The sequence below is a fragment of the Rutidosis leptorrhynchoides genome, chromosome 8 (assembly GCF_046630445.1).
Source record: "Rutidosis leptorrhynchoides isolate AG116_Rl617_1_P2 chromosome 8, CSIRO_AGI_Rlap_v1, whole genome shotgun sequence".
Taxonomy (NCBI): domain Eukaryota; kingdom Viridiplantae; phylum Streptophyta; class Magnoliopsida; order Asterales; family Asteraceae; genus Rutidosis; species Rutidosis leptorrhynchoides.
Genome location: NC_092340.1, coordinates 100,392,191 through 100,464,279, shown reverse-complemented (window position 1 = coordinate 100,464,279; position 72,089 = coordinate 100,392,191). Strand labels below are relative to the sequence as shown.

Here is a 72,089-nt window from a genome sequence, read left to right as displayed (position 1 = left end):
ATGTACGAATAATCGTTCATTTAACCGGACACGGGAATGGATTAATAGTCTATGGAATTATTAAAACAGGGGTGAAATTATGTACAAGGACACTTGGCATAATTGATAACAAAGTATTAAAACTTTAGGTTACACGCAGTCGATAACCTGGTGTAATTATTAAACAAAGTATTAAAATCTTGTTACAGTTTAAGTCCCCAATTAGTTAGAATATTTGACTTCGGGTATAAGAATAATTTGACAAGGACACTCACACTTTATATTTATGAATGATGGACTGTTATGGACAAAAACCAGACGGACATATTAAATAATCCAGGGCAAAGGACAATTAACTCATGGGCATAAAACTAAAATCAACACGTCAAACATCATGATTACGGAAGTTTAAATAAGCATAATTCTTTTATTTCATGTTTAATTTCCTTTATTTTATATTTAATTGCACTTTTAATTATCGCACTTTTATTTATTGTTATTGTATTTAATTGCACTTTTAATTATCGTACTTTTTAATTATTGTATTTTATTTCATCGCACTTTTATTTATCGCAATTTCATTATCGTTATTTACTTTACGCTTTAAATTAAGTTATATTTATTTTTAATATTTTACATTAGGTTTTAACTGCGACTAAGTTTTAAAATCGACAAACCGATCATTAAACGGTAAAAACCCCCTTTTTATAATAATAATATTACTTATATATATTTGTATTTTTATAAATTAAAACTAATATAGCGTTAAGCTTTATTTAAAGATTTTCCCTGTGGAATGAACCGGACTTACAAAAAACTACACTACTGTACGATTAGGTACACTGCCTATAAGTGTTGTAGCAAGGTTTAAGTATATCCATTCTATAAATAAATAAATATCTTGTGTAAAATTGTATCGTATTTAATAGTTTTTCCTAGTAAAATATAAGCTATTTCATATACACCTCGCATAACATCACTAAACCATGTTGCAGACATCCTCTCAATAACTTTCCAAATCTTGTCCACGCCTCATATAGAGTTTCATTTGGCTTTTGTGTGAATGTAACAATTTCTCCTTGAAGTCTTACGGCTTTAGATGCCGGAAAGAATTGTTTAAGAAATTTTTCAACTAAGACATCCCATGTATCAATCGCCCCTTCAGGTAATGATTCTAACCAATCTTTGGCTTCTCCCTTTAAAGTCTAGGGAAATAACATGAGAAATATCTGTTCATCCTCCACTTATCGAATTTTAAATAGAGTGCAGATCCTATTAAAGGTACGAAGATGTTCGTTTGGATCTTCCTTCGGTGCACCACTAAATTGGCATTGATTAGTTACCATGTGTAGGATTTGTCCTTTGATTTCGTAATCTGGTGCATTAATGTCTGGTTGAGTAATTGCGTGACCTTGGCCAGTGCGTTTAGCTCATATTCGGTCTTCCATACTTAGAGGTTCCAGATTTTCCATGATTGAATTTGTTGAATCTGAATCACTAGAGGATTCTGATTTAATGGTTTGTTCCTTGAAAATCTCTGTTTGAATGATTGGTGGTTCCGGAGGAAAGATTAATGGTTCAGGATCTCTGAATTGTCCCTGAATATCCTCCGGATTCTCAATTGTGAGGTCGGGTTCAAAAAATGGATTATCGGAAATTTGAATTGGAGTACTTGATCGACTAGATGACGATTCTAAAGAAAAATCAACGACGACAATATTGGCTAGATGTCTTGATCGAGTTACAGGTGGTGAACGTATAAAAGGTGGTGAACATTTTGCTCGGTGCATTCACTGAATATCCTATTAGTTATAAAAATAAAAATTATATAAGTTATCAAATTAATAGACTTTTCTGATTTTGCCCACGTTTCGAATAGCCAATAGTTGCAGCAGGTAGCCAGGACCCTTTAAATCGGAAGCCCACAACTCGCCACTAACAAATCCAACTATTACTACGAACCAGAAAATTTTGGATGTCTATTAATTTAACCGCTTAAAATAATTTTTCGGCGAAATTTAAAGAAATTTTAGAGAAGAAATAGAAAATTCTATGTCCTAAAAATTAGAGCGTCGAGAAATAAGAAAGAAAAAGGGCGCGTCGGAAAACGTCGAAAAATAAAAGGTCGAAAAATAATAAAAAGAACGTAGCGCGTCGAAACTTAAAAGTCTAAAAACTAAGAATTAAAAGTTGCGTCTAAAGGTATTAAAGCTTAAAGGAATTCTAAATCCAAAATGGCAATAACTTAAAAAGTACTAAAATCTTAAAACGGCGTCGCAAAATTCTAAAGCATCTAAATCTTAGTCTAAAGAGAAAGTACTTAAGGGATTTTACGGCAAAGCCTAAAAATCTAGAAATATAAAATAACTATGGCAAAAACTATATCTTAAAACTAGTTACGAGCGAAAAAAATACAAATTACGTACTAAATAATAAAAATATACAATTTATAGAAAGAGACAAAAAATGATAAAATTACTAATTTTTATAAAAATATTATTTTTATATTATTTATTTTATAAAAGTATCAATTTATTATATTAATAAAACTAATTTAAAACTAAATATTATAAATTAATTAAATCTAAAATTAATTAATATAATATACTAACCCTAATTAGGGTTTAATATTAATAATAATTAATAATAATCCGTAATTAATGATGTCGGCAGGTTCAGTTGGGAGTGTCAGTAACCCTCATGCGGTGAGTTTTAGCCTATGGATTCATGCGATCGCATGGCCCAAATATCCAGATCACAATTTGGGCTGCTACAGTGTAGCCCGATTACTTATTTATTTTTATTTTTTTTTAAATATATAAGATATAAATATATTTAGTATATAAATATTACTTATTAGTTTTATAACTTTTTCACAATAAATAAAAATATAAACTTTTTAATTTAACTAAACTTAAAAATATAGATATATTTTTCTTTTTCTTGTTTTTGTATTTTTAAATTTTTAAAACGTATTTTTACAAAAAGAAATTAAACTTAATAAAAAAAAAATTTATAGCGTTTCGCTTTTGGCGTTGTTTTTCCCCGGCAGCGGCGCCAAAAATACTTGATGTGCGTAGAGGTGTATACAAAATAGTTGTAATTTTATTACAAAATACTATTAATAAGATACAATTTTACACAAGTTATTTATTTATTTATAGAGTGGATATACCTAAACCTTGCTACAACACTTATAGGCAGCGTACCTAATCGTACAGTAGTGTAGGTTTTAGTAAGTCCGGTTCGTTCCACAGGGAGCTAGCCAAGTTTAACGCTATATTTAAAACTATATTTGTAAATATATAAATAGTATTATTATTATAAAAGGGGGTTTTTACCGTTTAATGACCGGTTTGTCGATTTTAAAACTTTAGTCGCAGTTAAAACCTAATGTAAAATATTAAAAATAAAAATAACTTAATTTAAAGCGTAAAATAAATAACGATAAATTAAAGTGCGATAAATTAATTGACAATAAATAAAATTGCGATAATTAAAAAGTACGATAAATTAAAAGTGTAAATAAATAAAATGACAGTAAATAAAAGTGCGATGAAATATAAAATAAAGGAATTATGCTTATTTAAACTTCCGTAATCATGATGTTTGATGTGTTGATTTTAGTTTATTGCCATGGGTTAATTGTCCTTTGTCCTGGATTATTCAATATGTCCATCTGGTTTTTGTCCATAACAGTCCATTAGTCATAAATATAAAGTGCGAATGTCCTCGTCAAATTATTCTTATATCTGAAGTCAAATATTCCAACTAATTGGGGACTTAAACTATAATTACACCAATTTTCCTTGTATATAATTCACCCCTGTTTTAATAATTCCATTGACTATTAATCCATTCCCGTGTCCGGTTAAATGAACGATTATTAATACTTATAAATATCCTGCCCATCGTGTCCGATCGAGTGTATATGGTTATTTATAGGTACGTCTAATTGTAAATCTTTATATTAAATTAACGAACTATCATTCAATTAAACAAATATAAAGCCCATTAATAGCCCATAGTCTAATTTCCACAAGTGTCGTTCTTTTGTCCAAACCCCAATTATGGTACAAAGCCCAATTACCCAATCTTAATATTTAGCCCAACATCACGATTACTTCGGCATTAAATAAGCATAACAATAACTTAGCTACGAGACATTAAGTTAAAAAGGTTGAACATAACTTACAATGATTAATAATAGCGTAGCGTTATACGGACAGAATTTCGACTTACACCCTTACAACATTCGCTAACATACCCTTATTATTATTAAATTAAAATTAAAATTAAAATTATAATATAAATATATATATATTACGTGAGATAGAGAGTAGAGAAAGATGTGTTATTCGGCCAAAAACTGCAAAATATATAGATGTGGCCAGACTTTTGGCTCCATGCGATCGCATGGATTTTCTTCCTCCAGGCCATGCGATCGCATGGATCAGGAATCCAGCTCACATGTTGTTGTTTTCTAGTTTGCCGACATTTTTAATATATAATATAATATATATATAATTTTAAGAATTAATTATATATATTATATTATATTCATGTGCATAGTTGACTTGTAATTTTTAGTCCGTTGCGTCGAGCGTTGAGAGTTGACTCTGGTCCCAGTTCTGGATTTTCGAACGTCCTTTCGTACTATTTAATATCTTGTACTTTGCCTTTTTGCGTCTTGTACTCTTGTAATTTTTAGACGTTCCTCATCAATAATTTGAACCTCTTGGATTGTACTTTGTAGTTTTGAGCTTTTTGGTCGTTTGCGTCTTCAATTCGTCGAATCTGTCTTTTGTCTTCACCTTTTATTATTTAAATGAATATCACTTGTAAATAGAACAATTGCAAGTAAAAGCTTGTATTTCTTGAGGGATAATGCAATGAAATATATGTTCGTTTTTAGCATTATCAAGTGTCATCGTTGGGAGTGGTTAGTCCTGGTTTAGTCCTGGTAAGGAAGTGAGATGGAGGTGCTGATGTGGCGCTGAATGGTTGGTTAGTCCTGGAAGAAACCATGTCTTGGTTGGGAGCACTCTTAGGGCGTAATTAAGTAATTCATGTTATAAGATACACTTCGGATGATGTTATTAAAAAGCCTTAACCAACTTTAAAAAAATATATATATATACTCTAAAACACCTTGACGATGTCATTCTTTTTTCCAATTAAATAATTATAATTTGAGTTAAATTTCAAAATAATTATTCAAATAAACAAATTAATCAAATAAAGTAATTATTTAAAATTATTCCTAATAGATTCGGACTATTAAAGATGACATTCAAATAAAACACACCACCTTGCAGAGTATTAGATGTGGGAAAGAATTGGTAAATGGTGGGCTTTTGATAATGTTATGTACTCGAATCTCACAGAACTTTCAAAAGCCATAAATCCTCTTATAAAAACCTCCACGGGTGCATCCATTTGGCAAGCTGTAGTTTGGGTAACTTGCTATTTCATTTGAAAAAATTGCAATGATTATGTGTTTGGTAACAACAAGCTTAGTGTCCCTAAGATAATCTCCGAGATTCAAATCAAAAGCTTCGAGTGGATATCAACCCGATGGAAAAAAGGCCATCTTGAATAGCTAACACCACTAGAGAAGGCCATCTTGAATAGGCCATCTTGAATAGCTAACACCAGTTACGTGCCCATCTGTTTTGGTACCCAACACCACTAGAGAAGATAATCCAAACTCGAAAACCCCATCAACCCTACTGATAATGCTAAAAACAAACATATATTTCATAGCATTATTCCTCAAGAAAGACAAGCTTTTAGTTACAATTGTTCTATTTAAAAGTGATATTCGTTTAAATAATAAAAGGTGAAGACAAAAGACAGATTCGACGAATTGAAGACGCAAACGACCAAAAAGCTCAAAAGTACAAAATACAATCAAAGAGGTTCCAATTATTGATAAGAAACGTCTCGAAATTACAAGAGTACAAGATTCAAAACGCAAAGTACAAAATATTAAATTGTACGCAAGGACGTTCGAAAATCCGGAACCGGGACCAGAGTCAACTCTCAACGCTCGACGCAACGGACTAAAAATTACAAGTCAACTATGCACATAAATATAATATAATATTTAAATAATTCTTATAATTATTTAATATATTATATTTATTTATAAAACCGTCGGTAAACAAAGAGCCAAACTTGTGTGAGGTGTGAAAGCAAACTCCGCGACTCGCGGAGTTTGAAGGCCAAAAGGGCCGCGAATCGCGGAGCCCCAAACTCTGAAAATCCCTATAAAAGCAAACGAATTCTGATCGCAAAAATCATCTTTTTTTCCTTCTTCTCTCAATATATACGTAATATATATTTATAATTTATATTTTAATTTTAATTTTAATTTTAATCCTAATAATAAGGGTATGTTAGCAAATGTTGTAAGGGTGTAAGTCGAAATTCTGTCCGTGTAACGCTACGCTATTTTTAATCATTGTAAGTTATGTTCAACCTTTTTACATTAATGTCTCGTAGCTAAATTATTATTATGCTTATTTAATCCGAAGTAATCATGATGTTGGGCTAATTACTAAAATTGGGTAATTGGGCTTTGTACCATAATTGGGGTTTGGACAAAAGAACGACACTTGTGGAAATTAGACTATGGGCTATTAATGGGTTTTATATTAACTAAACAATACCTTGTTAATTTAATATACAAACTTATAATTCGACGTATTTATATATAACCACATACGCTTGACTGGGTACGGTGGGCGGGATATCTATAAATACCAATAATTATTCATTTTACCGGATACGGAACTGGATTAATAGTTAATAGACTTGTTGAAACAGGGGTGAATTACATTCAAGGGTAATTGGTGTAATTGTTAACAAAGTAGTAAAACCTTGGTTTACACGCAGTCGATAACCTGGTGTATTCATTAAACAAAGTATTAAAACCTTGTTACAATTCGAATCCCCAATTAGTTGGAATATTTGACTTCGGGAATAAGAATAATTTGACGAAGGCTTTCGCTCTTTATATTTATGACTGATGGACTATTATGGACAAATCCGTATGGACATATTAAATAATCCAAGACAAAGGACAATTAACCCATGGGCATAAAACTAAAATCAACACGTCAAACATCATGATTACGGAAGTTTAAATAAGCATAATTCTTTTATTTCATATTTAATTTTCTTTATTTTATATTTAATTGCACTTCTAATTATCGCATTTTTATTGTTATTGTATTTAATTGCACTTTTAATTATCGTACTTTTTAATTATCGCAAGTTTATTTTATCGCACTTTTATTATTCGCAATTTCATTATCGTTATTTACTTTACGCTTTAAATTAAGTCTTGTATTTATTTATTATTTTACATTTGGTTTTAACTGCGACTAAAGTTTTAAAATCGACAAACCGGTCATTAAACGGTAAAAACCCCCCTTTATAATAATAATATTACTTATATATATATATATTTGTATTTTTATAAAAGTAAACTAATATAGCGTTAAGCTTTGTTTAAAGATTTCCCTGTGTAACGAACCGGACTTACTAAAAAATACACTACTGTACGATTAGGTACACTGCCTATAAGTGTTGTAGCAAGGTTTAAGTATATCCATTCAATAAATAAATAAATATCTTGTGTAAAATTGTATCGTATTTAATAGTATTTCCTGTAAAAATATAAGCTATTTTATATACTACTCTGCTAAAACATCAAGTATTTTTGGCACCGCTGCCGGGGAACTCTTAAAAGCCGGAAGCGTAACGCTAATATAAGAAGAAGAAAAAAAGATTTTTAGTTTACTTTTATTAAAATTCGTTTTTATAAAAATACGTTTTAAATATTCGAAAATATAAAAAGAAAAAACAAAAATATAAGTATTTTTAAGATTTTGTTAAATATTTAAGTTTTATAAAGTTTCTTTAGTTTGTAAAAATATAAGTTTTATTTAATTTATTTTATAAATATAAAACCGAAAAAAAATATATATATATATAAATCTAGCTTTAAGATTTTTATTTTTAAAATTATAAAGTAGTTCCATTTTTATTCTAGTTTTTAAAATATAAGTTTTTATTATATATAAATTTTAGATTATAAAACAGAAAAAATATAAAACAGAAAAAAAAAAAGAAAAAAAAAACGTCAAATAAAAAACGTACCTGAGTTGATTTTTGGAACCCCGCGACTCGCGGAGGTTTACTGCTTGAAATACCGCAACTCGCGGAGCTTTTCTGACACGCGACAGAACCCTAATTCAGCATTAATTACGGGTATTTATTAATTATTATTATTATAAACCCTAATTATCTATTATTATTATAATTAAGTTTTATTTTAAAATTTCTTTTTATTTAATTTGTTTTATTTAGTTAAATTAGTTTAATTAAATTGTAAAATTAATAGTTTTAATAAATAAATAATATAAAAATAATATTTTTATAAAAATTGTACTTTTTACAACTTTTTGTATATTTTTATATGTTGTCCCTTTTTAATCGTTTTAGCGTAACTTTTGTATTTTTCGCTCATATTTAGTTTTAAACTTAGTTTTTGCCATAGTTATTTTTACTTCTAGATTTTTAGGCTTTGCCGTAGAATTCCTTAAGTGCTTTTTCTTTAGACTAAGATTTAAGTACTTTAGAATTTTGCGACGCCTTTTTAAGTTTTAGTTTCTTTTTAAGTTATTTCCATTTGGGATTTAGTTTTTCCTGTAAGCTTTAATATTTTTAGATGACTTATACCTATGTATCAATTATCATTTCAATTAGTAATCTCAATTTGCGATTATAATTTTAAGTTAGTTGTAGTAATAAGGTTAGGTTAGTCAATTGTTTTTAAGTTTTATAAGTTTCTTTTATTTTTCCGTCACCTTTTATTTTTCAACCAATTTTCTTTTTCGACCTTTTTCCGACACGCTCTTTTTCTTTCTTATTTCTCGCTATTCTAGTTTTAGGACATAGATTTTTATTCTACTTCTTATCTAAATTTCTTAAAATTACGAAAATTTATTTTAAGTTGTTAAATTGATAGACATCAAAATTTTCTGGTTCGTAGTAATAGTTGAATTTGTACGTGGACCGGGTTATTGGAGCCAAACAGTCCTCAATTATATTGAGACCAAACGAATCCTGCCCCTCTGCTGCATCTTTGGGCTATTTGAAACGTGGGCAAAATCAGAAAAGTCTATTGATTGGATAACTTATTATAATTTTTCTTTCCTTTTAAAAACTAATAGGATATTCAGTGAATGCACCGAGCAAGACGTTCACCACCTTTTGTACGTTCACCACCTGTAACTAGATCAAGACATTTAGCAAATATTACCGCCGTTGATTTTTCTTTAGAATCGTCATCCAGTCGACCAAGTACTTCAGTTCAAATTTCCGATAATCCATTTTTTGAACCCGACCTCACAATTGAGAATCCGGAGAATATTCAGGAACGATTCGTAGATCCTGAACCACTAAACTTTCCACCGGAACCACCAATCATTCAAACAGAGATTGTTGAGGAACGAATCATTAAATCAGAATCCTCTACTGATTCCGATTCAACAAATTCAATTATGGAGAATCTAGAACCTTTAAGTAAAGACCGAATGAGAGCTAAACCCACTGGCCAAGGTCACGCAATTACTCATCCAGACATTAATGCGCCAGATTATGAAATCAAAGGACAAATTCTACACATGGTGACTAATCAATGCCAATTTAGTGGTGCGCCGAAGGAAGATCCAAATGAACATTTACGTACCTTTAATAGGATCTGCACACTATTTAAAATCCGAGAAGTGGAGGATGAACAGATATATCTCATGTTATTTCCCTGGACTTTAAAGGGAGAAGCCAAAGATTGGTTGGAATCGTTACCTGAAGGGGCGATTGAGACATGGGATGTTTTAGTTGAAAAATTTCTTAAACAATTCTTTCCTGCATCTAAAGCCGTAAGACTTCAAGCAGAAATTGTTACGTTTACACAGAAGCCAAATGAAACCCTATATGAGGCGTGGACAAGATATGGAAAGTTATTAAGAGGATGTCCGCAACATGGTTTAGACACCTGTCAAATAGTACAAATATTCTACCAAGGATGCGACATCACTACAAGGAAAGACATAGATATAGCAGCTGGTGGTTCTATTATGAAGAAAACCGAAACTGATGCTTACAAAATTATTGATAACACTGCTTCCCACTCACATGAGTGGCACCAAGAAAAAGATATCGTTAGATCATCTAAAGCAGCTAGAGCCGATTCTAGCCATGACTTAGATTCCATTTCCGCAAAGATAGATGCTGTCGAGAGACGAATGGAAAAGATGACTAAAGATATTCACTCAATACGAATTAGTTGTGAGCAGTGTGGAGGACCACATTTGACAAAAGATTGTCTCAGTATTGAATTAACAATTGAACAAAGAGAGAATATTTCATACATAAACTAAAGGCCTGGAAATAATTATCAGAATAATTATCAACCGCCAAGACCGATTTACAATCAAAACCAGAATTATAACCGAAATATTCCATACAACAACCAATAAGGTCCTAGCAATCAACAAGTATCCAATAATACTTACAATCAGCAAAGACCTAATTTTCAAAACAAACCACCACAACAAACCGATGATAAAAAGCCGAATTTAGAAGATATGATGACAAAGCTAGTTGAAAGTCAAACGCAGTTTTTCACATCTCAAAAACAAACTAATGAACAAAATGCTCAAGCATTTAGAAATCAACAAGCTTCTATTCAAAATCTGGAACAAGAAGTAAGTAACCTAGCAAGGTTAATAGGTGAAAGAAAACCGGGAAGTCTACCTAGTGATACAAATGCTAACCCCCGGAATGAAACAGCTAAAGCCATTACCACAAGAAGTGGTACAACACTTAAACCACCTGAAATACCTGTAACTTCTGATGAAGCTATTCCTACTCCACAAGAACCACAACCTAATCAAGATAAAGAAAAAGAACCGGTAGTTGAAAAGGTTAATGAAGATAACACAGTTAAGGCTAAACCGTATGTTAAACCATACCAACCACCACTTCCTTACCCGAGTAAAATGAAGAAAGAGAAACTTGAAGCCGAGCAATCCAAATTCTTGGATATGTTTAAACAGATAAATGCAAATCTTCCTTTCATTGATGTGATTTCAGGAATGCCTAGATATGCTAAATTCTTGAAAGATCTAATTTCAAATAGAAAGAAAATGGAAGAACTCTCGGCTGTTACTATGAATGCTAATTGTTCAGCAGTGCTGTTGAATAAGATACCAGAAAAATTATCTGATCCAGGAAGTTTCACAATTCCATGTTTTCTGGGTAGTCTTAGTTCAATAGAAGCATTGGCAGACTTAGGTGCTAGTATAAATCTAATGCCATATTCACTATACACTAAACTAGACCTTGGAGAATTGAAACCAACCAGAATAAGCATACAACTAGCCGATAGATCAATAAAATATCCTAGAGGGATAATGGAGAACATGCTAGTTAAAGTTGGTACTTTAGTATTTCCAGTAGATTTTGTTGTTCTGGACATGGAAGAAGATTCTCAAGTTCCTCTCATATTAGGAAGACCATTCTTAAACACGGCTAAAGCAATGATAGACGTGTTCGGTAAGAAATTGACCCTAAGTATAGAGGATGAGAGTGTTACCTTTTCAATTGATAGAGCAATGCAACAACCACAATCTGCAGATGATACATGTTATTATATTCAAACTATAGATGCACATGCAGAATTATTAGAAGAATTTCCAGAATTACAAGGAACAGGAGAATGTTCTTTAGGAGAAGGTAATGAACCAATTGATGAAGCTGAAATGTTAGCTACACTTATAGCTAATGGATATGAACCAACAACAGAAGAAATTCAAATGCTAAAAGAAGAAGACAGATATCGATACAAATCATCGATAGAAGAACCTCCGAAATTAGAGTTAAAGCCACTTCCAAACCATTTGGAATACGCTTATTTACATGGTGAATCTGAATTACCTGTAATAATATCGTCTTCTCTTACTGAAAATGAGAAATCACAACTCATTTCTGTGTTGAAAGCTCATAAACCAGCCATTGCATGGAAGATTCATGATATTAAAGGAATAAGTCCTTCGTATTGCACACATAAAATCCTTATGGAAGAAGGTCATAAAATGTATGTGCAACACCAACGAAGACTAAATCCTAATATGCAAGATGTAGTTAAGAAAGAGAATATTAAACTGCTAGACGCAGGTCTAATTTATCCAATCTCTGATAGTCCATGGGTAAGCTCAGTTCAATGCGTGCCTAAGAAGGGTGGCATGACTGTCATTACAAATGAGAAAAATGAGCTTATTCCTACTAGGACTGTAACAGGATGGCGTGTATGTATTGATTATAGAAAATTAAATGACGCCACCAGAAAAGATCACTTTCCCTTACCTTTCATTGATCAAATGTTGGAAAGATTAGCCGGAAATAGTTACTATTGTTTTCTAGATGGATTTTCCGGATATTTTCAAATTCCAATAGCACCCGAAGATCAAGAGAAAACCACATTCACGTGCCCTTATGGTACTTTTGCTTACAAACGCATGCCATTTGGACTTTGTAACGCCCCAGCAACCTTTCAAAGGTGTATGATGGCGATTTTTCACGACATGATAGAAGAATGCATGGAAGTTTTCATGGATGACTTTTCAGTCTTCGGTGATACATTTGAATCATGTCTAGTTAATCTGGAACGAATGCTTATTAGATGCGAATAATCAAATCTAGTACTTAATTGGGAGAAATGCCATTTTATGGTTAAAGAAGGCATCGTTCTTGGTCATAAAATTTCAAAAGAAGGAATTGAAGTGGATAGAGCTAAAGTAGATGTAATTGCTAAAATTTCACATCCCACCAATGTTAGAGGAGTTAGGAGTTTTCTAGGGCATGCCGGTTTTTACCGACGTTTCATAAAAGATTTTTCTAAAATTGCCACTCCTATGAATAAACTCCTAGAAAAGGATGTTCCATTCATCTTTTCCGATGAGTGTATCAAATCTTTTAATATTCTTAAAAAGAAACTCACTAATGCGCCGATCATGATAACACCAAATTGGAATCTACCATTTGAACTAATGTGCGATGCAAGTGATTTTGCAATGGGAGCCGTTTTAGGACAAAGGATTGAAAAACGATTTCAACCTATATATTATGCTAGTAAGACGTTACAAGGAGCACAAACAAACTATACAACTACTGAAAAAGAACTCCTTGCTATTGTCTTTGCTTTTGACAAATTTCGATCATATCTCATTCTAGCAAAAACGGTGGTCTATACCGACCATTCTGCTCTTAGATACCTATTTTCAAAACAAGATGCTAAACCAAGATTAATCCGTTGGATCTTACTCTTACAAGAGTTTGAAATTGAAATCCGAGATAAAAGAGGAGCAGAAAATCTCGCCGCTGATCATCTTTCTCGTCTTGAAAATCCCGAATTAGAAGTTCTAAATGAATCGGCCATACAAGACAACTTTCCTGATGAATATCTATTGAAGATAGATTATAAAGAAATACCATGGTTTGCAGACTATGCAAACTACTTAGTTTGTGGATTCCTTGAAAAAGGATTATCGTACCAAAGACGAAAGAAATTTTTCAGTGATATAAAACACTATTTTTGGGAAGATCCACACCTGTTTAAAAGTTATCCCGATGGAATAATACGCCGATGTGTATTTGGAGATGAAGCTAGTAAAATTTTAAACCATTGTCACACAGGACCAACAGGAGGGCATTATGGGCCTCAACTAACAGCAAGAAAAGTTTATGATGCTGGATTCTATTGGCCTACAATTTACAAAGACGCACACCTTCTTTGCAAATCCTGTGATGCTTGTCAAAGGGCCAGAAAAATAAGTCAACGTGATGAAATGCCACAAAATGTCATACAAGTATGTGAAGTATTTGACATTTGGGGTATTGACTTTATGGGTCCATTTCTAAAATCTCATAATAATCTATATATACTCGTAGCCATTGATTATGTATCTAAATGGGCGGAAGCACAAGCTCTCCCAACTAACAATGCACGAGTTGTAGCCAACTTTTTTAAACGTCTTTTTGCAAGGTTTGGAACACCGAAAGCTTTAATAAGTGATCGGGGTACTCATTTCTGTAATAATCAACTTGAGAAAGTTCTTAAAAGATATGGAGTAACTCATAAAATCTCCACCGCATATCATCCACAAACAAGTGGACAAGTTGAAAATACCAACCGAGCTTTAAAACGTATTCTAGAGAAAACCGTAGGATCAAATCCAAAGGAATGGTCCATTAAATTAGAGGATGCACTCTGGGCTTTTAGAACAGCCTACAAAACTCCAATTGGAACCACACCTTTTAGACTTGTTTATGGAAAAGCATGTCATCTTCTAGTAGAAATTGAACACAAAGCATTTTGGGCTTTGAAGACATGTAATCTTGATATACATGAAGCTGGACGTCTACGATTAAGTCAACTAAACGAATTAGAAGAATTAAGACATGAAGCATACGAAAATTTGTTAATCTATAAAGAAAGAACGAAGAAATGGCATGATAAAAGAATCAGAAGTTCAAAAGAATTTAAAGAAGGAGACAGATTTCTTCTTTTCAATTCACGATTCAAGCTATTTCCTAGAAAATTGAAATCAAGATGGTATGGACCATTCATAGTCAAAAGAGTTTTTCCATACGGAACGATAGAATTAATAAATTCAAATGGGATTGAATTTAAAGTTAATGGTCACAGAGTTAAACATTACATACATGGTCCGATGGAAGTTGACAATGAAGTTAATCATAATTTCACCACCCAAGGAAACCTTCAAAATGAAAACATAAATATGTTATCAACAACATATGAAAAATCAAAATTGGAATATAGGGAGGATTCAAATTTGAGTGATGAAGAAGAATTCCTATACAAACCTCCCATTCCAAGAAACGAAGAAAAATGTGAACAAGAAATTCAAATAGAAATAAAAGAATCAAGGAAAGAACACCCGAAAAAAGTTTACAAACCAACTCGACTTACTAAAGCAGGAGACCCGGGTGAATTTATCATTTACTGCTTACTTAATGATAGTGCTGTATATAATGGACTCGCAGATTTAGGAGCAAGTGCAAATATTATGCCTCTTTCCTTATACAAAAGATTAGGCATGGGTAAATTAAAACCAACCAAAATAGGTGTTCAATCATTTAACCAAACCATTAAACACCCGGTTGGAATAGCAAATAATTTACTTGTTAACGTGGAAAGTTTGACCTTTGTTGCAAACTTCATAGTGATTAATATGGAGGAAAACCTTGATATTCCTCTAATTCTAGGTCGCCCATTTTTAGCAACCACCGAGGCATTCATTGATGTAAGAGAAGGTAGAATGACACTTAGGAATGGTGATACATCGATCACCTTTGTGAACCGAAAGTTCAGATCTCCACAAACCAAAACTGTTAGACCAATAAAAACGCATAAGTGTGAGGAAGATGAAGAAACACTTAATGATGATCCAATCACAAAGAATGCCGTTGATGATACGAAATTAGATGAACCCATTTTTAACAGTTCAACGAAGAAACTTTATAAACGGATTCATGATGCTAAGATTAAAGGAAACTTTAAGTTATATAACCGATTAATATCCAATTTATCGTCAAAAGAAAAGGCAATGTTAGTTGAATTTGTGAAAGTTACGGAGGAAATCAACAAATGGATTGAAGTAAAAGTCAAAGATATACAAGTTGTTGATGATTCAATTGAAAATAATGTTAATCACAATTTCGATACCACAGCTGACTAAGTATGGGGAGAATAAAGGGGTTTATGTATTTCTGTTAGAGTTAGATTGTCTGTTTTCGTGTAGTTCTCGAAAATGGAACCCGAATGGTCTTTCCCTAGCAGACCCTAAAGAACTAGTCTTCTCCCCCCATTCTGAATTTTTATTTTTTTAGGTTTTTAAGAAATGAAGACTGCCTGTGAACTAAACCATGGTCTAATGCTACACGCTTTGATCACTAAATGTAATAATGACACACTACCGAGTGAAATAGTATCAGTAATCAGAGAAAGAATGGACGGAGTTAGAAAAGAATCCAGATGCGAAGATAATAAGTTACAATTTGGTAAAGGAAAATCAAAATCCGCAGCGAAAAGAAGAGCACGACACCTAGAAAGATGTCACAAATGCGGAAAATGGTCACATGGAGGTAAATGTTCAAATAATCAAACCTATTCAAACACTGAATTTGTTACTTTATGCAGAGACGGACCGTTCATATGTTTAGAAGAAAAGACACTGAATGCTCGAGGTTACGCCAATATAGCTATGGAAAACCAATTAAACCGACTATCTTATGAATGGGATAGATCATATAACTAAGAAATCTATTTCACAGGTATGTTTGTACAGTTTTTATTTATTTTTATTTTTAACCTTTTGATAATAAACGCTAATTTGTTCGCTATAAAGTATTACATTGGTATTGAATAAAATTAGGTTTGGCGACCGAAATTATTGATATCATTCAAAAATTTATTACATCACTGCAAAATTTAACGTTTATTCTTAAGGTATAAATATCTTTAATCAATCAACCCAAAATATTTCAAAAATTCGTCATGAGTTAAATTAGGTCTTGGAACCGAAATTACTTTACCAAAAAGAGGGGCGCATATTTTTGATAATATTTGATTGATTAAAGTGGGATAAAAAGCCAAAAAGATTTTTAATTTTATTTTTACCATGTTTTTAAAATTAATATTTAAATATTAAATTAATATTGTAAACTTTGTAAAATCAATATATTTAAAATTGTAAATATTTGAAAAATTAATATAAGTTTGGTGTGAATTTATAATATGAATTTTTAAATTAAGTTTGGTGTGAATCTTTAATTTTTTTTAAAAAAAAAATATATATGAATTTTTAATTTTATGCATTTCAAATTTTAAAGTTTGGTGTGAATTTTTAATATTAATTTTGAATTTTATATTTAAGTTGTGTGAATTTAAAAAAAAAAATTTACTTTATCTCATTAAGTTAAAAATATGATTTTTAAAATTCGTCGTAAGTTGAAGACTAGGTCTTTGAACCGAAATTGCTTTACCCAAGGGAGGGACGAGAACTTTTATTATCATTATTTTTAATCTTATTGAATTAAAGTATGCCAAAAACATTAAAAAACCAAAAATCTTAGCTTTTAAAACAATCGCTAAAAAAAGAAAAATTTTAAAATTTTATCGAGGAACGGACTAGGACATCGATCCGAAACGACCTCGTCCTAAATAACAAGGGAAACAAAATTTTAAAAATTAATTACTTAATTATTTTATAAGTTAAAGATTATATAAAAAAAAAAAAAAACTCCGCGACTCGCGGAGTTTGAAGGGTAATTCACCTCGAGTCGCGGAGAGATCGGATTACAGAAAAAATAAAAAGAGCTGAAACAGCTCAGTCCACACAACACACAAAGAAAACACTGCGAAATAACTGCCGAAAAAACCCCCAAAAACACCCCCAAAATCACAATTTTTAACCGTTAATCATCAAATCTTTTACTAAAATCATGTTGAGAAGGATGCTATCAAGGAATTACTCAAGAAAAACGGTAAATTTCTACACCTAAACACCATTTAATCCGAAAATTAGTGTTCTTGAGCAATTTTTTCCCCAATTTGATTTTGATGCTTTTTAGTGTAATTAGGCTTAAATTGTTTATGTATTATGCTTGTATAACCTAGATTGATGCTATTTAACAAGATTAGAAGCCTTAAACTTCAAATTTTGAGTAATCTAGGGTTTGTGTTCTTGAGCAAATTTGGGGCTTTTTGATATAAACAGGTTATGGCCGATTTTTGTCATGAATTGTTGCTAAATTAAGTAGTGTAACATGTTTAGGTAGTTAAATGATTCAAACTTTGAGCCTAAACATGATTTTGAGAATTAAAGTGGACTTTTTCAAGTCTAAAAATTCATGAACTTAATTTTTGAGAGATAATGCCATTTGAAACTTGTTTAATTGCTAGTAATGATTATTTTGACATGTTATTTGAGTTGAATGCTTATGAACTTGGCGAACATTTTCGTATATGCTTATTTGAAAAAGTGTAGATTTGATAAAAATGTGAAAATGAGCTTAAGTTTGATATAAATTGATCATGTCATTGTAATTATTTTGATTGATGATTTTGCTGACACTAATGCATATTTGGATGCACAAAAATTGTGTTTGATGTGTTTTGCAGACTGAAAGGGGTGAATCTTCATCCCAAGCTCGCAATGCTCCTGCTAAGAATGCGGAACAACAGGAGGTGGATAACTACTACAAGCAAGATATACCTCATCCAGTCATGACATTTTCTGATATGCACTTGGAAGATTTGCATCCGAACCTGAGATTTGACAGACTTTGGATAGATTATCCAAAATACCAAAGGGGATTGCATACTCTTCATTCTAAAGTTGTTGAGGTACCTAGGGTCATAGAATGGGGACCCTTAGAAGCTATAGAATTGGCCGGGCCAATTAGGGAATTACTTGCACAGAGGTATGGTAATTCTACTTTTAATGACTGGGTACGTTTATTCACCATGCGTAGACCTGTATATAAAGTATGGTGTGAAGAATTGTTGTGTAGTATAGAATTAAATGATCGGGTAGCTAGTTTAACCGATCGATCTTTTATTAGATTTTTGTTAGGAGGTTCGATGCGCCACATGTCTTTACTAGACATGGCTCAGGCTTTACGTATATATACGCCTGAGGAGTTAGCATCTGCCGATTGTAGAGGGTTGATACTAAATGGTAGAAAGATAGATGAAAATTTTGATACACACGGTGTATGGAGTCAAATGACAAGCCATCACCGATTCAAAAGGGGAAATTACTCTTATTTGGATATAGATAGAGCTGAATTAAGAGTGATTCATAGGTTTTTAGCTAATTCGATTACACAAAGAGGTAAGAACAAGGAAAAGGTAAATGAACAGGATTTGTTTTACCATATGTGTATTCGAGACCCACAAAGCGCTGTAAGTATACCTTATTGTGTGGGTTATTATTTATCAGCTATGGTTAGGGGGATGAGACCGCATAGCATAATAGGAGGTGGTATTTTTATTACTTTGATTGCTGAATATCTCGGTGTGGATATAAGTCGGGGGGATTATTAGTCGAAGAACCAGAACCCCGCGATACTATAGGTTTAAATGTATACCATGGTGCGAAAGTTTTGAAGAGGCGAAATAACACCGCAGTACAATACCATGGTAGACATCCACAGGTTGAGAGAAACCAACAGCAAGGTAATGTAGGAGGGGGAAATGAAATGCAAGAAATGCAAAGGTTTATAGCTTCACAGGAGTACGAAAATGCTAGACAGAGAGCATTTGAAGATTGGCAAGTTCATCAGAACCAAATCATAGCTCATTGCCAACATATAGGTAGAAACTATATTCCTACACCAAAACCCATATTCCCTCCCTGGTCTATAGAGATGCAACCACCGTATCCTACGTATAACCCTGCCGAAGCATTCTATAGCACCTATGGTTATGCTTGGAACCCCTATTGGTATCAGTATCATTCCTAGTCTACTTAGTTTTATTTATTTTGTAATTTGTAATGTTGATACGTTTAATACTTATGTTATTATTGTAATAATTTTTATAATTTTCTAACTTTTATTCTTAGATTTTAATAATTTTTGAATGTGGGGTAATATACCAAACTTCAAAAATATGTATATATGTTTGCAGTTTATCTTATGTACACAACAGGGTAAAACAACGCATTTTCAAAGACTGGCATTGAGTTCAGCAAAAGCAACTAATTTTGACGGCAAGATGCAAAATATATGTGAAATAACAACGAGACGGAATGAACAAATGATGTGCACCATTTATCATTCAGCAAACAAACGCCAATATGTTTGGAAACTTTGGTAAAATTTAATCATTTTCACACAAATCACCCTCAATAATTTAAATTGTTACTGATTTCTTGCAAATGAGGGCATTGCAAGACCATAAGTGTGGGAAGGGGTTAAATTCTTTTGGATTTTAAAATTTTTACTTTATACACTTGGTTACCATTAAAAATACTAGTAAAGCAGTAGTTGTATTAGAATCTAGTGCTCTCTGATAATAAAGAACAGCCCTAGTCTTATATACTGACTACCCAATTCTAGTAAAATTTTACAAAATTTTCAATTAAATGAACTCAAAATCATGTTTATACATATTTATGAACGATAAAACTAGGTTTTAACACCGAAATTATTGTAACCTCGGAAAGGACATAAATTGAGAAACAAACCAAAATGTTAAAATTCATTTAAAATGGAATAGAGGACTATAAAAAAGAAAATAAAAGCCAAGTGTGGGAAAATTTACCAAGTTATCTTAAACATATGTCACATATATCTGTAACAAATAACTGAAAATACTTTTGCTTTGGACTAAACTAAACTGTTTTACCCGATGAAAGAAAAGAAAAGATGGATCTACACGATGAATCAATTCCATCATTAAAAGGAAGTAAAGTCTTCCGAAAAAGAAACGCGCTTCTTGATTTAGGTCAAGAAGTTGTCGTCCAGACCAGCTGTAGGTTGACGAAAAATCTAGAAAAGTCATCACTAAAATCAGCAGGAAATCCACGGACCTCAGCATTAAACAGGGTCGCCAAGTGGTCAGATTTATCCTAACCATGAGAAGGATTTATCTCGTAAAATGGGGGGGCACCATGCAAATTAGCTGGATAAGACTAATAAATCAGATCCCCAGAAAGGATAATCTCCTTAAAAGATCAAAAATCAGCTTTTAAGCCTGATATTACTCAATCCTAGAGATTGACCTTAAAGATTGAGAATTCAAACTCATGGAATTCAATGATATCTAAACTCGAGCTTGAACGAGAAAATATTTTGATCAAAATTACAAACCGATTTGTTTTCTGAAAACCCTATTTTCAATGCGTTCATTACCATTGAACGTAAAATCCTAGGAATTCACCTGAAATTCATTAGGTCACCTGAACTAAATCGGGTGTCAGCCGTAAGAACGGTGGTTGCATAGTGGTCAAAGACAGGACCTTGTGCCAGATCGAAAAATCATAAGGGTGAGCTTTACTATTGCTCCTACCAAGGATAGTAATTGTGTCCGACACATTATAGACCATAATTAAAAGCATGTCAGGGGACATTGCCTTAACAGTTGCTTGTTCAACGCTTTCCTTTACAACCGGACGGCAGTTTATCGAAAGGTAATATACGGGACAAGTAAACTGGACGTGTTGCTTTCCAAATACAAGGTTAGCAAGTGGGTGACACAAAACCATAAGTTTTGAGCTAAAATTTTCAAATCTGAAACCCACCAAAACCACAAAAATATTTTGCAAACACCGGTGAAGGGTTATTCCGGAAAACTTATCTAGGGTAAAAACTAGATTTAATTTTCAAAAGATCAAATGTTTTCATAAAGATCCAATTTCCTTAATGGATCTAAATTTTTATAGTCATGTGGGACTGTAAACCATATCGTTACTACCATTGTTTATACCGCCGTATAAAAATCACTGATGTACAAAGTGTGAAGAATAAAGAAGTGATTCTAGTATTTCAAGACGATATTGCTTGAGGACAAGCAACGCTCAAGTGTGGGAATATTTGATAATGCTAAAAACGAACATATATTTCATAGCATTATTCCTCAAGAAAGACAAGCTTTTAGTTACAATTGTTCTATTTAAAAGTGATATTCGTTTAAATAATAAAAGGTGAAGACAAAAGAGAGATTCGACGAATTGAAGACGCAAACGACCAAAAAGCTCAAAAGTACAAAATACAATCAAAGAGGTTCCAATTATTGATAAGAAACGTCTCGAAATTACAAGAGTACAAGATTCAAAACGCAAAGTACAAAATATTAAATTGTACGCAAGGACGTTCGAAAATCCGGAACCGGGACCAGAGTCAACTCTCAACGCTCGACGCAACGGACTAAAAATTACAAGTCAACTATGCACATAAATATAATATAATATTTAAATAATTCTTATAATTATTTAATATATTATATTTATTTATAAAACCGTCGGTAAACAAAGAGCCAAACTTGTGTGAGCTGTGAAAGCAAACTCCGCGACTCGCGGAGTTTGAAGGCCAAAAGGGCCGCGAGTCGCGGAGCCCCAAACTCTGAAAATCCCTATAAAAGCAAACGAATTCTGATCGCAAAAATCATCTTTTTTTCCTTCTTCTCTCAATATATACGTAATATATATTTATAATTTATATTTTAATTTTAATTTTAATCCTAATAATAAGGGTATGTTAGCAAATGTTGTAAGGGTGTAAGTCGAAATTCTGTCCGTGTAACGCTACGCTATTTTTAATCATTGTAAGTTATGTTCAACCTTTTTACATTAATGTCTCGTAGCTAAATTATTATTATGCTTATTTAATCCGAAGTAATCATGATGTTGGGCTAATTACTAAAATTGGGTAATTGGGCTTTGTACCATAATTGGGGTTTGGACAAAAGAACGACACTTGTGGAAATTAGACTATGGGCTATTAATGGGTTTTATATTAACTAAACAATACCTTGTTAATTTAATATACAAACTTATAATTCGACGTATTTATATATAACCACATACGCTTGACTGGGTACGGTGGGCGGGATATCTATAAATACCAATAATTATTCATTTTACCGGATATGGAACTGGATTAATAGTTAATAGACTTGTTGAAATAGGGGTGAATTACATTCAAGGGTAATTGGTGTAATTGTTAACAAAGTAGTAAAACCTTGGTTTACACGCAGTCGATAACCTGGTGTATTCATTAAACAAAGTATTAAAACCTTGTTACAATTCGAATCCCCAATTAGTTGGAATATTTGACTTCGGGAATAAGAATAATTTGACGAAGGCTTTCGCTCTTTATATTTATGACTGATGAACTATTATGGACAAATCCGTATGGACATATTAAATAATCCAGGACAAAGGACAATTAACCCATGGGCATAAAACTAAAATCAACACGTCAAACATCATGATTACGGAAGTTTAAATAAGCATAATTCTTTTATTTCATATTTAATTTCCTTTATTTTATATTTATTTGCACTTCTAATTATCGCATTTTTATTGTTATTGTATTTAATTGCACTTTTAATTATCGTACTTTTTAATTATCGCAAGTTTATTTTATCGCACTTTTATTATTCGCAATTTCATTATCGTTATTTACTTTACGCTTTAAATTAAGTCTTGTATTTATTTATTATTTTACATTTGATTTTAACTGCGACTAAAGTTTTAAAATCGACAAACCGGTCATTAAACGGTAAAAACCTCCCTTTATAATAATAATATTACTTATATATATATTTGTATTTTTATAAAAGTAAACTAATATAGCGTTAAGCTTTGTTTAAAGATTTCCTTGTGGAACGAACCGGACTTACTAAAAACTACACTACTGTACGATTAGGTACACTGCCTATAAGTGTTGTAGCAAGGTTTAAGTATATCCATTCAATAAATAAATAAATATCTTGTGTAAAATTGTATCGTATTTAATAGTATTTCCTGTAAAAATATAAGCTATTTTATATACTACTCTGCTAAAACATCACCTACCTTCAACACCTTGAACAAGCTGTCCTGTTTCACCAGGAACATTACCCGACGTAACCACCTTTGAAACAGAATCATTAGAAACTTGAACAAAATTATCAGAGAAAGAAAGCGCATGTAATCTATCCATAATCGAGACATCAGAAATCTCGTTGACCCATATATGTCCTTTTCCAAGAGAATCGTTGATCATCGTCACCGGAACAAGCTCATGAATATGCTTAACGACGGTGGTTGAGCCACCTTCACCACAGTACCCACCCTACCCACTATAGTCCTTAAGTTCTATTCGGATACAAAATTGGTCGGAAAACCCCTTAATTCCACCCAAATATACCTGAAAAACGTGTCTGCCTTAGGAGAAAAAGGAAGCACCAAATTGAAATCGGAACCCTTACTTGCAAGGATGGTGGAAAAAGAAGCTAAATCTTCACACTTAATCACTCCAGCAAACATACTCATCTTCATGAAATTCGCAATACGAGCCTTGCACTTTAACAAGAAATCCTTCACCTTTCCCTCAACAAGAGGAGCTGAATCAACTAAGAGGATACATAAATCTAAACCCTCGACCACAGAACTATTAGGAGTAATCGTCACACAGAACCGTAGCCGATCACCACGGCTGGACAGAACACCGTGACGCTTACATGTTTGTCCGACAAAAATTGGTTTTCCAAAAACTTTCGACCCGTTCATTTCTTCAATCGCCGAAAGAGCCTGCTCAATTCCTTTGAACAAAATAAAGTGAAACGCCGAGAGGAACACTATTTGATTTCTTTGATCGGTCCAAACTTAACGAATGCATCTTGAAGAATATTGTTCAAAATCCGTTCCAGTCTTCCGATGAAAATAGTATCGGACATGAAGTAAATTAGGGTTAGGGTAATAGAAAGGGAACGAAGAAACATGAAGAAGACGAAAGAAAATTGAAAGTATTTGAAAGGAATTGAACGGAAAGATGTCACTCCGATTGCAAAAGCGGCGGAAATTGATCGGGATTCAACCGCCCGGTTGAATATCGTTGTTTGATTATATTTAAGATGCATAGTATACGTAGTCTTTAAATGGAAAAAGACTCATATTTGAACAATTTAAATTTGAATTTGTCAATTATGTTTGAATATAATCGTTTTTTTTTCTTTTCTTTTTGTTTGTTTGTTTGTTTGTTTGTTTGTTTGTTATTTTATGATTTATTTATGTCATTATGTGGAGTGCATGAAACGGGTACAATATGGAAGAAGACGGTCATGTGGTTGACATTAAAAATGCGATAGTGATTGTTTTATTTTTTCGTTCTAAGAATGCAAATAATTTAATAATATTAAAACTAATTATTTCTCGATCTAAAAATGTTTGACAATTATATTTTGAAAACTAACTATTTAAATTAATCAACATATTAAAAGTGGTGAAATTTTGAATCGTTCTAGTTTGTGGACTATTAAAATAAAGTTTTAAACGTACTACAACAAAACAAAAAGTAGTCCAGCTTTTTTTTTTCTAACAGCGAATGAGATCATCCGAGGGGGACTAAACCACATGTTGCGATCATTTCCCGTTTCGACTATGCCGATATAGCGATAATAACCCCGCCCCATCGCTACCCGAGAGGAAACCTTGAAATCGATCCAAGGGCACGACCAAGTAAAACCTCAGGCCACCAACCACTAGATCACATCACAAGTTCAAAGTAAATTACTCTCATATTCTCCTTGTTAATGAGAAAATAAATTTTGGTCCAACTCCGTTTAAATTCTTTCACTCATGGACTAAACGGGATGGTTTTGATTTAGTGGTGCAATTTGCGTTGGAGGAGATTAATATTTTAAAGGTTCGTTTGTTGATAAGTTGAAAGTTGTTAAGCTTCGGTTGAAATAGTGGATTAAAGTGTCAAAACAGGTTGAAATGAATCGTAAGCAATAGATTCTTGTTCGTTTAGTGGTGCTAGAAGAGAAAATAGATCAAGGTACTGCTTCCCATGATGATTTCGATGAGCACATGAATATCACAAAGGAGATGAATGACTTGGATAGACTTTTTGAATTGGACTTGTCTCAAAAGGTCTCGTGTCAAGTGGGTGGAGTGTGGTGATGACAACACTAGGTTTTTTCATGCTAACCTGAACAAAAAACGTAACACTAATGCAATAGATGATGTTAATATTAACGGGGTATGGTGCTTAGATCCGTAATTAATTAAAAGTAGTCTTTTCGACTACTTTAGTTCTAAATTTAAACGGGTGGATAGTGGAGTTGTTCTTCAGAATTTCACATTCCAAAAAGTGTCAGATCCGCTTAATGCTCATTTTCTTGATTCTAGTCTATCGGATGATGAGATTAAACAGACGGTTTGGGATTGCCACAGTAATAAAGTGCCTGGTCCAGATGGTTTTACGTGTTGCTTCATCAAAAGTTATTGGGATTCTCTTGAACCTCATATTTGTAAAGAGGTGCAGTTATTTTTCTTGAATTCTTCATTACCAAGAGGGGGCGAACTCTGCATTTTTCTCATTAACCCCGAAGGTAAAAGATCCACCCATTATTGCAGACTACCGCCCTAGTTCTCTTGTAGGTGTACTTTATAAGATTATATCAAATATTTCTACAAATCGCCCCTAGCTCAGGTTATTGATAAAATCATAAGTCCGGAGCAATCGACTTTCATTAAGGGCAGGCAAATTTTGGACGGCCCGTTAAATCTAAGTGAGATCATTTCTTATATTAAAAGGTCAAAAAAAAAAAGATGATGTTATTTAAAACTGACTTTGATAAAGCATATGATTTGTTTGATTGGTTGTTTTTAGCAACATGAAGAGGTGCCTCGGTTTGGGCATTAATTGGAGAGAGTAGATAAAGGGTTGTCTATACTCAGCACGAACATCTATTTTGATCAACGGGAGTTCCACTTGTGAATTTTCGGTTCAAAGGGGTTTAAGACAAGGTGGCCCTCTTAGCCCATTTTTTTTATTATAGTGATGGAAGGGTTGCACATTATGTTAGGTGTTTAGAGGTGTTAGGACATTTAAAAATTTCTCACATTTCTTTTACGCAGATGATGTGATTCTCTTGACTAATTGGGATCATTGTTATCTAGATAATATAAATCGAGTTCTTCAGGTGTTTCACTTGTCATCTGGCTTTCGAATAAATGTGGGAAAATCTAATTTGTTTGTTATTGGTGTGGATCATTATGAGGTATAATCTTTTGCGTTGAATGCTGAGTGTAGGGCTGGCACGTTTCCTACAAAATATCTCGGTCTTTCGATCGGGGCAAACATGAATCATACGATGCATTATCAGGATCTTATTTCTAAATATCGCAAGAGGCTCAGTTCTTGGAAGATTCCTCTGTTCTCTTCTGGGGTGAGACTTACATTAATCAAATCTGTCATGGGATCGTTGGGTTTATATCCTTTCTCGTTGTTCAAATTCCCGGTTACGGTTCTTAAAGAGTTGGAATCATTGATGTCTAATTTCTTTAGGGAAAGTCAGAACGATGTGAAGAGGATTAGCTGGGTTAAATGGGACAATATATTGGCTTCGTTCGATACATGGGGTCTCAATATTGGAAGTTCAAATTCTCTAACTTGGCGTTGATTCTAAAGTGGAAATGAAGGTATTTAGTGGGCTTTGATTCTTTATGGGTGAATGTTATTAAGGCGATCCACTGTTCTCTTTTCGGCAGCACTCGTGTAAAAGGTGTATGGGATAATATTATTTCATCTAGCAAGAAAGAGATGGCATGTAATGCTATTTTAATGATGCGTTTAAGATGAGATTAGGTGATGGTTAATCCATCTGATTGTGGTCCAAATTGTGGTTAGGCGATATGCCCTTGTGTACTAAGTCTAATAGTTTGTTTCATCTAAAACGAGATCGGGATGTGTTGGTCTCTAATTGGTACGCCAACGATATTTAGGTTTGACATTGGCTACGTGAAGACATCGGGTCTAGAAACTTGGAGTCGTTGTCTGTTTTGCGTGATTATCTAATGTTACTTTATACGATGCTCTGGACTATTGGAAATGGACTGTAGATGGCCGCATGATTTTCACAGTTTCTCCAGCAAGAGCTTACATGGATCAGGTCTTATTACCCTCTAGTTCATCAGTAACGATATGGTACTAAATCTTACCCGAAAAGTTAATATATTTCTTTGGCGGCTTATCCTAGACAGACTTCTGAATCGTCTTAATTTATCAAGAAGAGGGTTGGAAATCAATTCTATGTGTTGTGTTATATGCAATCGTAACATTGAAAGTGCGGATCATATTTTCTATGCTTCTTCGTTTGCGCAAGAAGTGTGGCGGGCGATATTTATATTGATTCGGCCTTTGCAATCTTTCTCGTCATGGCAAGAAGTTCTTAGTTGAATCAATACCGGAAGCTCTTCCCCATATTTGAAGGATCGAATTGTTTTCGATTATTGTTGCGGTTCATTGGTTATTTTGGAGGTTACGAAAGTGTTCGTTATTCCACGACAAATCGGTGAAAAATGTAATATAGTTAATCTTGTAAAGGTTTTCTCGTTTTATTGACTTTGTTATAGGGCCACACGCGCTTTAAATTGGAATTTTTGGATTTATTGCCCGTCGTAATACTCTTTTGGCATCATGTTAAAGGGCCGTTTATTTGGTTATCAATAACATTTCAGGCGTTCAAGAAAACTTAAATAGAAAAATAAAATACGTGATAAATTAATTCAGTAATATGATGTATATTTTAATCATTTTTGTTTTAAGTATTAGATAATCTGATATTTTATACATTGCAAATACCGATTATTTAACATAATCAACTTCGAATAGCAATATCTAAAACACATAATTTGTTTTAGAACATAAATCCAAACACCCCTAAAATGATTAAAAACTGTAATTGAAGAGTTGAAGACTATTTTGTGGTCAAAGAAATACAGAATTTCTGAATAAAATGATAATGATATTTCCTAATAAAACTAAAAAAAAATGAGAAGACACTCATTGTTAGTGGACGAAACACTTTCTTTATATGGAGTCCAAATAGCTTAAAATAAGATAATTAAGCATATAGTAATATGAACATTTCTCATTTTAACACACAAAAATCTTGAATAGTACTATGCCGATTTTTTGGGCATTTATAGCTCTTTTCACACTGGGATACAACTCTCATATCCCTTCTGTAGTTCAATCCCGGACCACCGCATACCGCAGTCCGACGTCGGCGTTCACCTACCCGGCGGGCATCTCCACCGTCCTACCTAACCCATCATCTTTCTTCTCTCCAAACCTGCTTAAATCCCCACTTCCCACAAGCACATTTTTCCAAAATTATGTTATTAATAATGGCAGTCAACAAGAATACATCCACCCATATCTTATCAAATCAAATCTATCATCACTTTCTATTTCATACCCATCTATCTTTAGCAACTCTAATATCACATACCAAATCTTCAACGCGGATCTTACCATATCCGTTTTCAATAACCCGAACCCGAATAGGACCCATGTCATATCTTCATTTAATGACCTTAGTATCACTTTAGACATTCAACCCAACTTAAGATTCTTTCTTGTTAGAGGTAGTCCCTTTATAACATGTGAAATCTTAAAAAGCATCAAACTTTACATTTCAACTAATCACACCATTCATGGGTTTGTTCCAAATTCTTCTAAAACTAAGTACAAGATTAATCTTGATAATGGTCAAACTTGGATTTTGTATTCATCTTCACCTATTAAATTAACCCATAATAAGTCCAGTATCCTATCTGATGAATTTGATGGGATAATCCGGATTGCTGTATTGGCGAGTTCAGATTCAGGATTCGAATCGGTTCTTGATACGTATAGCTCTCGTTACCCGGTTTCGGGTCGTGCTTTGTTTAAGGAACAGCATAATGTTGAGTACAAATGGGTCAAAAAAGGTAGTGGTGATTTATTAATGTTAGCTAATGCTCTTCATTTTAAGCTTATTGATAAATCTTTAGTTAAAGTTCTTAATGAGTTTAAATACCAAAGTATTGATGGTGAGCTTGTTGGTATTGTTGGAGAATCATGGGTCTTGAAAACCGACCCGATTCCGGTAACATGGTATTCGATTAAAGGAGTCGAAAAACAATCATACCCTCAAATTATTAAAGCTCTTGTGCAAGATGTTAATGGTTTGAATGCAAGTAATATATCCACAACATCATCTTACTTTTTTGGGAAATTGGTTGCAAGGGGAGCTAGAATGGCATTAATAGCCGAAGAAATCGGTTATCCGAATGTGATCCCGAAAATTAAAACGTTTTTGAAAGGTACAATTGAGCCATGGTTAGATGGTACCTTTAAGGGTAATGGGTTTTTGTATGAGAAAACATGGGGTGGGCTTATAACAAAACAAGGGTCTAATGATTCGACTGCAGATTTCGGTTTTGGTATATACAATGATCACCATTTTCATATCGGTTACTTTCTTTATGGAATCGCGGTTCTTGCGAAGATAGATCCGATTTGGGGAAATAAGTATAGACCTCAAGCGTACGCTTTAATGACGGATTTCATGACATTGGGTAGAGTTGGGAAGTCGAATTCGAATTTGGAGTACACACGTGTGAGAATGTTTGATTTTTGGAAGCTTCATTCATGGGCTGCAGGATTGTTTGAATTCACAGATGGAAGAAATCAAGAAAGCTCAAGTGAAGCTGTAAACGCGTATTACTCTGCTGCGTTAATGGGATTAGCGTATGGTGATACACACCTTTATAAAGTTGGATCTTTGCTTACATCAATGGAGATTCATGGTGCACAAACATGGTGGCATGTTAAAGAAGATAGTAAACTATATGCTTCGAGCTACACGCGCGAAAATAGAGTGACGGGCGTTCTTTGGGCTAATAAAAGAGACAGTGCATTATGGTGGGCCCCAAGGGAATTTAAGGAATGTAGGTTAGGGATAAATGTGTTGCCGTTGTCGCCTATTACAGAAGTGTTGTTTTCTGATGTGGAGTATGTGAAGCAGCTCGTAAAGTGGACGTTGCCTGCGTTGGCTAGAGAAGGTGCTGCTGAAGGTTGGAAAGGGATGACGTATGCATTGGAAGGTCTTTATGAACAGGAGATTGCTCTTAAAAAGATTAGAACTTTGACTGGTCATGATGATGGGAATTCACTAAGTAATATGTTGTGGTGGATCTTTAGTAGGGAATAAGGATGATGACTGGAGGCATTTTTGGTTCAGTCATTTGGTTACTTAACTTTTGATGTTGCAATTGATTTGTTTGTTGTTTCGATTTGGTAGGTAGCTTGTGGTTTCTTTATATTGGGTCGGGTCGGGCCGGGTCAAATTGTGGTCTCTGTGGGAAGTATAGTTTGAGGGCAAAAGCATGTTTGTAAGGCTGAGGTTTTGCATTTGGTTTTCACTACTTTTACATCTTCCACAAGATTTGTTTGGTATGGTGTTTGTAAGTTGTATTCATGTTTTAGTTAGTGCAATAAATTGTCAATCCATATTTCCCATTTTTATTGCCAGGTTACTGTATCTGTTTGTGGTAATATAATGTCACAATTTAATTAAAATTATAAATACTGTAATAAAAAATGAATAGTTTTCCTATTTTATTCTTGAGTAAAGTGATGTTGCAAGTTTTCCATCTCTTCATATACCGGGTAAAATGTTAGTACTTTTGGATGGATGGATTGGATTAATTGCAACAGTGTGAAATTTTTATTTTCTTTGTGGAACAGTTAACATGAATAATGTAAGTGTAGCTCATACATACATCTTTAAATCTTTAATTCATGGACGCAAATTAATAAAGTGGTTCATACATACATCTCGGCCCAAATAAATTTCCAAGTGGGCTTAAAACAGCTTCTATGCATTCAGGACCAACCCTATAAAACTATATTATACTCCAGCTAACTTTAGTTTTTTTTGTCTTCCGAAAGGTAAGAAATATATAAATTTGTAGGTTATTAGCGACGTCCCGAAAATATTTGGTAAAGGGAGTGGCGATGCCATATGCAAGGAAGAGACTCGTAGAATGGCATAGGCAAATCGAGGTAAACCTTTTCGTTAATTTATCAAAAAAAGAGAATCGGATTTTTTGCAATTGCGTACCACATATTTATCTATACCGGGAAATTGAGACTTGATACAAAATAAACTTAGAACACTTTCCTTTGTTTTTTTTAACGACTATTTTGACACCAAATACTCTCATTTGTCACTCACTTAGGAGGAAACTTTTCACACAACATCGCCACATTGGGTACCGATGTGTTTTGAATTAAATTGAGTGACTTATGACATACACCTTTTATTCACCACAATAGATTAAACCCAGAACTTATACCACTTAAACAATGTCTCGGTGGTCTTGGAATAGTCTCCTTTAAAACTATCCCAATAATAAAAGCAGAAAAACTGAAGATAAATTATTTTATTTCTAGCCGACACTATCTGCTTCTTCATTTTTATCTTTTTCCTGATTAATTCTCCATGAAGAATAAATGTTTTAATGGTAGGTCCAACAGTGTCCAGACTACACAGCTAAATCAAATCACATACTATACTATTATCAGCAACAAGTACAACAATATGTTGCATTTCATGATTGGACTTGAACATTCCTTTTACAAATTAATTGCAATACTAATTTATTTATACATTATTCATTGCAAGTAGTCAAGTACTTGTATAGTTGTATATCTATATCTTTTCTATAGTTATGTTATTATTATACAATATATAACGACTCTTAAAATCTTGTTTAAACATATGAACTAGATACAAATCCTAAAAAAATGAAAAAAAAATAAAATCATAATACACTAATTACATTTATGATTCAATATAATAAGCCTTCTTAATGCATTCACTTGAGGTTCAATTCAATTTTGTAATGTTCCTCTGAGCCGATTTTTCAATAAAACCATCTCCTTCCATTTTCAACATTTCAAGCAAGAACTCGTTCCATGTGTCCACCGGGCCGGGCATACACCAATGAACACAATCCGCAAAACTTTTGTTATCACTAGCCGGATGACCATAATGGTTCGGGTGTCCATCGGGCCTCAATATCATCGCATCACTCGAATCCAATAGCCTAAATTTTAACCCTCGGTTTTCGCCTTCTTTTTGTACCGCTTTAAATTCATTCACTTGAGTTAAGTACATTTGTAACTGATATCCATCCAACTTCATCTCTTGTGTTTCAAACGGTCGCGTTCTAACGCAATTTCCTCCATCATAATAACCGCCGTTTTCAAAATGTTGCGGTGATAATGACCTTAAAAAGACTAATCCTGTATAATTCTGTACGTTTAAAAGTGTGCTAAAGGCTGTTCTTGATGCTTTTTGGTACGCATAGTAAACACCGAGGTCTGTAACATTTTCTTGAATGCATAAACGACAACCCACAAGTTGACCCTGTTCGTAGTACATAAATGGTCTATAAAACCACTGTCCAGCCGAAAATACGATAATGTCTAAGGTTTGAACTTGAGATGTCCATCTGTCATCTGCCTCATCTAAATAAATGTTCATTAAACTGTTGCTGGTGAAGTTGTTAGGATTTGGATCGCGAGTTTTAACCAATAAAGGCGACCAAATCGCTACAAGTGTAAAATTGTAAGTAGGAAATAGCCATCTTCTGTATCTTGTATCGCTCGTATTCGAAACGTCTATAGGATAAGCTTCCTGTTAATCATATACATCAAATTAGTGACAGACAGAGGCGTCTATGAGGGTGTGCAATATCGAACCGTGCCCAAAATTTTGAAATGGTCCAAAATAACACTGTATAGATACTTTTTTTTTTTTTTTTTTTTTTTTTTTTGTTATTGGTAGTAGGGAAAAAAGTACAGTCGAAACTTTTTTTAATATTTCGAAACGAATTAACCTAAGTCGGAAGTTATTTTGATAAGTTCTTTTGATATTTATAATGAAAATTTTTTATTAATATTATCTTTTTGTATGTATTGAAAAATTTAACATTTGTAAGGTCTATTTTTATGTCTCGAGTTGTGACTCATAAATTGTTGAGACGACTATGGTATCGGATATTAGAATTTAAATACTTTATAAAAAGGTTATTCCTGACCCATTGTATTTCTTTCTGTTATCTTTTCCATAGATGGTGTAACAACTTTTAGGCGTATTTATTCCAACCCACTTTTGCTTTCATTTTTATATCCTTCTGTTTGTTTTTTTACTTGATTTAAGAAACGTTACTCTGTTATACTTTAAAAAAGACTTCACCTTTTCTTGACATTTTCTTTATGAACAATGAATAATTATTTGTTCTGTTTTTTTCTTCTTAGGTTTATTACATAAAAGCATCCAACTTTAAATTTGTGAAATTAATAATTGGACAAAGACTTCTTTAAATAGTACAACGGATACTTCCATCTATCTTTCCAGCTATTAAAATTAAAATCTACATTATATGCCTTGTTCATTACATATAACTTTGGCTTTTATGTATCATTATGAGTTGTTTATTAGCATAATAATTGATATTAACAGTATTCATAATGCCGTTTGTTCCCATTTCACTTTCTATATCTGTTGCTACGTCTCTCTCGCTTATCTGTGTTTGGCTGTACTTGTATTTATACTTGATATTGATATTAGTGTGTAAATTATAAATAAATCAAAACTTAAGTAATTAACACAATAAATGGTGGTAAAGAAAAATTCATTTCTTGGAAAGCCGTTTGCCCATTATGTTTTCACCTAACGGGCTTTCAGCTTTGCAGGATAAGACTATCCTTTTAGAACCATTCGTCGTAACGACAAATCATTATTTTTGTTGTGGTTCACATAATTTTGAGTCTAAAATGGTTATGGACCATTAAGGGGTCGGTATGGTCTTGACATATGCTTATTTGTGATAGACAAAATGCTAGATAACAAGAATATTACTTATCAATGTACCACCACTTGCTGTTGCAATCAAAGTAAAATAATCAGCCCCACCACCACAACTATATAAAGTAAGCCCATTTGTCACGTTATACATATATGTATATGCATACGTGTATTTGTGTATTGATCTTTATCCTTTAGTTCAATAATTTCAAGTATTAATTAATATAAACCTTCATTATTGAATTTGTTATAAAACCAGTCGTACTATATGCAAATATGCATGGTGAATGGTGATCGGTTAAAGTTTGTTACATACTTCAGATATGCTACTATACTATGAATGTAAACAAATAAGTATTGTAAATATTGAAAACTTACGTTAGCTAACATGCAAACCAATGATTGCATTTGATTTCGTCCTAGCGAGTCTCCAATAAAGCCCATGCTTTTTCCTCTAACAATTTCCAAGAACTCAACGGCGTCGAATTCAGGCAAATCACATTTATTAGGCTGCCATCTCCACCTCATGAAGTCGTTATCCGGCCTTCCATACTTCATACAATTTTGTCGATCATCGATAATGCATTTTGTTTCATTTGTATAGTACATTTCCCTTTCATCATCAAACACCCAACTGCCTTGAAACAAGTTACACTTGTTATCTTCATCGGTTGAGTTCGCTTGCGTTGTAACCGGATTAACTAACCGGAGATCGGAAAAGTTTACAATGTTGAGATGGATTGTGATTAAAAGGGCTAAAGTTATAGATGGAAGGATGAATTGTTTTGAGTTGATGAGTGGTTTGTGAATATTGTTATTATTGACATTGGTTGTGGTTGTGGGAAGTTCAATTGGATTGGACTTCATTGGTTCAAATAGGCCAACATTCAGCTAAAAGGCTCTATATATAGTTATAAATCCACAGTATAAGTGTTTGATGGTGACAAGTATTAGCAAATCATTACAAAATAATTAAAAATGTAGCAATAAAGTATTTGATAATTTTGTAAAATAAGCAAGAAACTTCTCATGTGAGCTGGCTAGCAAATCATTACTCTTTTAAGAACAAACTTGGAGAATAATATTCTAGTTTTCCTTTTTTCCCCACCACAACATGTTATAGAGAGATTAAGTTATGCCAAGATGATGAGGGGTAATGTAGTAATTTACATAAGAGTATTTTAATTGTGTATTGGACGACATAAGTCTTACTAGTAGATATATAAATTTATTAGTATATTTTTAGCATCTTTGTAAGAGCATTTTCTGTATAATTACACTGTACCAACTACTAAACCTCACATGGTTAAGACAGTTTGTACCTCGACATATGTTTTTGCCAGACTTGAATGGTTTGTTTAATGTGTTTACTGCATCGAGACGTTGTACTTTGTACATCACTTTGTGCACATCGAGGACCAAGTACCTTTTTTAAGGATTTAAGCAATACAACATGTTTACTGAAGGTTAAACAAATTTCGTGTACATATTGTTTAGAACAATTTCTATTTACCCTGTTCGTGTTAGAATATTTTAAAGACGATCTTTATATGAACGGACAAGAAGCCTTTAGCTTTAGGGAAAGAAAAAAAAATCCGAGTTTCAAAAAATAAGGTGTATTTTCTTTTCTAAAAGTGATGATCGTACATAATCATTTTCATCATACATTATCGGTTTTTATGTTTGTATATATCGGTTAATTATTAAGTGTTATACATAGAGGTTAACTATTAAGTTTAGAGTTGCATGTGGTTATTAAATTGTATATCAATTTTATATGTATTAACAATGAGAGGTGATACTCACACACCCGTTTTTGATACATACACACCTAATTTACTAATATGTTCTTACTTACAATAATAGTGGTTCAACTTTCTAGATAATTTAAGAATATAATGATAAGTTTTATGGTAAAAGTGTGTATGAATCAAAAACTGGTGTGTGAGTAATGAGTATCACCTCTCATTAACGATTTGCAAAATACCTTTTAAAAAACATATAAAAATGCATAAACCTTATATTATTAGAGAGGTGTATAAAATCATATGGTCAATCATGACACCAGTTTGCCTTATGAATTGAGGTAACTTCCTTCCCCATGTTCTTTATGGCAAATCTATTCCATACATTCATTGAAGACGGCCCCAAGATTTCATCATGTCAGGGAACTTTGAGTAAACTTAATTTTGAAGATATATTGTGAATTTGAAAATTTCTAAAACATATTCAAATTTTGAAAACATGTATCTTCAAGTGTAATTTATGAATGAAAAACAAATAATACTTAATTATAAGGCAGGAAAGTAAGCCTCTCTAATGTACCCCTCGTATAGACCTAAGTAACATGTTTATCTTGATGGGCTATATTATTTACAAAGAAGAAATGGGTTCCTAAATATAATTGACCAAAAGGATGGTGGTAACAAACATTATAATATTTAGTTAATTATTATCCAACTAGTGAAATGATCCGTGAAATTACGGGATTTTTTTTAAACGAAACAATTTAATGATATGTTTTAGATATTAACTGAATGTAAATACTAAACTCATTTATTTTAATGACTCGTTTGACTAAGAAGCTTGTCGTTGTTTTTACAAATATATAGAGACATGTATTTTCACATACATATGTAACGTAATTAATTTCGTAAAATGAATCCATATTTGAATATTAATAATATAATAAATAAATGATAATAATAAAGTTCGCTCAAAGTTGAGTATTTATATTTATATTTTTAATAATAATAATAATAATTATTAGTAATAATAAATGCATTTTAAATTTATTTAGAAAATTAAAATTACAATTTAGGAGAGATTAATATTTCCTTTTATAAAATATTTCGTATTATTTTTTTAATTAATTACCCCTATATACTAATATGCATGGGCAAAATCGTAGTTTCAGTTTTATCCGAATCAAATTCGGCTTCATATACAAAACGACCCCAACTTTCTACTTTTTAGGGGTAAAAAATGTAAATATATAATTTTTAAAAAAACAAAAGAAAATGATTCCACCCGTATTTTTAACGGACCCTATCTTCTCGCTCGGTCCGAGTTAAATTTTTTCGAGACCACCGTTCAACTCGAAAAAATCAGACGGACACAACGGGACTAACTATGCGCGAAACAGACATCGTTAAAAAAACACTAAATAACGGGCCCTATATTCTCGCTCGGTGCGAGCTAAATTTTTCCGAGACCACCGTTCAACTCGATATTATTTTACGAACACAACGCGACTAACTATACGCGAAACGGACATCGTCAAAAAAACACTAAATATTTCGAGCTATATTTCATACATATACGTACACGTTCAACAAACAACCCAACCTACTAGATATATTAGGTACCAAACAACGTATATACAAATATGACCGCGCGTTGAACACAACCGCAGCAACGCGCGGTCGAATTTTTTCTAGTTTTTTCTATTTATTAGAAATCAAAGAATTTAATTACTTCAACTTATGAATACTTCATACTACATTATGTATCAACCAAACAAACAAAGTAATGTAATTAATTCATTTACAAATTGCTTTATACTGGCATTAGATACACCACGTAAGTGTATACGACTCGTGTCGTAGCTGGTTATGCATTTGAAAAAGATTACCCCTACATACTAATATGCATTGGCAAAATCGTAGTTTCAGTTTTATCCTAATGTCGTTTTGCGTTTGCGTTCGCACTATACCCGGCCTCTCAAATTCGGCTTTATATACAAAACGACCCCCCAACTTTCTACTTTTTAGGGGTAAAAAACGTAAATATATAATTTTAAAAAAAACAAAAGAAAATGATTCCACCCGTATTTTTAACGGGCCCTATCTTCTCGCTCGGTCCGAATTAAATTTTTTCGAGACCACCGTTCAACTCGAAAAAATCAGACGGACACAACGGGACTAACTATGCGCGAAACGGACATCGTTAAAAAAACACTAAATAACGGGCCCTATATTCTCGCTCGGTGCGAGCTAAATTTTTCCGAGACCACCGTTCAACTCGATATTATTTTACGAACACAACGCGACTAACTATACGCGAAACGGACATCGTAAAAAAAACACTAAATATTTCGAGCTATATTTCATACATATACGTACACGTCCAACAAACAACCCAACCTACTAGATATATTAGGTACCAAACAACGTATATATACAAATATGACCGCGCGTTGAACACAACCGCAGCAACGCGCGGTCGAATTTTTTCCAGTTAATATATAATTATGACATCATCATTATGAAAAGTAAAGAGTAATTAGCTTAATGATGACATCATCATTTTATAGTTTTATATGACTATATAGATTATGTAAAAAGAGTAAAATTCATAAATAGTTAACTTTTTAACTTTTACAAAGTAATCTCAAACTTTTTAATTTTTACAAAGTAAATACAGAACCATATACTATTATAATTCTTATCATTTTTTTTTTTTTGAAAGGCCAACTTTTATTTATTTACCATTGTGTTAAAATACGTATTAAAATACCTCATAGAGGTTCAATACATGCACACGATTATATGTACTTGGGTGATCCTACAATTGTAACTGTACTATTACACTATCTATATTATTTAAAAATCAATTTAAGCTATCTAGCTGACTTTAGCCAACACCCGTAAAATCATTATTTCCACTCACATAAAATGAAGGATTTATTAACCATTGACCCCATTCAACACTCTTCTTTTTTACTCTCTTTGAGATCCATTCATAGCTCTTGAGTTGGATATCATTGAGGATAGTAGAACCCGATCGAGTTGATCTATGGAACACTTTTTGTTTACGATACTTTCACAACAAATACCCACAAACCTATTCTACTGTTTGCCAAACCAATTTTCCCCCATCATCTCGAATGATACTAGCGTTGCCATTGAATAGATCATCAACGTTTGAACCTGCAAAGTTACCAAAGCCCCACCAACGATAGACTCTCTCCCACCTCAAATGCATACTTACATAGAATTATTGCGTGATCTCCCGATTTCACATCGTCATCGCATATTGGACAACAAACCATGTGGAGGTCAATGCCCCGATTGGATAGCTCAATTTGAAATGTCCCGTTCATATTGATTATAAACGTTGCCTATTAATTGATTTCGTCGCGAGGTTTTGACCTCTATATGAGACGTTTTTCAAAGACTGCATTCATTTTTAAAACAACCATAACCTTTATTTTATCTATAAAGTTTTAAAAAGCATTACGTAGATGATCAAATAATGATAATAAAAAATATACCGTTTACACACGACCATTACATAATGGTTTACAATAAGAATATATTACATCAAAAATAAGTTTCTTGAATGCAGTTTTTACATAATATCATACAAGCATGGACTCCAAATCTTGTCCTTATTTTAGTATGCAACAGCGGAAACTCTTAATAATCACCTGAGAATAAACATGCTTAAAACGTCAACAAAAATGTTGGTGAGTTATAGGTTTAACCTATATATCATCAAATCATAATAATAGACCACAAAATTTCATATTTCAATATACATCCCATACATAGAGATAAAAATCATTCATATGGTGAACACCTGATAACCGACATTAACAAGATGCATATAAGAATATCCCCTATCATTCCGGGAAATCCTTCGAACATGATAAAAACAACATCGAAGTACTAAAGCATCCGGTACTTTGGATGTGGTTCGTTAGGCCCAATAGATCTATCTTTAGGATTCGCGTCAATTAGTAGATCGGTTTACTAATTCTTAGGCTACCAAGCAAAAGGGACATATTCGGCTTCGATCATTCACCCATATAATGTAGTTTCAGTTACTTGTGTCTATTTCGTAAAACATTTATAAAACTGCATGTATTCTCATCCCAAAATATTATATTTTAAAAGTGGGACTATAACTCACTTTCACAGATTTTTACTTCGTCGGGAAGTAAGACTTGACCACTGGTCGAGTCACGAACCTATACAAATATGTACATATATATCAAAGTATGATCAAAATATATTTACAACATTTTTTATTACGTTTTAATGATTTGAGTTTGTTAAGTCAACAGTCCTCGTTAGTAACCTACAGCTAGTTGTCCACAGTTAGATGTACAGAAATAAATAAATATAAATTATCTTGGATCAATCCACGACCCAGTGTATACAAGCCTCAGGCTAGATCATAACTCAAACTATATATATTATTTTGAAATCAACCTCAACCCTGTATAGCTAACTCCAACATTACTGCATATAGAGTGTCTATGGTTATTCCAAAATATATTATATAGATGGGTCGATATGATATGTCAAAACATTGTATACGTGTCTATGGTATCCCAAGATTACATAATATATATTAGAATGCATGAATAATACAATATAAGTTAGCTAGGATATGATTTGTATAGAATTGTTACAATATTTCCCGTAGCTACAACAATCAAAAATATCCAATCTTGTTTTACCCATAACTTCTTCGTTTTAAATCCGTTTTGAGTGAATCAAAATGCTATGGTTTCATATTGAACTCTATTTTATGAATCTAAACAGAAAAAGTATAGGTTTATAGTCGAAAATATAAGTTACAAGTCGTTTTTGTAAGAGGTAGTCATTTCAGTCGAAAGAACGACGTCTTGATGACCATTTTGAAAAACATACTTCCACTTTGAGTTTAACCATGATTTTCGGATATAGTTTAATGTTCATAAGAAAAATCATTTTCTCAGAAGAACAACTTTTAAATCAAAGTTTATCATAGTTTTTAATTATCAAATCCAAAACAGTCCGCGGTGTTACTACGACGGCGTATATCCGGTTTTACGGTGTTTTTCGTGTTTCCAGGTTTTAAATCATTAAGTTAGCATATCATATAGATATAGAACATGTGTTTAGTTGATTTTAAAATTCAAGTTAGAAGGATTAACTTTTGTTTGCGAACAAGTTTAGAATTAACTAAACTATGTTCTAGTAATTACGAGTTTAAACCTCCGAATAAGATAGTTTTATATATATGAATCGAATGATGTTATGAACATCATTACTACCTCAAGTTTAGTAGGTAAACCTACTGGAAGTGATAAGAAATGATCTAGCTTCAAAGGATCTTGGATGGCTTGAAAGTTCTTGAAGTAGGATCATGACACAAAAACAAGTTCAAGTAAGATTTTTACTCGAATTAAGATAGTTTATACTTATAGAAATTGAATCAAAGTTTGAATATGAATATTAACTTGAATAAGAAAGATAACCTACTATAAATAACAAAGGTTTCTTGATCTTAGATGATTACTTGGAATGGATTAGAAAGCTTGGATGTAAACTAGTAAACTTGAAAGGATTTTTGAAGTGTTCTTGAAGTGTTCTTCCTAAGATGATTATAGCTTGATTCTTGAAGTAATTTTTGATGAAGATGATGATTAGCTACTGGAAAAATTCGTTCATAAGTGTGTGTGTGTATGTTGAGAGAGAATTAGAAAGAGAATTGGAAGTGAAATGGAGTGAATGATGAGTGGTGAGTGGGGTTAAAAGGAGTTCTAGTTAGTTGACTAGTTCATAGTAGAAGTTAAAATTGATTAGTCATACATGACATAATCAAGAGTGGAATCTCATGCTAGTTCCTATTGGTATATACCCACAGTAAGTACGTCTAGAAGCTGTGTATAATACGGGTATGAATACGACTAGAATTCTTGATGGAAAAAGAATGGGAATGTAATTGTACCCATTTTCGTTAAGTATGAGTGTTTTGATATATGTTTTGAAGTCTTCCAAAAGTATATTAATACATCTAAATACACTACATGTATATACATTTTAACTGAGTCGTTAAGTCATCGTTAGTCGTTACATGTAAGTGTTGTTTTGAAACCTTTAAGTTAACGATCTCATTTAATGTTGTTAACCCATTATTTATTATATCTAATGAGATGTTAAATTATTATCTTATCATGATATTATGATATATTAATATATCTTAATATGATATATATACATTTAAATGTCGTTACAACGATAATCGTTACATATATGTCTCGTTTCGAAATCCTTAAGTTAGTACTCTTGTTTTTACATATGTAGTTTATTGTTAACATAATTAATGATATATATAATTATCATTTTATCATGTTAAATATAGTGTAACAATATCTTAATATGATACATATGTATTTAGTAAGACGTTGTAATAACGATAATCGTTATATATATCGTTTCGAGTTTCTTAACTTAGTAGTCTCATTTTTATGTATATAACTCATTGTTAATATACTTATGGAGATACTTACTTATCATAATCTCATGTTAACTATATGTATATTCATATATATATCGTCATGTCATTTTTACAAGTTTTAACGTTCGTGATTCGCCGGTCAACTTGGGTGGTCAATTGTCTACATGAAACTCATTTCAAATAATCAAGTCTTAACAATTTGATTGTTTAACATGTTGGAAACACTTAATCATGTAAAAATCAATTTCATTTAATATATATAAACATGGAAAAGTTCGGGTCACTACAGTACCTACCCGTTAAATAAATTTCGTCCCAAAATTTTAAGCAGTTGGAGGTGTTGTCGTATCTTCTGGAAATAAGTGCGGGTATATCTTCTTTATCTGATCTTCTCATTCTCAGGTGAACTCGGGTCCTCTATGAGCATTCCATTGAACCTTAACAATTGGTATTTTGTTTTGCTTAAGTCTTTTAACCTCACGATCCATTATTTTGACGGGTTCTTCGATGAATTGAAGTTTTTCGTTAATTTGGATTTCGTCTAACGGAATAGTGAGATCTTCTTTAGCAAAACATTTCTTCAAATTCGAGACGTGGAAAGTGTTTTGTACAGCCGCAAGTTGTTGAGGTAACTCAAGTCGGTAAGCTACTGGTCCGACACGCTCAATAATCTTGAATGGTCCAATATACCTTGGATTTAATTTCCCTCGTTTACCAAATCGAACAACGCCTTTCCAAGGTGCAACCTTAAGCATGACCATCTCTTCAATTTCAAATTCTATATCTTTTCTTTTAATGTCGGCGTAGCTCTTTTGTCGACTTTGGGCGGTTTTCAACCGTTGTTGAATTTGGATAATCTTCTCGGTAGTTTCTTGTATTATCTCCGGACCCGTAATCTGTCTATCCCCCACTTCACTCCAACAAATCGGAGACCTGTACTTTCTACCATAAAGTGCTTCAAACGGCGCCATCTCAATGCTTGAATGGTAGCTGTTGTTGTAGGAAAATTCTGCTAACGGTAGATGTCGATCCCAACTGTTTCCGAAATCAATAACACATGCTCGTAGCATGTCTTCAAGCGTTTGTATCATCCTTTCGCTCTGCCCATCAGTTTGTGGATGATAGGCAGTACTCATGTCTAGACGAGTTCCTAATGCTTGCTGTAATGTCTGCCAGAATCTTGAAATAAATCTGCCATCCCTATCAGAGATAATAGAGATTGGTATTCCATGTCTGGAGATGACTTCCTTCAAATACAGTCGTGCTAACTTCTCCATCTTGTTATCTTCTCTTATTAGCAGGAAGTGTGCTGATTTGGTGAGACGATCAACTATTACCCAAATAGTATCAAAACCACTTGCAGTCCTTGGCAATTTAGTGATGAAATCCATGGTAATGTTTTCCCATTTCCATTCCAGGATTTCGGGTTGTTGAAGTAGACCTGATGGTTTCTGATGCTCAGCTTTGACCTTAGAACACGTCAAACATTCTCCTACGTATTTAGCAACGTCGGCTTTCATACCTGGCCACCAAAAATGTTTCTTGAGATCCTTGTACATCTTCCCCGTTCCAGGATGTATTGAGTATCTGGTTTTATGAGCTTCTCTAAGTACCATTTCTCTCATATCTCCAAATTTTGGTACCCAAATTCTTTCAGCCCTATACCGGGTTCCGTCTTCCCGAATATTAAGATGTTTCTCCGATCCTTTGGGTATTTCATCCTTTAAGTTTCCCTCTTTTAAAACTCCTTGTTGCGCCTCCTTTATTTGAGTAGTAAGGTTAGTGTGAATCATTATATTCATAGATTTTACACGAATGGGTTCTCTGTCCTTTCTGCTCAAGGCGTCGGCTACCACATTTGCCTTCCCTGGGTGGTAACGAATCTCAAAGTCGTAATCATTCAACAATTCAATCCACCTACGCTGCCTCATGTTCAGTTGTTTCTGATTAAATATGTGTTGAAGACTTTTGTGGTCGGTATATATAATACTTTTGACCCCATATAAGTAGTGCCTCCAAGTCTTTAATGCAAAAACAACCGCGCCTAATTCCAAATCATGCGTCGTATAATTCTGCTCATGAATCTTCAATTGTCTAGACGCATAAGCAATTACTTTCGTTCGTTGCATTAATACACAACCGAGACCTTGCTTTAAGGCGTCACAATATATCATAAAATCATCATTCCCTTCAGGTAATGACAATATAGGTGCCGTAGTTAACTTTTTCTTTAACAATTGAAACTCTTTCTCTTGTTCATCCTTCCATTCAAATTTTCTCCCTTTATGCGTTAATGCAGTTAAGGGTTTTGCTATTCTGGAAAAGTCTTGGATGAACCTTCTGTAGTAACCAGCTAGTCCTAAAAACTGGCATATGTGTTTCAGAGTTTTCGGGGTTTCCCACTTTTCAACGGTTTCAATCTTTGCTGGATCCACCTGAATACCTTTTTTGTTCACTATGTGACCGAGGAATTGAACTTCTTCCAACCAAAATGCACACTTTGAAAACTTAGCGTACAGTTTTTCTTTTCTCAGCAACTCTAGCACTTTTCTCAAATGTTCTTCGTGCTCTTGATCATTCTTCGAGTAAATAAGTATGTCATCGATGAAAACAATGACAATCTTGTCAAGATATGGCCCACACACTCGGTTCATGAGGTCCATGAACATAGCTGGTGCGTTAGTCAATCCAAACGGCATAACCATAAACTCGTAATGATCGTAACGCGTCCTAAAAGCAGTCTTTGGAATATCATCCTCCTTCACCCGCATTTGATGATATCCAGAACGTAAATCGATCTTCGAATAAACCGACGAGCCTTGTATTTGATCAAATAAGTCGTCAATTCTCGGTAATGGGTAACGGTTCTTGATGGTAAGTTTGTTCAACTCTCGATAGTCGATACACAACCTGAATGTACCATATTTCTTCTTGACAAATAGAATAGGAGCTCCCCATGGTGATGTACTTGGTCGAATGAAACCACCCTCTAAAAGTTCCTGTAGCTGACTTTGTAATTCTTTCATTTCGCTGGGTGCGAGTCTGTATGGAGCACGAGCTATTGGTGCAGCTCCTGGTACAAGGTCTATTTGAAATTCAACGGATCGATGTGGGGGTAATCCCGGTAATTCATTCGGAAATACATCGGGAAATTCTTTTACGACGGGAACATCACTGATGTTCTTTTCTTCAGGTTTAACTTCCTCGATGTGTACTAGAATGACGTAACAACCTTTTCTTATTAGTTTTTGCGCCTTCAAACTACTAATAAGATTTAATTTCGCGTTGTTCTTTTCTCCGTACACCATTAAAGGTTATCCTTTTTCACGCATAATGTGAATCGCATTTTTGTAACAAACGACCTCTGCACTCACCTTTTTCAACCAGTCCATGCCAATTATTACATCAAAACTTCCTAACTCGACTGGTATTAAATCAATTTTAAACGTTTCATCCCCCAGTTTAATTTCTCTCTCCCGACATATATTATCTGCTGAAATTAATTTACCATTTGCTAATTCGAGTAAAAATTTACTATCCAAAGGCGTCAATGGACAACTTAATTTAGCACAAAATTCTCTACTCATATAGCTTCTATCCGCGTCCGAATCAAATAAAACATAAGCATATTTATCGTCAATAAGAAACGTACCCGTAACAAGCTCCGGGTCTTCCTGTGCTTCTGCTGCATTAATATTGAAAACTCTTCCACAGCCCTGCCCATTAGTATTCCCCTGATTCGGGCAATTTCTAATAATGTGCCCGGTTTTCCACATTTATAACAAACAGCGTTGGTATTACTTGCTCCGACACTATTCGTTTCGGCATTACTTGTTCCGACATTATTTGTTCCTTTAGTTCTGTTAAACTTTGGTCCGTAGACCTTACACTTTGTTGCGCTATGACCATTTCTTTTACACCTGTTGCTAAATGTCGTGCAAAACCCCTGATGATTTTCTTCACACCTATGACATGGCTGTTTTTGGTTTTTGTTGCCGTTGTTGTTATTGAGGTTGTTATTGGGATTGTTATTGTTGTTGAAACGGTTGTTGTAGTTGTTGTTGTTGTTGGGATGTTTGTTGTAGTTATTGTTAGGATTGCGGTTATTGTTACGATTGTTGGGATAGTTGTTGCGATTGTTATTGTAATTGTTGTTGTTGTTGTACTGGTGACTCTTGTCACCGTTTTCCTCCCACTTCCTCTTGAGTTGTTTCGTGTTGGCTTCTTCGACCGCCTGCTCTTTAATTCTTCCCTCAATCTGATTTATGAGTTTATGAGCCATTCGACTTGCCTTCTGTATAGAAGCGGGCTCGTGTGAACTTACATCTTCTTGAATCCTTACTGGTAACCCTTTTACAAACGCGTCGATCTTCTCTTCTTCATCTTCGAATGCTCCCGGACACAATAGGCACAACTCTGTGAATCGTCGTTCATATGTGGTAACATCGAACCCTTGTGTTCGTAACTCTCTAAGTTCTGCTTTGAGTTTATTGACTTCGTTTCTAGGACGGTACTGCTCGTTCATCAATTGCTTGAACGCCGACCACGGTAGTGCGTAAGCAGCATTTTGTCCTACCTGTTCAAGATAGGTGTTCCACCACGTTAACGCAGTACCTGCGAAGGTATGCGTAGCGTACTTAACTTTGTCCTCTTCAGTATACTTACTTATGGCAAACACTGATTCGACTTTCTTGGTCCACCGTTTCAATTCAATTGGTCCTTCGGTTCCATCAAATTCCAAAGGTTTGCAGGCAGTGAATTCTTTGTAGGTGCATCCTACACGATTTCTTGAGCCGTTAGCTGCATTGCTAGATTCAGAGTTATTGTTGGTATGTAGCGCAGCCTGTACTGCAGCTATGTTTGCAGCAAGAAAAGTACAAAATTCCTCTTCGCTCATATTCATGGTTTGTCGCGTAGTTGGTGCCATTTCCTTCAAAATAGTCAACTGAATCGAGTTAATCATACAGAATATTAAGAGTAGTCAATAGTATTTCGTAGCATAATATGAACTCATTTATAAAAGCTTTTTCTTCATATTAGCATTTTATAAGTTTAAATTTGGGTACTACCTACCCGTTAAGTTCATACTCAGTAGCTAATATACAATTCAACTACTACAATTCCATATGAAAAACTGATTATAATAATATATCACATACAAATATTCTTCAAACTTACAACTTCGCTATATTACATATAACATGAAATATAGTACACTTTGATACAGGACAGTTTTGAAGATAAATCTAGTTAATACGCAAGTTGTTCAGCAAAGGAAATAAAGACACGTAATTCATAAGTCCAGAAACAAGTCATGCATTCCGGTTTTACTAATACGACTTCCCATCCTTGGTCTTGTGGAAAATAACTGTTATGACCATTGGCTAGGCAGCATGTTGTAATGTCGTCAAAAGGACGAGGGTTTCGTAATGTCCAACATCCCCATAATAATCTAAAAACCTTGTTTCTCACCTCAACTACTGAATCCGTCACTTGTGGAAAGGTTTTATTTAAAAGTTGTAATCTGATATTCTTTTTCTCACTTTGGTAAGAAGCGAACATCACTAACCCGTAAGTATAACATGCTTCTTTATGTTGCATGTTAGAAGCTCTTTCTAACTCGCGAAATCCTATGTTAAGATATATTGAGTCAAAATAGATTCTTAACCCGTAGCGTAAAATTGCATTTGGGTTCCCTGCATTTAATGCTTTAAAGAAAACACGGTGTACTTACGGTCTCCCCAATGTGATATACCCCACCTATCAAAGGAAAGCCTTTTATAAACTAAGGCATTTCTGGAAAGTCTTTCAAATGTTTGACAAGTTAATTTCGTCATAACTAAATGTGCTGATGAATTCTGACCGACTCTAGACAAGATTTCCTCAATCATATCCTCTGGTAGGTCTTCTAAAATATTCGATTGTCTACCCTTAACGTCCATTTTGTTTTTATACTGTAAAATAGACAAGGATTAGATTCATAAAAGATAATTAACAAACAATACAAGCAATTTTTACATAGAACATAAAAGTACAAGCACACTACAATACATATAATACACAACATGATTACAACTCCCTAATCTGAATCACTGGTTTCTTCTTCTTCGGACTTGGTTTGCTTTCCTAATTTTCTAGGGATATATGGTGTTCCTCTAATACGAGCCATCGTTTTCCACAATGGTTTAGAAAAACCTGGTGGTTTAGAGGTTCCCGGGTTATTGTTACACTTTAGGAAATACGGATATTGCCGATACATATAAAGCTCATCGGGGTTGGAATCAGGTTTCTCTATTTTTATACCTTTTCCCTTATTGTTTTCTTTTGCTATATTAAATTGGGTAGAGGTGATTTCTATAACATCATCGGAATCCTCATCGGGATCCGATTCATCGGAAAATTGGTAATCTTCCCAATATTTTGCTTCCTCGGCAGAAACACCATTGACCATTTTTAACTTTGGTCCGTTGGTTGAGGATTTTCTTTTATTTAAACGATTTACTATAGGTATCACTATTTCTTCCTCCGGAACCTCTTCTTCTTCTGGTTCCTCCTCTTCTGATTCATCCTCTTCTGGTTCCTCTTCTTCCGGCTCCTCCTCTTCTGGTTCCTCTTCGGGAATTTGTGAATCTTTCCAAAATATATTCGACTCTTCATTATTATTAGGTGAATCAATGGGATTTGTACTAGAGGTAGACATCTATCACACAATATCAAACACATTAAGAGGTTAATATATCATATAATATTTACATGTTAATAATATATAGTTTCCAACAAAAAAAAATGTTAAGCAATCGTTTTTGAAGAAAAACACGGTCTAAGTCCAGACTCACTAATGCATCCTAACAAACTCGGTAAGACACACTAATACAATTTTCTGGTTCTCTAAGACCAACGCTCGGATACCAACTGAAATGTCCCGTTCATATTGATTATAAACGTTTCCTATTAATTGATTTCGTCGCGAGGTTTTGACCTCTATATGAGACGTTTTTCAAAGACTGCATTCATTTTAAAAACAACCATAACCTTTATTTTATCTATAAAGTTTTAAAAAGCATTACGTAGATTATCAAATAATGATAATCTAAAATATACCGTTTACACACGACCATTACATAATGGTTTACAATAAGAATATATTACATCAAAAATAAGTTTCTTGAATGCAGTTTTTACATAATATCATACAAGCATGGACTCCAAATCTTGTCCTTATTTTAGTATGCAACAGCGGAAGCTCTTAATAATCACCTGAGAATAAACATGCTTAAAACGTCAACAAAAATGTTGGTGAGTTATAGGTTTAACCTATATATCATCAAATCATAATAATAGACCACAAGATTTCATATTTCAATATACATCCCATACATAGAGATAAAAATCATTCATATGGTGAACACCTGGTAACCGACATTAACAAGATGCATATAAGAATATCCCCTATCATTCCGGGAAATCCTTCGGACATGATAAAAACAGCATCGAAGTACTAAAGCATCCGGTACTTTGGATGGGGTTCGTTAGGCCCAATAGATCTATCTTTAAGATTCGCGTCAATTAGTAGATCGGTTTACTAATTCTTAGGCTACCAAGTAAAAGGGGCATATTCGGCTTCGATCATTCACCCATATAATGTAGTTTCATTTACTTGTGTCTATTTCGTAAAACATTTATAAAACTGCATGTATTATCATCCCAAAATATTAGATTTTAAAAGTGGGACTATAACTCACTTTCACAGATTTTTACTTTGTCGGGAAGTAAGACTTGGCCACTGGTCGATTCACGAACCTATACAAATATGTACATATATATCAAAGTATGATCAAAATATATTTACAACATTTTTTATTACGTTTTAATGATTTGAGTTTGTTAAGTCAGCAGTCCTCGTTAGTAACCTACAGCTAGTTGTCCACAGTTAGATGTACAGAAATAAATAAATATAAATTATCTTGGATCAATCCACGACCCAGTGTATACAAGCCTCAGGCTAGATCACAACTCAAACTATATATATTATTTTGGAATCAACCTCAACCCTGTATAGCTAACTCCAACATTACTGCATATAGAGTGTCTATGGTTGTTCCAAAATATATTATATAGATGGGTCGATATGATATGTCAAAACATTGTATACGTGTCTATGGTATCCTAAGATTACATAATATATATTAGAATGCATGCATAATACAATATAAGTTAGCTAGGATATGATTTGTATAGAATTGTTACAATATTTCCCGTAGCTACAACAATCAAAAATATCCAATCTTGTTTTACCCATAATTTCTTCGTTTTAAATCCGTTTTGAGTGAATAAAATTGCTATGGTTTCATATTGAACTCTATTCTATGAATTTAAATAGAAAAAGTATAGGTTTATAGTCAGAAATATAAGTTACAAGTCATTTTTATAAGAGGTAGTCATTTCAGTCGAAAAAACGACGTCTTGATGACCATTTTGAAAAACATACTTCCACTTTGAGTTTAACCATAATTTTTGAATATAGTTTAATGTTCATAAGAAAAATCATTTTCCCAGAAGAACAAATTTTAAATCAAAGTTTATCATAGTTTTTAATTATCAAACCCAAAACTGCCCGCGGTGTTACTACGACGGCGTATAACCGGTTTTACGGTGTTTTTTGTGTTTCCAGGTTTTAAATCATTAAGTTAGCATATCATATAGATATAGAACATGTGTTTAGTTGATTTTAAAAGTCAATTTAGAAGGATTAACTTGTGTTTGCGAACAAGTTTAGAATTAACTAAACTATGTTCTAGTGATTACGAGTTTAAACCTTCGAATAAGATAGTTTTATATATATGAATCGAATGATGTTATGAACATCATTACTACTTCAAGTTTAGTAGGTAAACCTACTGGAAGTGACAAGAAATGATCTAGCTTCAAAGGATCTTGGATGGCTTGAAAGTTCTTGAAGTAGGATCATGACACAAAAACAAGTTCAAGTAAGATTTTTACTCGAATTAAGATAGTTTATACTTGTAGAAATTGAATCAAAGTTTGAATATGAATATTACCTTGAATAATAAAGATAACCTACTGTAAATAACAAAGATTTCTTGATCTTAGATGATTACTTGGAATGGATTAGAAAGCTTGGGTGTAAACTAGTAAACTTGAAAGGATTTTCGAAGTGTTCTTCCTAAGATGATTATAGCTTGATTCTTGAAGTAATTTTTGATGAAGATGATGATTAGATACATGTGTGTGTTGAGAGAGAATTAGAAAGAGAATTGGAAGTGAAATGGAGTGAATAATGAGTGGTAAGTGGTGAGTGGGGTTAAAAGGAGTTCTAGTTAGTTGACTAGTTCATGGTAGAAGTTAAAATTGATTAGTCATACATGACATAATCAAGAGTGGAATCCCATGCTAGTTCCTATTGGTATATACCTACAGTAAGTACATCTAGAAGCTGTGTATAATACGGGTATGAATACGACTAGAATTCTTGATGGAAAAAGAATGGGAATGTAACTGTACCCATTTTCGTTAAGTATGAGTGTTTTGATATATGTCTTGAAGTCTTCCAAAAGTATATTAATACATATAAATACACTACATGTATATACATTTTAACTGAGTCGTCAAGTCATCGTTAGTCATTACATGTAAGTGTTGTTTTGAAACCTTTAAGTTAACGATCTCATTTAATGTTGTTAACCCATTGTTTATTATATCTAATGAGATGTTAAATTATTATCTTATCATGATATTATGATATATTAATATATCTTAATATGATATATATACATTTAAATGTCGTTACAACGATAATCGTTACATATATGTCTCGTTTCGAAATCCTTAAGTTAGTAGTCTTATTTTTACATATGTAGTTCATTGTTAACATACTTAATGATATATATAATTAACATTTTATCATGTTAAATATAGTGAAACAATATCTTAATATGATACATATGTATTTTGTAAGACGTTGTAATAACGATAATCGTTATATATATCGTTTCGAGTTTCTTAACTTAGTAGTCTCATTTTTATGTATATAACTCATTTTTAATATACTTATGGAGATACTTACTTATCATAATCTCATGTTAACTATATGTATATTCATATATATATATATATATATATATATATATATATATATATATATATATATATATATATATATATATATATATATATATATATATATATATATATATATATATATATATATATATATATATATATATATATATATATATATATATATATATATCGTCATGTCGTTTTTACAAGTTTTAACGTTCGTGAATCGCCGGTCAACTTGGGTGGTCAATTGTCTACATGAAACTCATTTCGAATAATCAAGTCTTAACAATTTGATTGCTTAACATGTTGGAAACACTTAATCATGTAAAAATCAATTTCATTTAATATATATAAACATGGAAAAGTTTGGGTCACTACACAATTCTCACCGGTAATCTACGTCGTTTAGCTCGCCATACAAAAATCTCGATTGATTGAGGTAGTAACTTGTTTATGCTCGTTTCACCAACACTAGAGAGGTGACCATACAGCTTGTTATCCAAAAAAAATTGGATAATGATCTCGTATGAAAAATACCGTCGTTGCTATTTGTCCATTTCCATGTATCCAATTCACTGTTACCGAAAGTAGTGAACGAAATATCATTAATTAATGCATCTAGTTCACCTGCAACTTTTTCGTTTGGTATTATGCTCAATTTCCAGTTTTGAATCAGATACGAGTCAACCATTTTAGTCCTATCTCCCACTTTCGCTTTTTTGAATGTTTCCAGCCGTTAAAGTCTCGGATATTTCGTAACGCCCTGATTTTTTTTCACAACGGAAGTAAACAAATAGTTACCAAAGTAGTCCTGTTTAACGTTTACAAAAACATAGTTAATAATCCTTATCATTAACTTGCATTACAACGCTACACAAATACAGTGTTACATAAAAACAGTACAAAACTCTGGACACAGTCAGTTTTAAAACGAAGTAAGAAAACATCAAAGTTAAGCTCATAGTTAGACATGTCTTCTAACTCGTCCGCAACACCCGTCCTATACAGCAGTACCTAAACCTGCAATGGGTGGAAAATGTGGGGGATTAGCACAACTGCTAAGTGAATAGATACTATCTAACATACCAAGCATAAGCAAGTGAACATGCAAGGGGTCACACATATGCTAACGTCCTGAACTAGTATATAACAATATCAACTTACAATATGAGGATCGGCAGCATGTACGAGCTGAAATGTCACATTCATATCGATTATAAACGTTCCATATTAATTGATTTCGTTGCTAGATTTTGACCTCTATATGAGACTCTTTCAAAGACTGCATTCGATTTTTAAAACAAACCTTAACCTTTAAAATATTACGACGATTATCAAATAATGATAATCTAAAATATAGCGTTTTCACACGACCATTACATAATGGTTTACAATAATATTACACAACAATATATATGTCTTCGAATGCAGTTTTTAAACAATATTATACAAGCATGCTGACTCCAACTCTTGTCCATAAATTAGCATGCAACAGCGGAAGCTCTTAATAATCACCTGAGAATAAACATGCTTTAAACGTCAACAAAAATGTTGGTGAGTTATAGGTTTAACCTATATATCAAATTGTAATAATAGACCACAAGATTTCATCTTTCAATAACATGCAATCTGCATAAAAATCATTCATATGGTTGAACACCTGGTAACCGACATTAACAAATGCATCTAGAATATCCCCATATATAAATATTGAAGTGCCAAAAGCAGTTCAAATTCTCTGACTGGGGCGTGTCAAAGCCCATAGATCTATCTTTAGGATTCACGTCAATTGGTGGCAATTATAATAAACACCAATTCTTAAGCTACCAAGTTCAACAAGGGCGATATCCGGTATAACGATTTAACATAGAATGTAGTTTCAATACTTGTGTCTATTTTGTAAATCATTTTCAAAACTGCATGTATTCTCATCCCAAAAATATTAGATAGTAAAAATGGGACTATAACTCACTTTCACAGATTTTCACTTCGTCGGAAAATAAGACTTGGCCACGGGTCGATTCACGAACCTATAACAAATATGTACATATATATCAAAGTATGATCAAAATACATTCACAACATTTTTATTACATTTTAACGATTTAAGTTTATTAAGTCAGCAGTCCTCGTTAGTAACCTACAACTAGTTGTCCACAGTTAGATGTACAGAAATAAATCAATATATATTATCTCGAATTAATCCACGACCCAGTGTCTACAAGTCTCAGACTCGATCACAACTCAAAGTATATAGATTATTTTGAAATCAACCTCAACCCTGTATAGCTAACTCAAACATTACTGCATATAGAGTGTCTATGGTTGTTCCAACTAATATATATAGATGAGTCGATATGATATGTCAAAATATTGTATACGTGTCTATGGTATCCCAAGATTACATAATATATGTTAGAATACATGTATAACACAATATAAGTTGATTAAGTAATGATTTGTATAGATTTGTTTCAAATTTCACGTAGCTACAACAAGCAAAATTATCCAATCTTGTTTTACCCATAACTTCTTCGTTTTTAATCCGTTTTGAGTGATTCAAGTTGCTATGGTTTCATATTGAACTTAAGTTTATAAATCTAAACAGAAAATGTATAAGTTTATAGTCAGAAATACAGGTTACAAGTCATTTTTGTAAAGGTAGTCATTTCAGTCGAAAGAACGACGTCTAGATGATCATTTTGGAAAACATACTTCCACTTTGAGTTTAACCATGATTTTTGGATATAGTTTCATGTTCATAATAAAATTCATTTTCCCAGAAGAATAGCTTTTAAATCAAATTTTATCATAGTTTTTAATTATCCAAATCAAAACAGCCCCCGGTTTTACTACGACGGCGTATATCCGGTTTTACGGTGTTCTTCGTGCTTCCAGGTTTTAAATCATTAAGTTAGCATATCATATAGATATAGAACATGCATTTAGTTGATTTTAAAAGTTAAGTTAGAAGGATTAACTTTGTTTGTGAACAAGTTTAGAATATACTAAACTATGTTCTAGTGATTACAAGTTTAAATCTTCGAATAAGATAGTTATATATATATATATATTAATCGAATGATGATATGAACATCATTACTACCTCAAGTTTAGTAGGTAAACCTACTGAAAGTGACAAGAAATGATCTAGCTTCAAAGGTTCTTGGATGGCTTGAAAGTTCTTGAAGTAGGATCATGACACAAAAACAAGTTCAAGTAAGATTTTTACTCAAATTAAGATAGTTTATAGTTATAGAAATCGAATCAAAGTTTGAATATGAATATTACCTTGAATAAGAAAGATAACCTACTGTAAATAACAAAGGTTTTTTGATTTTAGATGATTACTTGGAATGGATTAGAAAGCTTGGAAGTAAACTAGTAAACTTGAAAGGATTTTTGAAGTGTTTTTCCTTTGATGATTATAGCTTGATTCTTGAAGTAATTTTTGATGAATATGATGATTAGTTTACTGGGAAAATTCGTTCATAAGTGTGTGTAGGTGTTGATAGAGAATTAGAAAGAGAATTGGAAGTGAAATGGATTGATTGGTGAGTGGTGAATGATGAGTGGTGAGTGGGGTTAAAAGGAGTTCTAGTTAGTTGACTAGTTAATGGTAGAAGTTAAATTTTATTAGTCATGCATGACATAATCAAGAGTGGAATTCCATGCTAGTTCCTATTGGTATATACTCATAGTAAGTACATCTAGAAGCTGTGTATAATATGGATACGAATACTGAATGACTACGAGTAGAATTGTTGATGAAAATGAATGGAAATGTAATTGTAAGCATTTTTGCTAAGTAGAATTACTTTGATATGTGTCTTGAAGTCTTTCAAAAGTGTACTAATACATCTTAATACACTACATGTATATTCATTTTAACTGAGTCGTTAAGTCATCGTTAGTCGTTACATGTAAGTGTTGTTTTTGAAAGCTTTAAGTTAACGATCTCATTTAATGTTGTTGAAAGCTTTAAATCAAATTTTAACACATTTTTAGTAAAGCGATATTAACCCAAACAAAAAAAATTTCGATCCCAGCCAGGTGCTCTGCCCCTTGGACCCCGCCAGGGGTTGCCACCCCTTGGACCCCGCTATCAGGTGCGCTGCCCCCGAACCCCCGTCATAATCAAGATAAGTTCAAACAAGTGTGCACTCCACACTTTTCCAAACTTGTTCGATATTTATCAAGGTTATTTTGGTTAACAAATTAATCCCATTACACTTAAATCATATTGGTGACACAAATCACCAACAATGAATATATCATAATATGATACATATGTATTTAGTAAGGCGTTGCTATAACGATAATCGTTATATATATCGTTTCGAGTTTCATAATTCAATAGTCTCATTTTATGTATATAACTCATTGTTAATATACCTAGTGAGATACTTACTTTTCATAATATCATGTTAGCTATATACATATCCATATATATATATATCATCATATAGTTTTTACAAGTTTTAACGTTCGTGAATCGCCGGTCAACTTGGGTGGTCAATTGTCTACATGAAACCTATTTCAATTAATCAAGTCTTAACAAGTTTAATTGCTTAACATGTTGGAAACATTTAATCATGTAAATATCAACTTCATTTAATATATATAAACATGGAAAAGTTCGGGTCACTACACGAGCACATGACTTAGCTAATCAGGCTACAGTCTACCGATAGTCCACTTTACTGAATCCACTGCATAACCGTCCAGACGCAACACATGAGTCCTTCTATGCTATACTGAACAGACAGTAACATCATGACCTGACTAGGCTACCACGATCGACCTCACACCAACCCTACCTTGCCGCCTCGGTGGGTTCCCAACCTTGCCGCCTCGGTTGGTGTCCAAACAATCAGTGCGCACATAAGATCACAGATAATCAGTCATGCAATCGTCCTAACAAGCATGACAATATCTAACTACACATGGCAATCATACTGAGCATTGCTATAATAAATGAACATAATAATTATGAGTCTGAACAAGTAGCGTGTCAGCTACTTAATACTCTATCCGGAGATAGAACCACTCACCGAATACCAGCAACTAGCTCAGATAATCTATCACTGAGCTGCTTCCTTATCCTTATCACCTGAACATAAGGCAATTCAAGTTAGTATAGTGTTCTAATCAAAATTAGATACACAGACAGCATAATGACTAGACATCAACACTTAGTAAAAAATTCACTTCCAAAGACCCTCGGTCGACTGTCTGAGACAATCGGCCGACCGTCCACACACACTTGATCGAGTGTCTAGTCACTCGACCGATAGTCATTTGCAAATACCCTCGGTCGATTGTCTACACACTCGACCGATCGTCTAGACTGTCGGTCAAGTGTCAGGGGACACTCGACCGACCGTGTTCATTTGCAGATGAAGATGAACACAGCTACGGGTTTCACCCAAAATTCGCAAATTCTTGCTTTAGAGCTCGTTTCTTACCTCAAAAGTTACCAAATCAAGTACACAAAATATCAAGGAGCATAAACCCACGAGATTTTGACACAAACAACATCAAAATCAACTATTTTGACTCAAATTGCACCTTTAACAAACATAACACAAAACCTCATTTTCTCAGAGATTAAAGTTTGACACATCATGATTCTTACCTTAAAAGACTCAACAAATCATGAGCAACAAGATGATATGAATGATTTGAGCTCTAGAACACAAATTAAAAATCTAGGGTTAGATGAAATGAGATGAAGAGAGTACGGGGTGTTTAGGAATTTTCTAGAGAGATAGAGAAAATGAGAGTAGAATACAGCTCAATACACTTAATTAGGGTTAAAACCCCATATCCCACAACACACGGGTATTTATCAGTAATCTGAAATCTTTCATACTTAATTTGACAACCCTAACGAAGTCCAAATTAAATAAATGAACCTGTTCTGTGACCGTTGTCACAAACTGGTCTTAACCAAATAATAAAATAACATTAAACATTTGATTAAAATAAAAGCATAATTAAGCACACAATTATGCCTAAGGGCAACAAAGCCATCTTACATCTAGGCCAAGTCTGAGGATGTTACATATTTTTCCTTGAAAAATTGATCCCCGATCCAGCTATCTTTCCAGAAAAGTGTGGCTCTGCCTTCACCAAACTCTTGGTGAGGCTCCTTAACCCAAGACATGTTATTTCCTTCACCCGTCCCGCCCCAAAAATATTTACGACGCAAACCTTCGAGCAAATTGATGATACATGAAGTTGCACTGAATGTTGAGAAGTAGTACAATGGTAAGCTATTTAGGATCAATTTAATGAGAGTCAAACGCCCCCTGAATGACACTGTTTTAGATATCCATCCCGAGAACCTTTTTTGAATTTCGTGACTACCGGTTCCCAATCTACTGCTATATTCATACTTGCACTAACCGGAAGGCCTAAATACATAAATGGAAGGTTATCACTTTTACACCCGGAATGGTTAGCCATACTAGAGATCTCATTCGCAGGTAGATTAATGCCATAAAGACTACGCTTAGAGATATTAATCTTCAAGCCCGAAACATCCTCAAAAAACATAGGAAGCTTCATTAGATTAGTTATGTTTCTTTTGGACCATTCCCCGATAAATACAGTGTCATCCGCATATTGAAGATGCGAAAGCGGCATTTATCTTTTCCTATTTCAGCCTCGCGTATTGACCAATTTCAATTTCCCCTCTAGCTAGAAGATTCAACCCTTCACCGGCAATTATAAATAGAAAAGGCGAGAGTGGATCGCCTTGCATTATTCATATTTCCAATTTAAATTCCTTAGTTGACAGAAATCGAAGCTGACTAAAGGTATGATTTAATCCACTATCAAAAGCTTTTGCGAAACCCACCTTAAAAATAAAACTCTTTTTTCTACGACTGTATAGATCCACCACACTTTCATTGAGAACTAAAATATCATCTAAAATTGACCGATCTGTTATTTCCCTTATATGTTATTAGGCACTCAAATTTTTGTCATTCTATTTTTAATAATTGTCGTTTCTTATTAAATTGTACCTTATATTATTCTTATTATTATATTATTATTATTATACTTTTAAACTCATTTATTAAAATCTTCACAAAACGTCTATCTAAAAGCAAACTTTCGATAACTCACAAACATGCCTAAACACAATTCCACTTGTTGTATACTATCGATGATAACAAAAGTTCTATTCTTGAGGTTGTCGATGACCACGATCATTTACAATATTTAGTTTTTTAGCTATCAGGTCGTGTTATGTTGTGTCAACATTGTTGTTCATGTATTCATTTTAGCTTTATATTTGTACCCCGTTAATTCGGACTTCCATCGAAATTAATTCGAACATGGTTAATAGTTGGGATCCTATTCTAGATCCATTCAAAAAAAAGGTTATCAGTGTGGAAGGCTAAATTATGTTCTATTGACAGTCGGCTAACTCTAGTAAAAGTAACGTTAGAAAGTTTGAGCATTTATTATCTTTCGTTATATAAATGTCCAGATACTGTCTAATGATAGGCATACCCGATTAGATCGTGTAGCGCATCAAACAGCATCGCCATAAGGATTTACAAGGGTGCGCGCTAAGGCGTAGAGCGCTATACTCATAGAGGGGCGCCAGTTCCATCTGCACACATTGGCAGCATCCAAATGTCATGGCGATGCTGTAGCTGGCAGAGGACACCTGGCAGACAAAAGGTCAGAGCCGTCAAGAACACTTTTACTTTTGTCGGATCAGTTTGCTTGAAGACGTACTATTTTCAGGCCACGATCCTTTTAACCTTATTACGTGGTGATAGAAGACAAGAAAGGTTATCCTATAAATACAAGACTTCATCCACAGAACAGGGGGGAATTCACTTCTACACACACACACACACTCTCTAAGAACAGCAGCGCATAGTGCGATTATACCCGCGCTACCGGACTTATAGCACCACACTAGACATTCTGGATATACAGGTAACGTTCTACGAACACAAACCCTACTACCCAGTGCGAGCCATCACTTACCGGACTACTCGCAGATGGTGGGTCTATGATTAACCACCCCCACTGAGATCCTCATCTCGCAGGGGGTTATTCACGGTACTCCGGACCGGAGAGTTAAACTCAGTTGACCCTTAAATCCCCCCTCAATGATGTCAAGCATGGACCGAACCCGATCAGATTATTCTATACTTGATCATTTGGCGCCATCTGCGGGACACACAAGTTAAAAGATTATGATTTGATCTTTTTTCTGTATGTCCACTAACAACTCGCTTGTTTCTTTTTGATACAATAACAGGTGTCGAAATGACTAGCAAGCAGGAAATACCAAAGCCCGCGCAAGCGCGAACTACCTCGACCACAGGACCTAAGCCGGCCATCAAGGGGTCTACGGGAACTTCAGACAGTGCGCCACCAAGAGGCGCCCAGATACCACCCCCTGGCGCATTTGCGTCATCTTTCAAGACCCCGGATGCGATTAGGCTGATACCATGGGCCTCGAACACTACAAGTACGGGATTCGTACCCATGTACCCAACAACTGAATCTGCGCGCAATAGTCCTAGCCACACTAGCAGTCCTGCTGGTTCACAGGGCGCGCGGCCTTCACCTTCGCCTCGAAGAGATACCTCCCCAAACAACCCAGAATCTAGCGCTACTACTTTTGCGCATGGAACTTCGTCTGCAGGGAGAGGTGCATCCACAGAGTCACCGGCTCGAACACTCGAGCAACGCGCCCAGAGCCAAGAAAATCTTATTTACGCTTTGATGAATGCCGCGCCAGATGATATGATGCATGAGTTTGAGCAACCCGGAAAGGCCGAGCTCATGATTAAAAACTTGTACGCGGTAATGAAAGGAGTACCCGTCAAACCCTCTTTTGAAACAGTGCCCACTGGAGAAAAGTTTTCAGCACAAATACTGAACCACATCTCAACGCCGCTACCTGTGATACCTATAACGTTGGGATACTATGATGGATTCTCAGACCCTGATGACTTCTTGCAAAAGTACGAAGGAATAGCGCGAAACCAGCACTGGGCCGACGAGACAAAATGCATGGAGTTCCCACCGCTACTCGAAGGCGTAGCTCGGCAGTGGTTTAACAACCTGCCAGCACCAGTTATAAGCTGCTACGATAATCTCCGAACGCGCTTCCTGCTTAACTTTCATAACATGCGCGCAACTCGAAGGACGTGTCACGACCCTACTTTTTCCGTTATCTTTTACCGTTTAGTATTTAATGCCCGTTAATTGTTATTTGTGCCACGTCATGTCTATGACCTATATTACTATTTTAGTAATAATATATTAATTATTATGTGTTAAATGAATATTTGTATTCATATTTTAATCGTACGTTTCTACGTGTCGTGGATTTCTATCCGGCGAACCTTTTCGGTTTTCAAACCAACGATCAAGCTTTTGGGATTTTTAAATACAAAATATTTTAAATATAATATTTTGATGTCATATGATTATATATAGTGTTTATATATTTTATTCATCGCGTATTTGTTATCTCTCCGAATAATTAATCGTGTAGCGTTTTCGCGTTTCGGGCTTCGATCGGGAGTTCGGGCCACAAGCTTCTTGACTTTATAGTATGTTGGGCTAGTGGGTCCCACCCCCATGCAAAATCTCGGCTGAACCCTCTTTAGGGAGGGGTGTAGAGTGCAAAATTTGATAACTAGCTCTTTTAGATTAACATTTCTACTTCACATTCATTTTAATCAAACCTAAAACTCTCCTCACTCTTTTCTTTCTTTCTTGGCCATCACCCACCATCATCATTTACATCATCATCTTCCATTAAAATCAAGCTTGGAATTTAGGGCTTTTAACACCAACGGATTCATCTCTTCGATCTCTACACGTTCATATCATTCAATTCTTGATTAGGGTATAACCCTAACCCTAGCTTTTTGATTTTTATTTAATTTTTCTGTTATTGATGTTTAATATGATAGTATAGTGCTTGTATGTTGTTGGATTATTGATTGTATGCATAGAATCACTCGTTATTACATCTTTTCGGTTTGATTGATTGTGGACAGCAGACTATTCGACCATTTCAGTAAACTTAACTGATGTTTTTGTTAAAATAAAGTGTCTAGATGTGTTCCTCTCATCGAGACATTGATTTTAGACTACGGATTCATGTTATTTCGATTCCTGGAACTTAAATTATGATTAAAATGGTGATTTCAAGAAATTAAAATATAAAAACGAATGTGTTTAGGTTTGGTCCGACTTTGTGATCATTTTTGGAGTCTCTAGGGTGTAATAGTGTGTTAGGATTGATGATTAGATGAACACTCATGTTCAGGTCATCGAAATCCGAGCCACGGTTCACCCGTTATGACTAAAACATGTTTTTGAACGGATTAAAGCTCCAAGTTGATATATGGCTGTTGGTCACGACTTGGGGGCTATTCTTGGGGTTTTCTTGAGTACACTAATGTGTCGGGTGGTTTGGTTAGGCGAAGATATATATAAGACTCGCCGAAAACCGATACCCGGGACTCAAGTTATGACCAGATGAACTTTTAATTAAAACTTATGGTTATGAAATAAGACTTATGACATAAATAATGATTTTAATTATTAATAAATTACTTTTGATATAAAAAGTAATTACTTTAATTTAAGACTTATGATATACATATTTATTATATCATTTATTAATTATATTATGATTTAATTAAACTTTTAATTAAACTTATGATTAATAATACTTTTATTATTAATGAAAAATACTTATGATAAGTATTAAACTTATGTTATGAGATTATTATTATAAGACTTATAATAAAGATGAATTAATTATTTAATTATTATAAGCCTTAGTTATTATCTAATTATAACTTAATTATTAAATACTTAAGATTTAATAATTTTAATTAAAACTTATGATATTATTAATAATTCATTATTAATTAATAATACTTATGATATGATTAAAATTTATTATTAATTAATAATACTTATATTATGATTAATATTTAGTTACTTAATTAAATACTTATGTTATATTAATTATATCATTTAAACTTATGTTAACTTTAATAATTCAATTTAATTTAATTAAACTTATATTATGACATAATTATACATATATGACTTTAAATAACATTATAACTTATATTATTATTATAATTTATACTTTAAAAATTAATGACTATGTTTGACCAAGGTTGACTTTTGAGTTGACTTTCTGTTGACTTTGACTTCCAGTTGACTTTTGTTGACTTTATAATTTAGGAAACTTTCCTAAATTATAAACTTTCCAAAAATAGCAACTTTCTAAATATGGAAACTTTTCTAAAATAGAAACTTTCCAAGAATAGAAACTTTCCTAAAATAGAAACTTTCCTAAAATAGAAACTTTCCAAAAATGGAAACCTGCTAAAAGTAGAAACTTTCTAAAAATAGAAAGTACGTGTCCTTACGCTGTCCTGATCAAACCGAAACATCCTGAGAGTTGTTCTATGTCTACTTGTAACAAATACTATAGCTATCATACTAAGACTTGACCTATGTTAGTTATTTATATCGACCTGCTTTATTTATAGGTCGGCGTTGTGATCATTCTTGATCACTTTACTTCGTTTGCTGTTCGCTTTTTGTGTGGTTACTTTATTTGCTTTAAGGTGAGTTATAGTCCAATTTTTCTATTTTATATCTTTTGGGATGAGAATACATGCGTTTTATTTTATTTTTATTTGGACACAAGTGGAAGTTGATTTAAGTTATTCATTGTGAGTTGAACGAAAATATTCCCTAGTCTGGTAACTGTAATCACTGGTTTCTACTGGTGAACGCGAATCCTATGGATAGATCTATCGGGTTTGACAACCCCATTTCATGCTAGTCGTGCTAGCAATTTTTGAAGACGAAATGTATTAGTACTTCGTAATTATTTGAAGATACACCTGTTCAGTGTATATTGTATTTGGTAAGGGTGGAATTGGTTAAGTGGTTACCAGGTGGATCACGGGTTAATGGAATAATGTTTTATATGTTTTCGAGCATATAATTTTTGTGGTCCAAAATTGAGTCTTTATGTTTTCAAACATAAATCTTTATGGTTTAAATTAAATATTGTTTGCAATGATTAAACCTATAATTCACTCAACATTTTTGTTGACAGTTACTCGCATGTTTTATTCTCAGGTTCATGATTGATTGCTTCTGCTGTGCTTAGAGAGTCTGCATATTTATGATGGCAGGTTTTGTTAAACATTATCTTGCATTCTATTTTGTTACATTAAATTATAAGTGTTTGTTGACTCTGTTTTGGTCAACTTTTGGTTAAGAATTTATGCATGGTTTTTCTAAACTTACATATTTTGGTAGGTTTCCTTTATAGAAAATCATTTTTAAATAAAGAATGCAAGGTTATTTATCAAATTCATATAGATTTATGATCAAGCTGTATGACCAAGATAACGATGGTCGTCAAGTGTACTTTGACGAGTCATTAAAGGACGCATGTTGAATGTCATGACATCAAGCATGAGCGAGGGGAGTCCTTAGGAAAGTTCATCGACAGGTATTGCCAAGAGGTAGCCAGAGTTCCCAACTGCGCAGAGTCACTGAAGGATCCGGTTTCATACACAGAATCTGTAGGGAGCACCACCTAACGTTGTGGCAGAGGCTAAGGAAGCGTCCTCCAGAGACACTGGCAGAAGCGATAAGGGAAGCGCACGAACACATGCCCGCTGAAGAAGACACCACCAGGTACTCGAGTTACAGGAGCCCGAAAAATGGTAGGCGCGACGGTTACGACTCGCCAAGGGGTGGGCGCCAGTCAGGTGGTTTCGGGAGAAGCCAACACGACTCTAGCCCCTACCGCCAACACGGCAACAATCACCACAATGATAGGAAGCACCAGCGAAATCACCAAGGGAGCAACAACAACCAGCAACATCATCGGAACAAGGACAGCGACACCAGGGAAAACAAGCAAGCTTTGATCAGGAGCCTCACCAAGAGTTTGAAGGAGATCTATGTGACTGAGCCAATCTCTAAAACATTTGAGAAGCCCGCGCGCATGTCTGAGTACGCTTGATGTGATAAGTCTAAGTTTTGCGACTTTCACGATGACTTCGGACATGAAACCAATCGCTGCAAAGCATTGGTTGATAAGGTGGTTGCGTGTCTCAAGCGCTGAGAGTTGAAACACTTGAAACTGGGGAAGGATGAATCTTGAGGGTATAAGAAGGAGAGCGAAGGAGTTGAGAAAGACAAGGTCATTTATGTCTTTTCATTGGAAAAGAAGAAGGAAGTCGAGAAAGAGCCATTGCTGCCATATGAGACCCTGAAGGCGCACCTCCCGCGTGAGCCCATTTTCGAGAGGAAATGCGCCCCGCTAGTGGTAGAAGGTTACATGCCTGAATGTACTCAACACATTGACAAAATTCTCATCGATACTGGCAGCTGCATTAACGTCATGTTCTTTCACTGTTTCAAGAACCTAGCCTACACAGTGAAGCGCAACTTAAGAAAGGTAAAACAACAGTTCAGAGGGATTAGTGGGGACCTTGGTCAAAGGGGATACTCGGGGCAGCGTTAACCTTGCGGGACGATCAACACAAGGAAAGGGCACACACGATAATGGTCGACTTCAAAGTGATACGTGCTGAATCGGAATACGACGCTATCCTTGGACAACCAGCGCTATCACACTTCGCCATCAGCACCTGCCTTTACCGAGGAATCATAATGCTACACACCCCACTAGGAGAAGCCACACTGAAGTCCAAAGTAACCGCAGAGGACTATCGACTTCGACAGGTACGCATAAAACATATGTAGCTAATCGTTTTGAAAAATCACAGATCACGCGCAGCCATATAACCGCAAAATTGGCGCTTGCATACTTCGTCGAATGAAATGCATTAAACGCGCAACCAGTCTGCGCACTTACCACATTAAAATGAGCACAATCTTACATAATCCGAAACATAAGATGCATATTAGAGTGCGCTTGTACACATACTCGCGCATTCGTTGATTTATAACACTATTTGACTGGTATCCACAGATCCGAAGCATTCAAGCCGCGGTAAAGGCGAAGAAAGATGGGGCCGGCTCTTCTGGAGCTGGAAACGATGAGGGAGACGAGATTGATGTGATGACCCGGAAATTTCTGACCAAATTTAAACTTTATCTTTAAATGATTTAATGTTTTCGACACGATAAGCAAAGTCTGTAATGTTGAGTCTCAAGTTTTGGAACTATATTCATATAATCAATTATTCTTTGACTGTTCTCTATGATTCATGAACAATATATATAAATTAATGTGCATATATATATATATATATATATATATATATATATATATATATATATATATATATATATAATTTCAAGTTATTTAGTAAACGATAGTAACATTTGATTGTTAATTCGATTGATATTTAGATAAGTGAACTAAAACGTTTAAGATAAACAAGTAAAACACTAATTTGCTACAGTATTTTCGAATTGCTACAGTACCCAAAATGCTACAGTGTTTTCGAAAATCACTATTTGCTACAGTAAAAAACTTTGCTACAGTACTTTGCTACAGTAAAACACTATTTCAAAATGACAATGTATATATATATTTTACAAGGTGATAAAATAAAATATTAACTTAATCTTAAAACGATTTGATTTAAAATAATATTATTAAATATATATTAATAAATAACGAGAAGATTATTTATAGATGTAAATGACCAAAACACTCAAATGTATAAGTTATATTTCAAGTGATATGATTTATGGATAATTTAAATCTATATTTTGACAAAGGTACGATTCGCGAAACGTAAAATGCAAGTTTTCTAAGTGTACGAAAGGATATTCGAAAAACCGGAACCGGGACATAAGTCGAGTGATGACCTACGACTTATCGAAACAAAAATTACAAGTCACCTATACACGAGAATATAATATAATATATAATTAATTAATTTAAATTATATATATTATATATATTATTAATAAATATGTCGACGAACAAAAATACAAAAGTTTGTGAGCTGGATCCTCAGGCCATGCGATCACATGGCCAATGCTCCTCAGACCCATGCGATCGTATGGGGTACTTTTTCAGGCCAAGTCTATATAAAGCGATCGAATTCTGTTTTTGTGATTCATATTTCTTTCATCTTACACTCCGTATAACTTATAAACATATATTATTATTATTATTATTATTATTATTATTATTATTATTATTATTATTATTATTATTATTATTATTATTATTATTATTATTATTATTATTATTATTAATATTATTAATAATAATATTATTATTATTATTATTATTATTATTATTGTTGTTATTATTATTATTATTAAGATTAATATTATTATTAATCTTATTATTATTAGTAGTAGTATACATAAAATACTACGACGAGGTCATGAGCGTATCACTTTCAAAATGGTTTTTGAGCGGGATAAAGCTAAGAAAACTATGGGTTATAGCTATGGAGGTTATGGGTAATATTCGTGGGTATTATTTTGCAAGTCAAACCTAGTGTTTATCATCTCTGTTACGTCTACGTACTTTCCTGCAATATTGAATCACAATATTGATACGTGAGTATTCATATCTTATCTTTTATATATTAATAATGTATCCATGTCTAGTGCTCGAGTATATATGTTTATGCATGCTTGTATGCTAAATTTCGTCGTTAAACAGTTTATGATGAATCACGAATTAAATACATATATTACTGATAAAAGGTATACGATATACATGTTTTTGGAAAGCTGGAGAAAAATAAATAACTTTTCATTTAGATATCGAATAGTTTCGATGAACGGTTTAAAAGATATGATCAACTGAATTATAATTGACGTTAATTAGAATTGCTTTTGAATCTGCAATTAATATTTAAACAACTTGTTTGTAAGATTGATAAATTGGATTTTTGAATATTACCAACCGAGTAAATGAATCCTTATATAAGGTACGTCTCGTTTTGTTGAACTATTGTCAAAATTGACTTTTTGAAACGACTTTGGATAACTTTTGTATGTCGATCTCGAGCATTAGGATTGTGATACACTATGACCTGACCTAGCTTGATAAACATTTATTGACCAACATATGTTCTCTAGGTTGAGATCTACGGTTATTTGGTAATCCGAGTTTCGGTCACATTTTGGTGAACGACTTTATATGCTGCTAAGGTGAGTTTCATTTGCTCCATTTTTAATTGCCTTTGCAATCTATATTTTTGGGCTGAGAATACATGCACTTTATTTTAAACGCAATGGATACAAGTACATACTAAATTCTACACCGAGTTTGAACCGAAAATCTCTTAGCTTTGATAACTAGTAACTACTGGTTATAAGAACTGGTGGGCGCGAGTAGTTATATATGGATCCATAGGGCTTGACATCCCCGTCTGTTCCAGGTATAGAAACCCTAGCCTGAACTATAAAACAGACCTATGCTATTTGAGTTTAGTACACGTTGGTTTGCGTGTATTGTACATGTTGGTTGCATGTATGTTAAAACAGGGGTACTTATTATAACGTTAAAGTTTAGCTACCAGGGTGCTCAATCTTGTAGAATATTTTGATACACGTTTCTGGATGAAACAACTGAAATCTTGTGATCCACCTTTATATACAGATTATGCGAAACACTAAAACTATGAACTCACCAACCTTTGTGTTGACACTTGTTAGCATGTTCATTCTCAGGTTCCCTAGAAGTCTTCCGCTGTTTGCTTATATGTTAGACAAGCTATGTGCATGGAGTCTTACATGGCATATTTATCAAGAAAACGTTGCATTCACCAAATCATCACCATGTATCTTATTTTGACTGCATTGTCAACGGAAGTACTATTGTAAACTATTATTTACGGTGATTGTCTATATGTAGAAATCATCAATGTCGAAAACCTTTGATTTAAATATTCATTTATGGTGTGCCTTTTCAAAAGAATGCAATGTTTACAAAACGTATCATATAGAGGTCAAATACCTCACAATGAAATCGATGAATGACGTGTTTGTCCATATGGATTTGGAGCGATCGTCAGAATTACCGACGTGGACTACGAGTTCGAAGAATACAAGGACGAGAAGTTGAAGGAGGAGAGAGCATGTGGCTACAGTTATGATCAAGGCGGATACAGCTATTACTGGTATTAGAAAGATAGGAAGTTATTGATGTTTGTCCCGCATATCACTAGATCGATCGGTATCTTTACAAATTGCCCTGTTTAGCGCATTTAAATTTGTAATGATGACACTCTCTAAAGCGCTTTACGCGCATGATCTATATATGTTTAATTATTGTCTCCAAGTTATCGTCTGCCATAATATTCGTACCATTATATGTAAAGTAGCTCCTTGACTTGAAAATGGTGCGCACAATCTTTTAGGCAGCGCACTCCTGCCTTTGAAGGGTTGATTTCTCCGGCACCCGTGCAGCAGAAGCTTGTTTGGTGACAAGCTAGTTTATTATAACCGGACGGTTAAGCATCATTGGATTGACCTAACCAACCCACGCAGAACTTGAGATCTGCAAGTCATGACTATAAACGAAGGCGTTGGTCGCGCCTGACCTCAATCCTAAGTGTTGGCGCACTTAGAAGACTCCCGATGCGCACACACGGATGCTTAACTTAAGCATATATTGTGTGCACAACAATATATGTGATAACTTAAGCGTTGACATGCCTCGAGTATAATTACGATGAAAATCAATGAAAACTTAGCCAAACATTTTAAATGAACGATCTTATGCGCATGATCATACTATAATCGCAAACAAAACCCATGTATTTGTTTACGCTAGTGATTAACAATCGTCACTTAGGAACATACAAGTCGCAAAAGACAGGATCAAGTCCAGCGCGCATATACGACTGATGGTTAACAATGAAATATGTTTAAGTATAAATTGCTAACGTGCATTTGCAAACTTTAAACGCATTACAACATGCAAGTCATACACGATGGAGAGAAGTTCACAAGATAAAAATTTTTATTCATAAAAGGGTAATTACATTCCCAAGGAAAATTACAGAATACAATTTATCATGCAACAAACGCTGAGCATCCGCAGTAGGATCATTGGACAGAGCTACCAATGAAGGAACCATGATGTTCATCAGCATTGGTGCCACCTCCTCGCTCTTTAGTGTCGCAAGAGGATCCACCTCCTTAGCAATGATAGCTACTAGAGCCTCGGAAGATTTGACATGAGGCTGGATCTTCTTCCAGAACTTAAGCCGCTCTTTCGCCTTGAAGAAAAGAATGGCGTCCACAAGCAGATCACTCACATATTTAGAATCACAGGCACGAGTAATAAGTGTAGGGAGACCCTTCTTTAAGGTCTCGAATTGACACTTTGCCGTGTCGCGATCAACCTGACAAGTGGTTAAGCGATCAGTCAAGCTTTCGCGCTCTCCCTCCCAAGAGCTCTTTTCAGACTCGAGGGACTTGACCTTTTCAGCCAAACCTTCAACCTGAGAAGCCAAAGACGCCTTCTCCTCAGCTAGAACTGACGAGGCCCTGACCACCTCTTCACGCGCCTTTTCAGGCTGTTCGAGATCTGACTTCAGATGCACGATACGGTCATGCAACTGTTCAGCAGTCAGTGCGCCTGGTGTAGAAGAGCCAGCGCCATCCAAATGAGCCTTTGCCTCCTTAAGGCAACACTTGGCACGCATCAAGTTCAGCATAGCCAATTTAATGTCGAAGCGCAATGCTGCCACGGGCGAGAGATGCCCGAAGTAATTGGGAAGCTTAATGTCTTCCAAATAGTTGAACTGAGAGGTCATTGTAGCATCAGGTATTGACAACAAATCATTCATATCGTAGAACTGCAGGTAAGCCTCTGCAAATAAGAAGACAACTGGTTAGCAACAAAAAAGACACCGCAATTTCCCAGCACTTGAGGAAAGTAAAATTACCTTTTCCCTTTTTAGCGCGCTTGCGCTTACTCCCACTCTTGGTAGGGGGCTCACTCGCCTCGCCCCCTTCAATGTCTGTTTGATGAGAATCATCACCTGCACGACTCTCGCGCTGACTGGCGCTACCAGATCCACTGGCGCCAACTAGGGATGGCAAAAAAGCCAGAACCCGACGGCGAAAACAGAAACCCGACATAATTGGGCCGGGTCTGGTCCGGGTCTACGGGTCTCGGACCGGGTATGGGGTTGATTTTCAAAAAGTATTCGGGTTCGGGTTCGGGTCTGGGTTTAAATAAAGACCCGTCTACCCGGCCCGCATA

General features: G+C 33.9%; 2 protein-coding genes across 2 annotated transcripts; one reads left to right on the top strand and one right to left on the bottom strand.

Moving 5' to 3' along the window:
- The first annotated feature begins 28,719 nt into the window (after window positions 1-28,719).
- LOC139861474 (glucan endo-1,3-beta-D-glucosidase-like) lies at window positions 28,720-30,903 on the top strand. Its single transcript, XM_071849866.1, has one exon. The coding sequence runs from the start codon at window positions 28,763-28,765 to the stop codon at window positions 30,836-30,838; it is 2,076 nt and encodes a 691-aa protein (XP_071705967.1). The 5' UTR covers window positions 28,720-28,762; the 3' UTR covers window positions 30,839-30,903.
- Window positions 30,904-32,345: 1,442 nt separating this feature from the next.
- Window positions 32,346-35,475, bottom strand: LOC139862463 (protein trichome birefringence-like 21). Its single transcript, XM_071851069.1, has 2 exons — window positions 34,883-35,475; window positions 32,346-33,331 (listed from the first exon to the last, which is right to left on the bottom strand). The coding sequence occupies exons 1-2, from the start codon at window positions 35,369-35,371 to the stop codon at window positions 32,519-32,521; spliced, it is 1,302 nt and encodes a 433-aa protein (XP_071707170.1). The 5' UTR covers window positions 35,372-35,475; the 3' UTR covers window positions 32,346-32,518.
- Between the last annotated feature and the right edge of the window lie 36,614 nt (window positions 35,476-72,089).

Coding starts and splice junctions, on each gene's coding strand:
- LOC139861474 (XM_071849866.1), top strand. CDS start 28,763: ATGCCGATTTTTTGGGCATTTATAGCTCTTTTCACACTGGGATACAAC.
- LOC139862463 (XM_071851069.1), bottom strand. CDS start 35,371: ATGAAGTCCAATCCAATTGAACTTCCCACAACCACAACCAATGTCAAT. Junction 33,332..34,882: donor TGGTTTGCATGTTAGCTAAC/GTAAGTTTTCAA, acceptor TATGATTAACAG/GAAGCTTATCCTATAGACGT.